General features: G+C 37.4%; 3 protein-coding genes across 4 annotated transcripts in view; 1 reads left to right on the forward strand and 2 right to left on the reverse strand.

The window, feature by feature from the left end:
• Window positions 1-10,893: 10,893 nt before the first annotated feature.
• hmgn2 (high mobility group nucleosomal binding domain 2) lies at window positions 10,894-13,974 on the reverse strand. Its single transcript, XM_056476115.1, has 6 exons — window positions 13,788-13,974; window positions 12,628-12,663; window positions 12,131-12,160; window positions 11,976-12,026; window positions 11,835-11,897; window positions 10,894-11,602 (listed from the first exon to the last, which is right to left on the reverse strand). Exons 1-6 carry the CDS (start codon window positions 13,800-13,802, stop codon window positions 11,567-11,569), a joined length of 231 nt encoding a protein of 76 aa, XP_056332090.1. The 5' UTR covers window positions 13,803-13,974; the 3' UTR covers window positions 10,894-11,566.
• Window positions 13,975-19,043: 5,069 nt separating this feature from the next.
• Window positions 19,044-35,473, reverse strand: dhdds (dehydrodolichyl diphosphate synthase). Of its 2 annotated transcripts, XM_056476050.1 has the most exons (10): window positions 35,379-35,395; window positions 32,902-32,973; window positions 32,498-32,571; window positions 31,990-32,106; window positions 28,469-28,611; window positions 28,267-28,383; window positions 24,979-25,080; window positions 24,782-24,896; window positions 21,178-21,285; window positions 19,044-19,428 (listed from the first exon to the last, which is right to left on the reverse strand). In XM_056476050.1, exons 3-10 carry the CDS (start codon window positions 32,558-32,560, stop codon window positions 19,186-19,188), a joined length of 1,008 nt encoding a protein of 335 aa, XP_056332025.1. In that variant the 5' UTR covers window positions 32,561-32,571; window positions 32,902-32,973; window positions 35,379-35,395; the 3' UTR covers window positions 19,044-19,185. The 2 variants fall into 2 exon arrangements, with proteins under 2 accessions (XP_056332025.1, XP_056332024.1); XM_056476049.1 differs by lacking the exon at window positions 32,902-32,973 and having other exon boundaries at window positions 35,379-35,473.
• A 10,993-nt stretch (window positions 35,474-46,466) lies between these two features.
• ago1 (argonaute RISC component 1) overlaps window positions 46,467-72,089 on the forward strand; it is a 74,151-nt gene continuing 48,528 nt past the window's right edge. The window contains exons 1-2 of the mRNA XM_056475658.1: window positions 46,467-46,850; window positions 70,703-70,889. Coding sequence (XP_056331633.1) covers window positions 46,826-46,850; window positions 70,703-70,889 — 212 coding nt within the window. The 5' untranslated portion in view covers window positions 46,467-46,825. The remainder of the gene's footprint in view (window positions 46,851-70,702; window positions 70,890-72,089) is intronic.

A 72,089-nucleotide genomic window follows, 5' to 3' on the forward strand; every position in this document is an offset into this window, starting at 1 on the left:
TTTTTGTCCAGTCTATTTGAAAGTTGCTTCATGCAAGGAAACGGGAGCGCGCACGCGTTTTAAAGAGTCGCGCGCATCACCTCAGCTGTTAGCGTGAGTAATTATCCTCTCATTCAGTGTTCACCTGCTTTCTATTGCACGCGCAAACGCAATTATTTTTGTCAGTAGCGTTGCTTCTAATTTCTAAGATCACCTTTGCATGCATATTGAACCATCCTTATTGTCGAACTCCTCTTTTAAGAATCATTATCCAGGAAAATTATTGCAAAGCCCCGTCTCTAAAACCAGGCCTAAGTCACATTTTTTAAAGCATGGCTTGCTTATAAAGACAAAGAACCTTACATACATTAAACTGTAGACCAGGGGTCACCAAACTTGTTCCTGGAGGGCCGGTGTCCTGCAGATTTAGCTCCAACCCTTATCAAACACACCTAAACAAGCTGATCAAATTTTAACTAGGTATACTTGAAACTCCCAAGCAGGTGTGTTGAGGCAAGTTGAAGCTAAACCCTGGAGGGACACTGGCCCTCCAGAACCGAAATTGGTGACCCCTGCCGTAGACCATAAACAGCCACAATGGTCGTAATTCCACTTCAGATTCCAGACTTCTGAACTGTCAACCTTACAAAAGTCGTCCTTCAACATTTCTAAAGGTTTTATTGCAAGTTCTTAAATCTTTAAACTGATACTAACGTGTACCCTGAGGCTTGTCTTGTTGACACTTGCCATAAAAATCCAGCCATACCTACAATTACACAATGAAAAGAAACATCACATCAAACAATGGTCTTAAAGCTTATCCAGAACAAGATCTTTTAACTCTCAGCGGTGGGATATTTTGATAATGGGGTGTGTACTTCCCTACTGAAAAAAAAAAAAAACAGCTTAAACCAGCCTAAGCTGGTTGGCTGGTTTTAGCTTGTTGACCAGCCAGGTTTTAGAGGGGTTTTGGGCACTTCCAGGCATTCCAACATGGTCTTAGCTGGTCAAGCTGGAAAATGACCAGCTAAAACCAGCTTGACCAGCCTGGTTTAAGCTGGATATAGCTGGTTTTAGCTGGGCTCCCAGCCTGGCTAGGCTATTCAAGCTGGTTTTAGCTGGTCATCTCCCAGCCTGACCACCTACACCGTAAAAAATGGCCGTGATTTCAACGGTTAAAAAAAAAAAAAAAAAAAAAAAAAAAAAAAACTGTAAAAATACTACAGTACAAATCCGTAACCTGGTTAACGGTATGTTTCCTTAATATATATGGCGAATAACCGCAAATTGACTTTCCCAGAATTCCCTGCATGGCACATCACTTTTTATGCTTTTTGTTGACATTAATATGGATCTTTTTAGTTGTTTCCCCAGCAGTGATGTACAGTAGAGATTTATGTTACATCTAATGTTGATAAACAATGTTTATTTCATGACTTTAGTTTTATGCGTGTATGTAATGAGCATTGGTTCATTTTGTAACTTCCTCATCACCACCTGCATATGGCTGTGTTAACGTGTCTATCTGTGTAACAAAAGATGTGTAGATGTTGGTAATTTAAAATACAGACATATTACCTCTATAAATTCATAAAATTGGGTAGTTTACCGTAAAAATGAGAAATTGCTTTTACGGTTTGTACCGTATTTATAACGGTAAAGTACTGGCTACCACAGCTGCCGTTTTTTTACTGTAAATTTTACAGATTTATTTTTTTACAGTGTAAGACCAGGCTGGAAATTGCTGGAAACCAGCCTGGAAGTGGCCAAAACCCCTCTAAAACCAGCCTGGTTGACCAGCTAAAACCAGCCAACCAACCTAGGCTAGTTTAGGCTGGTTTTTTCAGTAGGGTTGACACTAAACTTTATATGCGCTTTGGCTGTTTGTTTACACAAGAACAATTCTGAGGGCCTGAAAACACAAACTACTGTATCTAGGAATGAGTACGTGATTAAAAACTACAATGATGGACTGTGTGTGTGTATTTAGTGATACGTGGGTCTGGTTTTCCCACCCCGTGGGTCCCGCTTTTATGAAATTGACCCTGCTTGGAAACATTACCATGTAAATTGGCAACAAGAAAATGCCTGTTTTGTGACTCTCGTGTTTTTTCATACGAGTTGCTCTTCATGCAGCCGATACTGCTGTTGTCTCCTGATGCGACTATTTCTGAAAACCGTTTCCAAGCCATGGTCCAGACATTAAATTTAGCAGCCTGAACTTCTTCTTTTAATGATGCAAGTTCCTGACCTCAATTTCTCCTACAACTTGTCTTCCATCTTAACTTTTATTTCTCTGTTTTTGTTGCTGGCAGTGAAAGTTGCTTGTGCTTTCGTGACATGTTACGTGATGCCAAAGATTTGAGGACATCACAAAGGTTACTTTGCTATGTACTAGGCCTTTGTATTGTAACCTTATCAAGGAACTTAATAAAATATATTCCCAAATATTTAATATAGGCTATAGAGAATTGCATGCAACATAAATGGCTTTTTTTATTTTGTTTTTAATGACCCGCCCAGCAAATAAAGTGACAATGTCTTTGTGAAACCAACCAGGCATTACTAGGTATCTGTATGGCAGATCAGGATCGTTATTTGTTGGGGATAATTTTTTGACAACATTGCTCTCCGTACTTATCTAAAAATAATAAAAAAGGTAAAACTATTCTGGTTTTACTATATGATTGTCATCTAAATTTACCCTAAAAGTTCAAGGCTGGGGGTCAAAAACACTGCATAGCAAAAAACTAATATAAAGAAGTAAGGATACATATTTTAGGGCCATTAAGACATTGACACTGGGATTTTAATGAATTAGAATTACTGACTAATGTAAATTATTGTAAAAAATTATATATATATATACTCATTTATATTCTCATTAATAGGTATTTTAGCCAATGGGGGCAGTTTTTGTCACTTAAACTTCAATAAGACTGCTGATTTTTCATATATATTTGGCTTTGATGGAAAAAAATGCTAATTGTATTCCCGAGATTTGCCCATTTAAAATATTACCAATATAAATTGCACTTTAATAATTGTCATGTAAAAGGGTTTGAATTAAATAATAATAATAAGAAGAAGAAGAAGAAGAAAAATCCCCACATATTGGTTACCATCTCTGGTCTATAATAAGCAGATCAGAAAAGAGAAACATCCCACAGAAAAATACAATCACCAAAACAGCATTACATAACTACTACAAATCCACAAGCAAACTGGATTTCTAGATTGACCTTGATTTTGGAGAGGAATCATATCACATCCCCCTCATTCCCTTTCCAACAAAGACCCTCAGTGGAACCTCTCTTCAAACCCCGCCTTCATCTTTAACTCCACCCACACGTCTGAACTGAGTCTGGGGGCTTCCCTCCATTCTCATTCAATGGCATCAAAGCAGACGGTCCACTGCTAGAGTATCAGTGATGCTGCACAGCACAGCGTTATTATCCAATCGGATTTCCCCCCAGCCATAAGCATCATTCCTGCTCCTACTGAAGCCTAAGCTCCGCCCTCATCCAAACCTCTCACGTTTCTAGCATGTGCGCAATTTCCATGGTGTCTTTAACAACGCACACACAGCTGCAACAGCTCTGTGCCGGGAGCTCACAGTAGTAAATCACTGTGTGCCATCCAACATGCTTACAATGCTAAATACAAATGTTTCGCATTACAATTGACATGCAAATATATCTGTACAAGCACAAACCATAAAGATTGCGGTGTTGCATAACCCACTTATGGGTCAAATATGAACAAGCTCAACAGTTGGGTTAAAAATGATTTAAAAAGTACAGAAGTAACCTTACATTTGATTTGTCTATATTGAACCAATATTGGGTGAATACAACCCAGCATTTTGATCAAACGCACCCAAGCTTATGATCTTCAATATGCATGGTATAAATGCAAAACATGTAACGCACACACTCAGTTTAGTTAATATACAAACTTGAATTTCTTAAAAATATATATTTAAATTCAACTTTTTAATCAACAAAAACAATCCTTGATTGCACTTTACCAATATCAACAGTATGCCGGTGTAATAAGCTGTCAAATGCAATTATAAGAAAGAAATTAAATCTAAAATAAATTAATAAAACACTATAAATTTGACAAAATAAAGGTGTAAAGATCAGTCTATTTTAGCTGAACATTAGTGATTGAATCACTCAAACAGATGTGAATTGAGCTGTAAACTACAAACATCACTGATAACTGAATATTCAACTCGAATGAATTTCAATAGTCTTTGCAAAATGGCGAACATTCACACTTCTACACTAAAATGACCAAAAATGCAGTTACATTCAGAGGAGACGCTTGATCTTTGAGCTGTCAGACACTCAATCACTTTAAATGGCCCACACGAGGACACGATGTCCCAGTCAAACAAGCATTTCACAGGTTTCACTTTAAAATAATTATAAAAATCGAATAAAAATGTCAACAACTAAATAAAAGTAAAGAAACTGCCCATTCAGGCTCCAAGATTTGCCCAAAATAACACAGGGTGAACATTTTTTTCATATACACACACACACTTGCCCAATGCACTACATGTTGAAGTCTATTTCATTTACATAAAACTCAATGCAACACTAAACTATTTCAATGAAATGCAGACAAATACACAACAAGAGAAATAAAGAAGTATATTCATGTCTCGAAACGTGGATTGTATTGGATTTATATTGATACATTTATTCATTCAGTATTCAGTCATTTAGGGCTACACAATATATCGTTTCAGCATCGATAACCCAATGTGATCATGCGCAATAGTCATATCACAGAATATGCAATGTTGAGTGAGTCTATGCATTATTATATAATACAAGTTATGATTTTCATGTGGTTTTAAGGCTTCTGACTATATAATGATTATAAAAGCATTCACTGATAAGAAATTGTCCCGTTTGTAACTTCAATAATGATTTATTTTATTAAATTTTTATATTTTTTATTATTCAATTACTGTACCTGAATACTGTTTGCTTTAATAGTAGATTTTTATTGTATTGTTCTATGTTTTTAGATGCTTTATGTTTTATTCAGATGCACTTGTCTATAAAACCATCCCAATCATTCTAAAATTACCAATTCTTTCCAAATATAACAAAGTCATATAATAAAATGGTATTCATATTGAAATGCATATCAGAATCACAAAATATGAATGTTACATTTTTCCAATATCCTTCACATTATTTCAAAATAAAAGCAAGCTGAAGGATCTGAAGTTTTGAATGAAGATAAACTACATCCCATTAAGTTTAACTCACTTTTAAATCTCATGTATTACGATAAAATCCAAACAAAAGTCAATTAAAAGCTGCAAGATTGAAAAATGGTGTTAATTTTCAGTCGCGTTTGCACCCCTTATGTCAGCATGCATGCATTTTGTGCGCGATATACTGGTTATATTTACAACCAGCAGCACTGAACATTAATAACAGGCAGCTGATTCCCTAACTAATCATTGTTAAGCACAACTTTGCCGAAAAATTTCCCCAAAGTAGCTTTAAAAGCATGAAAGTAGCCCCAACTTGCGTGCTGATCATACTTTTGCGCGTATTCCGCAAAGATCCCCGTCATGAAACTCACTGATGTTGTGTTTATTGGTGTGTTACTCACCTGTGCGGCCCGTCTTGAGCTGAAATGTGCAGAAAACTCACAAGCACACGATGTTCCTCCACGTTATATGAAGACCAGTCCGCCTATACATTGAGTTGGGGGCGGAGTCGTGCACGCTGAGGACCATGTGGACGTGCAGACCCTCAATAGTGTGACTTATGAGTGCGCGTCTGGGACACAACCTGCACGTTGCCCTCGTCGCTTTGTTTACTTACATTCATAGCTATATAGACCATCATACTGAGTGATTTCCACTCAGTGGTGAATGAACAGCTACATAGGTTGGAGTGTTGCGTTTGTGTTGGAGTTGAATTTGGTATTTAATAAACTACGATTTTCTGTATCACGTGATTGAACAGCTATGTATTGGAGTTGAATTGGGTTTTTAATATTATTTACTCCATTATATGAAGGAACAACTATAGGTTGGAGTTGAATTGGGATTTTAATATTGTTTACTCCATTATATGATTAAACAGCTATGTGTTAAAAGTTGAATTTGGTTTCTAATAAACTATGATTTACCCCATTTTATGAATGAACAACTATGTGTTGGAGTTGAATTGGGTTTTTAATATTATTTATTTCATTATATAAATGAACAGCTGTGTGTTGGAGTTGAATTGGGTTTTTAATATTGTTTACTCCATCATATCCCTGCTGAAAAAAAACAGCTTAAAGCAGCCTAGGCTGGTTGGCGGGTTTTAGCTGGTTGACCAGTCTGGTTTTAGAGAGGTTTTGGCCATTTCCAGGCTAATTTCCAGCTATTTCCAGCCTGGTCTTAGCTGGTCAGGCTGGAAAATGGCCAGCTAAAACCAGCTTGACCAGCCTAGACAGGCTGGGAGCCCAGCCAAAACCAGCTATGTCCAGCTTACACCAGGTCAACCTGGATTTAGCTGGATTTAGCCGGTCATTTTCCACCCTGACCAGCTAAGACCAGGCTGGAAATGGCTGGAAACCAACCTGGAAATAGCCCAAATCCCTCTAAAATCAGGCTGGTCAACCAGCTAAAACCAGCCAACCAGCCTAGGCTGGTTTAAGATGGATATTTCAGCACGGATGAATGAACAGCTAGGTGCTGGAGTTGAATTGGGTTTTTAATATTATTTACTCCATCATATGGCTGAACAACTATGTGTTGGAGTTGAATTAGGTTGTTAATATTATTTACTCCATTATATAAATGAACAGCTATGTGTTGGAGGAGTTGGATTGGGTTTTTAATATTATTTACTCCATTATATAAATGAACAGCTCTGTGTTGGAGGAGTTGGATTGGGTTTTTAATATTATTTACTCCATTATATAAATGAACAGCTCTGTGTTGGAGGAGTTGGATTGGGTTTTTAATATTATTTACTCCATTATATAAATGAACAGCTCTGTGTTGGAGTTGAATTAGTTTTAAACTATGATATACTCCATCATAAACAGCTTTGTGTTGAAGCTGAATTGGGTTTTTAATATTATTTACTCTATCATATGAATGAACAGCTTCAGTAAATTTTCACAGTATGTCTGATAATATTTTTTCTCCTGGAGAAACTTTTACTTGTTTTATTTCGGCTAGAATAAAAGCAGTTTTTAATTTTTTTAAATCCATTTTAAGGTCAAAATTATTAGCCCCTTTAAGCAATTTTTTTTCTATTGTCTACAGAACAAACCTTCATTATACAATAACTTGCCTAATTACCCTAACCTGCCTAGATAACCTAATTAATCTAGTTATAATATTATTTACTCCATTTTATGAATGAACAGCTCTGTGTTGGAGTTGAATTAGTTTTAAACTATGATTCACTCCGTCATAAACAGCTATGTGTTAGAGTTGAATTGGGTTTTTAATATGATTTACCCCATCATATGATTGAACAGCTATGCGTTGGAGTTGAATTTGGCTTTTAATAAACAAAGATTTACCCTATTTTGTGAATGGACAGCTATGTGTTGGACATTAGTTGGGTTTTTAATATTATTTACTGCATTATATGAATGAACAGCCATGTCTTGGAGTTAAATTTGGTTTCTAATTAACTACAATTTACTCCATCATATTATTGAACAAGTATGTGTTGGAGTTGAATTAAGTTTTTAATAAACTATGATTTACCCCATCATGCCATTTTTGGTTTTCAATGATTTAACCCTTCAATTCATGTCATTGTTGGTCATTGTTTTGATTTGCCTGCTGAAAAACAGCATATACTGGTAAGGTATGTTTTGATGCTGGTCTTGCTGGCTTCAATGGTTTTGCTAGTCTTCGTGGTTTCAGTCCTGGTCTCAGTGCTGGTCCTGACCAGCATTGAGACCAGAAAAAACAGCATTGAAACCAGCAAGACCAGCATTGAAACCAGTAAGACCAGCATACCAGAATCAAATCATACCTTACCAGTATATGCTGTTTTTTTCAGCCAGGTTGTGGATCAGAAAACTAGTTGTTGGTCATATTTAAACATTAGCTTTCCATTAATAGCTAGTCTATACTGTTTGTTTACAATATTTGGCTGAGATTCAAGTTGGAAATCTGAGGGTTTAAATGTAAATACTGAGAAAAAAATGCATTTAAATTTGTTCAAATGCATAGCAATGCAGCTTATTTCTAATCAGAAATAAAGTTTCCAAAAGGAAATCAACAATTTTGACCCATACAATAGCTTTACGTATTTAGGCTACCAAAAATACCCGTGCAACATATACGACTGATTTTGTGATCCAGGGTCAGAATTATTTGCTTTGTTTTTTAGCTAAATATAGGCATGTCTGAGCGAAAATACATGGTTTGGTGAAAATACAAGCTCTGAAGTGAGTTTATGTAGTAAAACCATTAGATTGTCCCTTATATACATTTTAATAAAGCTAATAAAGTCAATTCAATAACCAATTGGCCTGATGTAGCCTACCCCTGCTGAAAAATCCAGCTTAAACCAGCTTGGCTGGAAAATGACCAACTAAATCCAACTAAAACCAGCTTGACCAGCCTGGTTTAAGCTGGACATAGCTGGTTTTGGCTGGTTCAGCTGGTCAAGCTGGTTTTAGCTGGACATTTTCCAGCCTGACCAGCTAAGACCAGGCTGACAATGGCTGGAAACCAGCCTGGAAATGGCCAAAACCCCTCTAAAACCAGACTGGTCAACCAGCTAAAACCAGCCAAACAGCCTAGGCTGGTTTAAGCTGTTTTTTTTTTTCAGTAGGGAGGTCAACCAACCAGAAGTTAGTTTAAAATATGGCGGCTATCCTGGTCAGTACCCAGATGATGTAGAAACCTGCAACAACACTCTACAACTAAGTTTAAGGTAAAGTTTCAAACAAGAAATCTTATTTTTCACTCATGATCATGATCACAACACCTTCACATCCAGGACATTGCTTGATTCCTGCATGGTTAGGTTTAGACAAATATTTAAAACATGATCTTAATGTTATGTATTCTTAACATATACGGATTGATAATGCGTTGTGTAAACATGTCTTTTAGTAGGTGTCAGCTAAATAAAAGCTTTGTGCTGAGCAGATGTTTTCCTAGAAAACTCTTTCTCATTTCTAAAAATATCTTCCCAATGGAGGTGAGATTGAGTTTATAACGTGTTGAAGACATTTAAGTGTTGGGTGAGAAATATTTATTTAATCCCTTGACGAGAAAATCGAGCGCTTTGGTTTTAGTTAGCAAAGGGAGCTACCTGGTGGGCTGCCATTGAATTACAGCTTAAATCATTTTCGCTCATTTTTTACGGGGCACTGACATCTAGTGGAGAACTAATGTAACAATATCAGCAGACTCTGTTTTTGTTTATTTATTATGGGCAGCTCTTTATAAAAAATTAATTCGTTAACAATATTTAACTTCGTTAGTTATAATGGACAATAAACAATACATCTAGGCATATCTCAATCAGTTTTTAGTGTTTATATGGGTATGTAAATTTATGTATGTATATGTATGTGTGTTTATATATACAGTGTGGACCATTTATATGGATACACCCTAATGAAATGACAATGATTGGTGATATTAACGTCCTTTTTGTGGCACATTAGTATATGTGAGGTATAGTTTCGTTTAAAACAAAGCACACCATGGTTTTTCTTGTGAAATACCCAATAAGTTTATTAAGGTGTATCCATATAAATGGCCCAACTATATATATATATATATGTATGTATATATGTTTGTGTGTGTATATATATATGTATGTATATGTGTGTGTGTGTATGTATATGTGTGTGTGTATATATATATATGTATGTATATGTGTGTGTATGTATATATATATATGTATGTATATGTGTGTGTGTATATATATATATATGTATGTGTGTGTATATATATATGTATGTATATGTGTGTGTGTATATATATATGTATGTATGTGTGTGTATGTATATATATATGTATGTATGTGTGTGTGTATATATATATATGTATGTATATGTGTGTGTGTATATATATGTATGTATGTATATATATATATATATGTATGTATATATGTGTGTGTGTGTATATATATATATATATGTATGTATATATGTGTGTGTGTGTATATATATATGTATGTATATGTGTGTGTGTATATATATATATATGTATGTATATGTGTGTGTGTGTATATATATGTATGTATATGTGTGTGTGTATATATATGTATGTATATGTGTGTGTGTGTATATATGTATGTATATATATATATATATATATATATATATGTATATGTTATGTACATATTTGCGCAGCTGTAACGCAAAAATTACCCCACCATAAGACAAATAAAGGTATCAATTAATCAACATTAAGTTAATGGACTGTGAACTAACATGACGTTTATATATTTATACTATTTATCAGCATTTATTAAAAGACATAAGTGCTGATTATTTTCATGTCAATGTGTTTTAACAAATGAGACCTCATTGCCCTTGATCTCTTATGGTAATTCTGATTTATTTTTATACGCTGGCAGCCATGACCCCATCATAAGATGAATAAAGGTATCAATCAACATTAAGTTAGTGGACTGTGAACTAACATCTTTCAGAAATATAAACATTTATAAAAGGAAATAAGTGCTGAGAGGGTATATTTGAGTTAACAAACGAGACCTTATTGCACTTGATCTCTTATTGTAACTCAATGTACTCTATTACCAATTGTTAATTATTTAAATGTGTATAAATATATATCCAACATTTTGTTATAATGCTATCATGTTTTTATAAGTGAAATGTTATTTATACTTACATTTAGCTGAGCAAAACATTGAAAAACACGACACGTTTTCTTTCTGGACAGTTTTTTATTTTTTTTTATTCAAAACCATTTAAAACAAAGCATTTTAAGAGTCACTGAATATCCTTCCACTATTTCAGAACATAACTTAATAAAAAAAGACAAATTCAGAACACACAACTCTAAGGAAATTGAAGGTTCACATTGTAAATTTATTTAACATCGTTGCCTTAATCGTTTTTTTTTTCTTGTGACAATTTCATTGTAACTTCCTTACAAATAAAAAAAGAGAAAAGAAGAATAAAAACACAGTATTTGTACGTTTAAATGCTAACAACATGGTGAAAACCCTTCCGAAAACACTTTAGAAACACTCTTAAGCTGCCTTTTGAGAATGTTTGGTGATTAAAATCCAAAGATAAACCAAAAAGAGAGAGAAAGATAAGCAATAAAACGACTTTAGGACAGTATTCTTGCGTTCCGCCAACCGATTTAGCGAGTGCAAACCATTTTGGCAAGATACAGACGGCTTGATTAAAAAATGGGATACAAATGGATATGAATGAAATATAGTAACTCCTGTCAAATCAATCAGTACATCAAAAGCAAGTCAACAAGTCAACTATAAATGTTATTCTTAATATAAAACTTGGTAAAAAATAGTTATTTCAAACTGTACAGTCACCAAGTACATAGAAGGATCAGACACTCATTAGCTTCTCATTTGGCATCACCAGTAGCGTCAACCTTCTGTGCCTGAAACAAAAATAAACACAAACATCAGTCAGATGACTTAGCTGAGGAATTAACAAATCTCATACACTTCGTTAATTAGCTTAGTGTGAAAAGCAGAAGTAGAAGCACTTAGGGGTCTCTCTTTAACTCGTGTAACTCTTAAATATAGGATTTGTGGTGTGTTGAGGTTAAAAATAAAGAATTATAATTAATTATAGATATTAATAATGAGTGAATAACACTTCAGACGGACCTGGTCTGCCTTGGCATCTCCGTTTTCAGCAGGGTTGCTGCCTTTCTTTCCCTTGGCTGCCTTCTGTATGATCAATTACATTAAATGTGATTACAAATATAATAAATGTCATCAAAATAATCGAATGTTAAGCAAAGTTACCTTGGGGGCGGCTTTCTTGGGCTTTGGTTCTGGTTTAGGAGGAGCTGGTTTCTATAAAAAAAACATTTGTTGATTAATTAGAAAGGTGAACTTTGTCAATAAATGCTTTAATTATTTATTTTATATGCTAAATATATCATAAAGATGATGCTTACAGCAGACAACCTCGCGGAGCGTCTTGTTGGCTGGAAAAAATATGTAAATAAATTAATTAACAATAAATATGATGACCAGGGAAGATAGAAAAATATAGATATTTTTTAAAAATTCAAATAAATAAAGTATTATTTGGCCATTACAGTGAATATCTATGGTGGTTGATGTAAACTAATGAAACGTAAACACTAGCAAACTAAAAATAAAGTCAGAGGTTGTGATTTCTCAATCATATGCAGGACAAATTCAGATTAGAAATGTACATTAAACATGTACATTGTGTGTGTGTATATATATATATATATATATATATATATATATATATATATATATATATATATATATATATATATATATTTATAATTTATTTGAAGTTTGTTTTTCAATTTACAGAAATATTAACAAATATATTTTAGGCTTAGGCATGATTTAATTATTAATAATAATACATAAAAATAAATATATGCAAATATCATTTTAAATAAACGAGACAAACCTCCTCCTTGCCTTTGGCGCCCTTCTCACCATCAATCTAAATGAACAAAACAAAAAAGAAAAACCGTTAAAGAATTCAATTTTTTTAAATAATCTTAAATATATAATTTAATAATATTAATAACACGGTGACCGATATAAAAGTTCTTTGTTAAAGTCTCGAGTCTTTACGTCACAGGCGATGAGCTATTTTTCATAACGGATGACTTTATTTCTGCCGTCTTCCCGCGCATATTCAAATTCAAATCCGGGCTGTCAGAGCGCGCGGGCAAAGACGGCTTCCTTTTGTTTGTCTGCATCACTACGCGCCTTTTAAACGACAGAGGGGCGATCCTCTGCGTACAGTTCCTTTGTTTTCCTCACGAAAAATCTGCAGCTTGCATAAAAGCACGATGGAATGCTTCCATAGGGTGTATAAAAATAACACTAGCATGCAGTTTAAAGGCGTATAACTAGCAATGCGCCGTCTTCACAAGACACACAGGTGCTGTAAAGATGGCAGCTTGACGTTTCGAGTAGGCGGAATACTGCACATCAACAATGACAGTACCAGCTTAACTGACGGGATAGAACAGTGCAATACATGATTTTAATACTAAAAATGACTACATATACACTCGCGTTTGAAATGTGATTTTAAAGCAAATTACTATCGCGATATTATTTTTTTAATGTACTTCATACATCATAATCGTCAAAATCATATATGCGATGGTAAAAGGGTGATATTTATTAAAATATGACTGTTTGTGTGTGGTAATATGAGTAATAGTTGAGCAATAGTTCGACCAGCGTCGCAAGACCTGCAAGTTCCCTCCATTTATATTATCAAGTGATCAGGCGATCATACAGGATGTTACGGATTTGTTTTCCTCAAATAATCATCGAAATTATAATGCATATATAGGTTACAGTATCAGTCGATGTGAAAAAGCTCGTGTGGTCTTATTTTCAGGCGTTTTTGCTCGTGTTTTCGTCACAGAGTGACAGTATCCCTGACAGTGAATATGTAAAATCGACCGTCCGCCATTATTAAAAAAACAACTACACCATCACAGTGGATAACAGCAACAAAAAAATGCTAAAAATACACACATATGTACACAAATATCAAATTTAACGATTTTTGTTAAAAATAAAAATATCTCGGTGCACTCTTACCTTTCTTTTGGGCATCTTGGCTGCAGAAAAACCCCGAAAAAATGGCAAAAAATCTGAATGTGGGTGTATATAGTATGCTCGTCAGCAGCGGCTCCCTACACGCCTCACAGCGTCTCGCGTAAAATACAATAACGGCTCTATATGTTTTATTAAGTTTTTATATTGAAATTTAAGATAGAAACCGGTTTAAACCAGATTTTACATACTCCGCTCGGCGATTGGCCGCGAGGACGATGACGTATCGCTGGGCGTCGCTTATCCCTTAAAGCAACAATGACTGAATTCCCCGCTCGGGTTTCAGAAGGGATACAGCCGCAGTCGGAAGTTAACAAGAAATATTTATATTATTTACCTATAAATTGTATTTATTTACCGTCTACCCTTACCCCAACCGTCATACTAATGTATAAACAGTAATCACACCGAGTATTCATCATATTATTTATTAAATTACCAATTAAATTGGATTTTATTAACGTTTACCACTACCACAACCTTAAATCCAACACTAATGTAAAATATTAGTTAATGTTGTGCAGTGTCACAGAAATTAAGCTGAGAATCCGCAGCTGTATCCCATCTAGACTTTACCGGGTTTTTTCAAGCTCATACAGATGCTGCTGCTCGTCTTGGTAGTAATGGCGCCCCTGCAGGCCAGACCGGACAACACATCGGGAATTTAATGTAAATAATGAAACGAACAGACAAAAACTGCTAACGTCGTCGTAAGTTCAGGGACGGAAATGGGGTTTTATGTATCAAAACAACAGAATAAGTTTAACATTAGAATGTGTCCCTTTTGTTTAGTTTTTAAAGCAAAAATAATACCGAGGTTTCCAGATAACACACTAGTATTTAATTCGGTGTAAACATGTCCAAACATCTCGTCAGGTAGCCTAGCCTATTTTAAAAGACTCAGTTTGGCCCCAAAATACGGACTAATTGTCGACATTTTGTCATTATTCTTCAAATCTAAAGGTTTTATCCGTTTGACACATACAGTCAAATGTATTATAAGACCTCTTATTCTTGTAGGATACCTTTAAATATAAACAGAAATATATGTTACACACCACGACAAGTTCAGAGATGGAAATGGGGTTTTATCTATCAAAACAACAGAACATTTTTGAACATGCTGGGTTTATTTATTTTTTAAAGCCACAATAATAGGCCTTAAGATTCCAGATAACACAATAAACATATAATTTGGTGTAAAAATGTCCAAAACATCTAGTCAGTTAGAGCATGTATAGAACAGCAACCATTTTGGTAACATTTTAAAACATTTTTACCACAAAATACTGATTAATTGGTAATACTTGGCCATTTTTCTTCAAATCTAAAGGTTTTACCAGTTTAAACATACAATGAAATTAATTAAGGCCACTTATTCTTGAAGATATCTTTAAATATATACATAAAATATATGTTACACTCCATGACAAGTTCCGAGATGGAAATGGGGTTTTATTTATCAAAACAACAGAACGTTTTTGACATTAGGATGTGTTGGGTTTATTTATGTTTTAAGACCAAAATTATAGGCCTACCAAGATTCCAGATAACACAGTACATGTAATTTAGTATAAAAATGTCCAAAACATCTAGTCAGGTGGCACATGTATAGAACAGTAATCATATTGATGACATTTTACGAGACTCTATTTAAGGAGTTTGGCCCCAAAATACTGATAAATTGTTAAAACTTTGCCATTATTCTTCAAATCTAAAGGTTTTACCTATTTGACACACACAATCAAACTTATGAAGACCACTTTTTTTTTGTAGGATATCTTTAAAAATATACAGAAATATATGTTACTCCACGACAACTTCAGAGATGGAAATGGAGTTTTATTTATCAAAACAACAGAACATTTTTGAACATGTTGGGTTTATTAATTTTTTTTAAAGCCAACATAATAGGCCTTAAAATTCCAGATAACACAGGAACATGTAATTTGGTGTAAAAATGTCCAAAACATCTAGTCAGGTACCACATGTATAGAACAGTAATCATTTTGACGACATTTTAAGAGACTATATTTAAGGAGTTTGGCCACAAAATACTGATTAATTGTTAAAACTTTGCCAGTATTCTTCAAATCTAAAGGTTTTACCCATCACATTTATTAAGTCCACTTATTCTTGTACATGTATTTAAATATATACAGAAATATATATTACACTCCATGACAAGTTTAGAGATGGAAATGAGGTTTCGGGCATCAAAACAACAGAAAAATTTCTTTTTTTTTATTTTAAAGCCAAAATTAAGCCAAAATTCGGTGTAAAAATGTTCAAAACGTCTCATCGGGAATAGTTAGAACTGGAATAATTTCATAGTATTTTACAATACTCCATTTAAACATTACAGTTTGGCCCCAAAATACTGATTACTTGCCAATACTTCTTCAAACCACTAGGTTTAACCCAGTTTTTAATATTTTTACATATTTAATCAAGTTTTAGGTCATTTATTCTTTTACATATCTTTAAATATATACACAAATATATGTTTCGCTCCCATCAAGTTAAGATGGGGGATTCATGCATCAAAACAACAGAAGTTTGACATTAGAATTTGTCTTATTTATTTAAAAATAAGTAAAAGACTATTATACCAAGATTAATATTATACCAAAAAACATGTAAAAATGCCCAAAACTCCTCATCAGGAATCATTTGATAGCCCTTTAAAGGGATGGTTAACCAGAAAAGAGAGAAAATTTACTTACTATTTACTCTCCCTCATGTGGTTACAAACCTTTATTATATATATATATATATATATATATATATATATATATATATATATATATATATATATATATATATATATATTCTGTTGAACACAAAATAAGATATAAAAAAAAAAAAAAAAAAAAGGTTAATACCTTTAACCATTGGTTTCTACACTCTGACTTCGAATGTGGCATGGTTGTTGGTGCCAGAAGGGCTGTTCTGAGTATTTCAGAAACTGCTGATCTACAGGGATTTTCACGCACAACCATCTCTAGGGTTTACAGAGAATAGTCTGAAAAAGAGGAAATATCCAGTGAGCAGCAGTTCTGTGGACGCACATGCCTTGTTGATGCCAGAGGTCAGAGGAGAATGGCCAGACTGGTTCCAGCTGATAGAAAGGCAACAGTAACTCAAATTAGCACTCGTTACAACCAAGGTCTGCAGAAGTGCATCTCTGAACACACAACACATCCAACCATGAGGCGGAAGGGCTACAGCAGCAGAAGACCACACCAGGTGCCACTCCTGTCAGCTATGAAGAGGAAACTGAAGCTACAATTCACACAGGCTCACCAAAACTGGACAATAGAAGATTGGAGAATCTGATGAGTCTCCATTTCTGGATGCTCAGGTCAGAATTTGGCGTCAACAACATGAAAGCATGGATCCATCCTGCCTTCTATCAATGGTTCAGGCTGGTGGTGGTGTAATGGTGTGGGGGATATTTTCTTGGCATACTTTGGGTCCATTAGTACCAATTGAGCATGGTGTCAACACCACAGCCTACCTAAGTATTGTTGCTGACCATGTCCATCCCTTTATGACCACAGTGTACCCATCTTCTGATGGCTACTTCCAGCAGGATAACACACCATGTCATAAACTATGAATCATCTCAGACTGGTTTCATGAACATGACAATGAGTTCACTGTACTCAAATGGCCTCCACAGTCACCAGAGCTCAATCCAATAGAGCACCTTTGGGATGTGGTGGAACGGGAGATTCACATCATGGATGTGTAGCCAACAAATCTGCAGCAACTGTGTGATGCTATCATGTCAATATGGAGCAAAATCTCTGAGGAATATTTCCAGTACCTTGTTGAATCTATGTCATGAAGGATTAAGGCAATTCTGAAGGCAAAAAGGGGATCAACCCAATACTAGTAAGGTGTATCTAATAAAGTGGCCGGTGAGTGTACAGTAAACAAACACTATGTAAGTCAGTGGTTACTAGTTTCCAACATTCTTCAAAATATCTTCTTTAGTATTTAACAGAAGAAAGAAACTCATAAAGGTTTGAAACAAGTAAATGGTGAGTAAGTAATGACGAATGGATTTTCATTTTTGGGTGAACAGTTTACCCCCCCAAAATATTAATCAATGGTAAAAACTTCACCATTATTCTTTAAAACTCTAGGTTTCACCATTTTGTCAGCAACAGTTTTTTATTTTGAATATATTATATATAATCCAATTTATTAAGGTCAATATCTTTAAATAATACAGAAATATATCCTTTACACTCCATGATAATTGAAAGTTATTTAAAAATGGACACTACTTACATTTGATATGCTTTTCCATGTACATTAATATTCCATGCAAAACTAATTTCAGCGGCATTTCTGTGTAGAGTTTGCATGTTTTCTCCGTGTTGGCGTGGGCTTCCTCTGAGTGCTCCAGTTTATCCCACAGTCCAAACACAAATTGGCCTGTAGTGAAGTGTTTCCCAACCCTGTTCCTGAAGGCACACCAACAGTACACATTTTCAACTTCTCCCTAATCAAACACACCTGAATCAACTCAGCAGAACATTAGAAAAGACCCCAACACCTGACACGAATGGGTCAGATAAGGGAGACATATAAAATATGTACTGTTGGTGTGCCTCCAGGAACAGGGTTGGGAAACACTGCTGTAGTGTATTAGTGTATGTGTGAAGGTTCAACACAATCTCACGGCAATTCGTAACTTTTGGATTTAGTGGCTAATTCGTACAATCTAATTTGTACAATTTAGTACAATTTGCTCATCCCCCAATGACGGTTGGGTTTAGGGGTGGGGTTAGGTGCCACACCTCCTTTTTAAAATCGTAGTTTTCTCGTGAGATCAGGCTGGAATGTTAGTATAAATGTTTCCCAGTACTAGGTTGCAGCTGGAAGGGCTTCCACTGCGTAAAACAAATGCTGAAATAGTTGGCGGTTCATTCCGCTGTGGCAACCCTTGATAAATAAGCAACTAAACTTAAGGAAAATAAATGAATGAACTAATTTCAGTTAAATGTGTTACTGTAATTAACCTTTATACTTAAATTGCCTTGTGTATTTCTTTACACAAGCAGTTAGAAAAATATCAAATGAAGTAATAATGATCAATACTGACCAGTTATTGAACAATAATGACTTTTTACTTATACTAACGTGCACTTTCTTGATTGAATAATAATTAAAAAAAAATTACACTGATATCAAACAGTGTGTTAGTTCATAAAAGAAGCCCCTGTGCTCAATCAAAGTGAATTTATTATCAGATTTAAGCTCATTTCTATTTCAATATCAAGTATACATAACCATTGCCCCATAAAACGGGGTGAAGCGTCCTTCCAGATCTACAGTATTTACAGATCAGCGTATAAACAGTTCAGCGCTAAGCCACAACAGCCTGGCTGCTTAAATCATTGAAGAAAGCGTCTCTCTTGTGCTGCAGGACGTTCAGAAAGCCTCGAACCCTCTCCTCTCGGCTGCTGCTGTAGTTTAGCAGTGCGTTCTGCCGACTCTGACCGTCCATAGGCTTCCCATTACCGCGATGCTGGAGGATTTCAGCCACACAGGTGCGATCCGACTCCATCTGTTGAAGCACTTGCTCTTCTCTGTGCAGCTCCCGGGCTTTCTGCAACACAGCACACACATGACATCAAGGCCTAAATATAAAAAGCAGGTTATGTGACAAACCTGAGGCCGGTTGCACAAAAGGAGTTGAACACACTCCAGCTTGTGGAGTAAGTTTGGGGTTGATAAAACCAAATAAATCCAACCTGGTTAAGATCAGAGGCAGGGTTCATACACATATTAACTACTAAAATTCCAGTACTTTTCCAAAGCTTTCAGGTAAATATTCATGACCTGATGTTTCGTGTAATGTCTACGTACACTATGTGAAAAAATGCACGTTTTAATGGTTTTAAAAAGCATCTTGCTGTGTGAAAATATTTTAGAAATGTTAACTTGTTGACTTATAAGACTTATAATAGTACAAATTAGCTTTGAGCACCCACAGGATCTTAGCCCTGTAGTTAGAAATGGTTTCTGGACACCACACTCAAAAATGTAGCTTGAATTTAGACGAATTTGAGTGAAAGAGAGCCGAAGCTGAAATTAATATCACATATTTTGATAAAATAATTTCGAAGGACATCCTGGGATTTATAAAGATCACAGAGTCAGGACCTCGGTTTAACGCCTCACTCGAAACGACGGCGCTCACTGAGCAGTATAAAGTCCCCATCAATATACTGAGGCATTAGGACCCACGCAGACTGCAGATTGAGCGCCCCCTGCTGGTCTCACTTACACCACTTCTGGCAGCAACCTAAAATTCCAGCCGGATCTCACGGGAAAACGTAGGTATTTTACGTTTTGTCAGTTTAATGGCTAATTCGTACAAATTTGCACAAGTTCAGTCGTACGAAAATCCTTATTTATGAATAAGGATAAATTCCACAGCGGAATAAACCGCCAACTATTTCAGCATTTGTTTTACGCAGTGGAAGCCCTTCCAGCTGCAACCCAATACAGGGAAACATCCATACTAACATTCCAGCCTGATCTCACAAGAAAACGTAAGTATTTCACGTTTTGTCAGTTTAGTGGCTAATTCGTACGAGTTCAGTCGTACGAAATTGTACGATTTTAAAAAGGAGGCGTGGCACCTAACCCCACTTCTAACCCCAACCGTCATTGGGTGATGAGCAAATTGTACCAAATAGTACGAATTAGATCATACGAATTGATACGAATTAGCCACTAAATCAAAAAGTTACGAATTTTCGTGAGATTTTGTTGAACTTTCCCATGGTGTCTCCCATCCAGGCTTGAAGGATGAAGCACACCATTTACCTACATCACATAACCAGTTAACTTTATGCGACAAACAAAACATAATTTCATAAAAATATGGGACAATCTGTGTAGCAACTCAAAAATGTAGCTTGACCTTTGACGAATGTGAGTGAAAGAGAGCCGAAGGTGAAACTGTGAGTTACCCCACACAGAGAAGAGCGCAATTCTATTTAAAATTTACCCAATATTATCACCTCAAACATATTCAAGTAGACAGATTTGTGTTAAACAGATTCATTTACATGATTTTTCCAAAATTCGTTGGTTTGTTTGTTTTCCAAAACTTTTCCAGGCCTGGAAAATGCCTTGTCAAAATTCCATGACTATTCCAGGACCGTATGAACCCTGTAGAAGCCTGTTTTTGATGCTGCACAAAATGTAGTTACAGCATCAATGTGTGAATCTGCAATAGCCACATTGCATGATGTGAAATGTCAGGAATGGCACCCAATGCAGCAGGTACATTAAATAAGCTGAAAATTCTCCACACAAACAGAACAACAGAAGTGTTATGGCACACCTGGAGAGATCGATGACTCAGCTGAAACTGCAAAATAGCCTCACACAGATTCCAGAAGGAGTATTCGGGCCACAGGACTGACTGGAACACCAGACACGAATACGAGGTCTGTGAAGTATAACATAATTGAGGAAAAGGTTTAATAATGGAGAAAAGAGATAACATTTAATCATTATAGAGTGCAACCTCATTACATACTTCATAACAGCATTAAGAAGCTTTTGTAGTTCTGTTTGTGGGGTAAAATCGGAAGTTTTCAGAAGATGCATGCAAGAAGAACAAATGTGATAGGTGTTTTGCCGACTGTTTATTTATTTAGAAAACATTTATTAGGGTTAGAATGAGACAACAGAATAATGGTGTTAATTTGATTACTACTGTTGTGGAATATTACTTTTAGTTATGCAATGTTATTTAATAGTATGGATTTTTGCTTGTTGCTTCAACACTGTCTTGAAAAGTTCTGTTCTGTTTCAATTAGATCTGTCACAATAATCAATATACAGTGCATCTGTAAAGTATCACTTCACCTTTTCCACAATTTTTTATGTTACAGCCTTATTCCAAAATGGATTAAATCCATTTATTTCCTCAACATTCTACACACAATACCCCATAATGACAATGTGAAAAAAATTATTAAAAATAAAAAAGCTGAAAAATCACATGTACATCAGTATTCACAGCCTTTGGCGTGAAGCTCTAAATTGAGCTCAGGTACATTCTGTTTCCACTGATCATTCTTGAGATGTTTCAGCAGCTTCATTGGAGTTCACCTGTGGTCAATTCAGTTGATTGGACATGATCTGAAAAGGCGTACACCTGTCTATATAAGGTCCCAGGGTTTACAATGCATGTCAAAGCACAAACCAAGCATGAAGACAAAGGAATTGTCTGTAGATCTCTGAGACAGGATTGTTTCGAGGCACAATGCTGGGGAAGGTTACAGAAAGATTTCTGCTGCTCTGAAAGTTCCAATGAGCACAGCGGCCTCCATCATCCGTAAGTGGAAGATGTTTGGAACCACCAGGACTCTTCCTAGAGCTGGCCGGCCATCTAAGCTGAGTGATCGGGGGAGAAGGACCTTAGCCAGGGAGGTGATCAATAACCCGATGGTCACTCCGTCTGAGCTCCAGCGTTCTTCTGTGGAGAGGGGTGAACCTTACAGATGGACAACCTTCTGTGCAGCAATCCACCAATCAGGTCTGTATGGTAGAGTGGCCAGACAGAAGCCACTCCCCGCCTGGAATTTACCAAAAGGCATCTGAAGGACTCTCAGACCATAAGAAACTAAACTCTCTGGTCTGAGGAGACTAAAATTGAACTCTTTGGAGTGAATGCCAGGCAGCGCTCATCACCAGGCTAATACCATCCCTACAGTGAAGCATGGTGGTGGCAGCATCATGCTGTGGGGATGTTTTTCAGCAGCAGGAACTAGAAGACTAGTCAGGATAGAGGGAAAGATGAATGCAGCAATGTACAGAGACATCCTGAATGAAAACCTGCTTTAGAGTGCTCTTGACCTCAGACTGGGGCGACGGTTCATCTTCCAGCAGGACAATGACCCAAAGCACACCGCCAAAATATCAATGGAGTGGCTATACAACAACTCAGTGAATGTCCTTGAATGGCCCAGCCAGAGCCCAGACCTGAATCCTATTGAGCATCTCTGGAGAGATCTGAAAATGGCTGTACACCATCGCTTCCAATCCAATCTCATAGAGCGTGAGAGGTACTGCAAAGAGGAATGGGCAAAGATTCCCAAAGACAGGTGTGCCAAGCTTGTGGCATCGTATTCAAAAAGACTTGAGGCTGTAATTGCTGCCAAAGGTGCATCAACAAAGTATTGAGCAAAGGCTGTGAATACTGATGTACATGTGATTTTTCAGAATGTTGAGGAAATAAATGAATTCAATCCATTTTGGAATAAGGCTGTAACATAAAAAATGTGTGAAAAGTGAAGCGCTATCAATACTTTCCGGATGCACTGTATGGACTTATCTCATAAGACAGGGACATGAGCTCAATCATTTTTGGTGAAGTAATTTATATCGCCTATACAAGCAACACTTTAGCTGATTGTGCAACATCTCTAACTCTATTGGAGGTGTCAGTGTCAGTATGGTTAATAAACACCATAGTATTTACTATAAATTACTATAGTTTATTCTTATGTTGGTGTCTGACGACTGAAAATAGATCTGGTAGCAGATATCGCAGCCTCTGTTACTCTTTACCTTGCACTTTTGTGTTAACATTTATTATTATTTATTGAGGATATGCACATTCTGATTCCAATGCCTTATTGTTAAATTATTAAAATAACTATAATTAAATGAAATATTCTTAAGAATTAAATATGATGTGTTCTTTTGGAAGAGTGTACTTGCATTTTGATGATACTATATTGGTATTCTGGCATCATATAATGATACAAATAATCTAAAAATGACAATAATATAGTTTACTTCAATATATTTTAGTGCAATATATTGTACAACAAAAAATAGACAATGTTACAGGCCTAGTTTCAACGTGCTACATGCAGTAGACCAATCCCCAGAGACTGAGTCTTGGACCAATCGCAGCAGATGGACACAAAGGAGGGGTTTGGAAAAATTACTTGTCTTGGGGATAATTAGGTCAGTATTTTTTTGTCCCATGCATGCATATGTGTTTGTTGGGCACTCCAAACCAAAATATGACCTTTTATAGTCCTTAATAGTAGCTCTTTAACAGCCTAAATTCATCTGATGTGTTGTTTCAGGGGAATACTGGCTAATTTAATTGGTATTCCTTATATCAGAAATGTTACAGCATATTACAGCGTAACGTTTGGGTAACAAGTGACTGTTTACTGGCATTGTGATATTGTGTTTCTTCTCAATATCTTTATTTTTTAAACTACAACAAAGAGGAGAAATGTATATATGTATGTACATATTCACATTTACTTTAACAAGTTTAATTCAACTAGCAGTCCAGTTTTACTAATGCACATAGTTTTTTAAGCAAATCTTAATAAGCATATGAGGAAGATCTATTAAATGAGACCATTTGAATGGAATATTAGCAAAATTATCATATTTGTTACACCACCAGCATAACGTTTGAGCCACGAAGAAATGTTTGTACAACAAAATACAAGTGGAATAAAACTAATGATAATCAAACGACGCTTGAATATTTACAAAAACAGAGCTTTAGTAAAAAAAAGAGCACTTACAGACATATAATTTAATGTTTATATCAGCCACAGAATTAAAACACGTGTGTAACTCTCAACCACACACTGAGAGAAAATGAAAGTAAAACTAATCTGAATGCAGTACTTTAAATGTCGACTAGGTGGCGGGTCAAAACCACAAGTGGCTAGACGGGTTAGACACGACTGCACAACAGTGATAGTGGTTCAAAAATATATGTTTTGTTGGTCTGAATCTCGTTATAGTTTTGACATCAATTGCGGGCCGGAGGGAGAAGGAAGGCAGGCCGTAAATGATCAGTTTGCGACCCCTGCTTTATATCCTGAAAATCCTGTATATTTGAGCGAGCGCTTGTATGCATATGCTATGATATTGACTAATAATGGAATCTCCATTACCTGCCACAGTAAGAAGTCACTGAGACGCACTTCTCCAGATGTACGGATGAGCAGATCAGGGTTTGGAGAATTACTGCTATACAGACACTCACTGAGGAGAACTTCAGACACGTCGCTGAAATATAAAAAACACAATTAATTATAATAAATTTGCTGCTGTTGTTTTGCTGCACTTGTTTCCGTAAAATGGAGTTTACCTGGATTTGATTAGTCCCTGCTCGACTCCCCATGCCATTTCCTTCACTGCGTTAGCAATTTCATGTCTTGACGTGTAAGCAAAACACACGTTCAGAAAACACCTGCAGAGAAACACACGAGATTATGATGCTAAAGCACACATTAATGTTACAAATCATTAAGGTTCAATTTCCTAGGATGTATTAAATAATCAAAAATGAGAGTAAAGACTATTTATAGTTTCTATTTGAAATAAATTCTGCATTTTTATTCAGTCATTGAATCCTGTCAAGTGAATTACATCAAAGCGTAGCATGAACAACATCATACACATAGATGAAACATATATATATATACAGTGCATCCGGAAAGTGTTCATAGCGCTTCACTTTTTCCACATTTTTTATTTTATTTTACAGCCTTATTCCAAAATGGATTAAATTAATTTATTTCCTCAACATTCTACACACAATCCCCCATAATGACAATGTGAAAAAAGAGTTTTTTAAATTGTTGCAAATTTATTAAAAATAAAAGCTGAAATATCACATGTACATCAGTATTCACAGCCTTTGGCGTGAAGCTCTGAATTGAGCTCAGGTACATTCTGTTTCCACTGATCATTCTTGAGATGTTTCAGCAGCTTCATTGGAGTTCACCTGTTGTAAATTCAGCTGATTGGACATGATCTGAAAAGGCAAACATCTGTCTATATAAGGTCCCAGGGTTGACAGTGCATATCAAAGCACAAACCAAGCATGAAGACAAAGGAACTGTCTGTAGACCTCTGAGACAGGATTGTCTCGAAGCACATGGCTGGGGAAGGTTACAGAAACATTTCTGCTGCTCTGAAAGTTCCAATGAGCACAGTGGCCTCCATCATCCGTAAGTGGAAGATGTTTGAACCACCAGGACTCTTCCTAGAGCTGACCGGCCATCTAAGCTGAGTGATCGGGGGAGAAGTGCCTCAGTCAGGGAGGTGATCAATAACCCGATGGTGACTCTGTCTGAGCTCCAGCGTTGTTCTGTTGAGAGAGGAGAACCTTACAGAAGGACAACCATCTGTGCAGCAATCCACCAATCAGGCCTGTATGGTAGAGTGACCAGACGGAAGCCACTCCCTGCCTGGAATTTGACTAAAGGCATCTGAAGGACTCTCAGACCATAAGAAACTAAACTCTCTGGTCTGATGAGACTAAAATTGAACTTTTTGGAGTGAATGCCAGGCGTTACTTTAGGTGAAAACCAGGCACGGCTCATCACCAGGCTAATAGCATCCCTACAGTGAAGCATGGGGGTGGCAGCATCATGCTGTGGGGATGTTTTTCAGCAGCAGGAACTGGAAGACTAGTCAGGATAGAGGGAAAGATGAATGCAGCAATATACAGAGACATCCTGAATGAAAACCTGCTTCAGAGTGCTCTTGACTGGAGCGACGGTTTATCTTCCAGCAGGACAATAACACAAAGCACACCGCCAAAATATCAATGAAGTGGCTTCACAACAACTCTGTGAATCTCCTTGAGTGGCCCAGCCAGAGCCCAGACCTAAATCCTATTGAACATCTCTGGAGAGATCTGAAAATGGCTGTACACTGTCGTTTCCCATCCAATCTCATAGAGCTTGAAAGGTACTGCAAAGAGGAATGGGCAAAAATTCCTAAAGACAGGTGTGCCAAGCTTGTGGCATCATATTCAAAAAGATTTAAGGCTGTAATTGCTGCCAAAGGTGCATCAACAAAGTATTGAGCAAAGGCTGTGAATACTGATGTACATGTGATTTTCAGCTTTTTTATTTTTAATAAATTTGCTACAATTTCAAAAACTCTTTTTTCACATTGTCATTATGGGGGATTGTGTGTAGAATGTTGAGGGAATAAATTAATTTAATCCATTTTGTAATAAGGCAGGAACATAAAAAATGTGGGAAAAGTGAAGCGCTATGAACACTTTTCGGATGCACAAATTTTCACAAAGTTAATTTTTAAGTTTAATAAAACTAATTCATTATTTTGTACACTCACTGGCCATTTTATTAGGTCCACCTGTCCAACTGCTTGTTAATTCCTAATCAGCAATCACATGGTAGCAACTCAATGCATTTAGGCATGTAGACATGGCCAAGATGATCTGCTGTTGTTCAAACAGAGCATCAGAATGGGGAAGAAAGGGGATTTAAGTGACTTCGAACGTGGCATGGTTTTTGGGGACAGAAGGGCTGGTCTGAGTATTTCAGAAACTGCTGATCTACTGGGATTTTCATGCACAACCATCTCTAGGGTTTACAGAGAATGGTCTGAAAAAGAGGAAATATCCAGTGAGCGGCAGTTCTGATGGTGCAAATGCCTTGTTGATGCCAGAGGTCAGAGGAGAATGGCCAGACTGGTTCCAGCTGGTAGAAAAGCAACAGTAACTCAAATAAGCACTCGTTATAACCGAGGTCTGCAGAAGAGCATCTCTGAACACACAACACGTCCAACCTTGAGGCAGATGGGCTACAGCAGCAGAAGACCACACCGGGTGACACTCCTGTCAGCTAAGAACAGGAAACTGAGGCTACAATTCACACAGGCTCACCAAAACTGGACAATAGAAGATTGGAGAAACGTTGCCTGGTCTGAGGAGTCTCCATTTCTGCTGCCACATTCGGATGGTCGGGTCAGAATTTGGCGTCATCAACATGACAGCATGGATCCATCCTCCTGTGTGTCAAAGGTTCAGGCTGGTGGTGTAATAGTGTGGGGGATATTTTCTTGGCACACTTTGGGCCCATTAGTACCAATTGAGCATCGTGTCAACACCACAGCCTACCTGAGTATTGTTGCTGACCATGTCCATCCCTTTATGACCACAGTGTACCAATCTTCTGATGGCTACTTCCAGCAGGATAACGCACCATGTCATAAAGCATGAATCATCTCACACTGGTTTCTTGAACATGACAATGAGTTCACTTTACTCAAATGGCCTCCACAGTCACCAGAACTCAATACAATAGAGCACCTTTGGGATGTGGTGGAAAGGGAGATTCGCATCATGGATGTGCAGCCGACAAATCTGCAGCAACTGTGTGATGCTATCATGTCAATATGGAGCAAAATCTCTGAGGAATATTTCCAGTACCAATCTCTGCCACGAAGGACTAAGGCAGTTCTGAAAGCAAAACGTGGTCCAACCTGGTACTAGTAATGTGTACCTAATAAAAAGGCCAGTGAGTGTAAATTACATAAAGATGCCATTTTTAATTACTTAATGACATCACAACATAATTTAGCAACTTTCAAAATGAGTTGGGTGACAAACACTCACTTGTTGTGCTCTCTGGTTGACACCACAGCTTTGGCAATAAGCGTCTGCAGATCTTCAGGCAGCAGAGTCAGATCTCCCAGCACACGAATACACACACCGTGCTTCTCAAGATTCTCCCTATGTAAATAGGACAAAATATGGATTATGGATTGCGCAAAACTGTATACTGAAGATGAGCAGATCGTATAGAAGACTAACTCACTGCTCTGTCAGCAGGCGGCTGAACTTCTGTCTGGCCAGCTCCATCAGGCCGTCCACCTCCTCCTTTGAGCGCTTGAAGTTCTCGATGCTGAACGCATATACAGTCACCTCATGAATGCCCAGGTTTAGGCACCAGCGCAGCGTCTGTGGGAGTCAATGATGCATGTTAAGAGAGAAATACATGGGTCAAAGATTGAGACCTCCAATTTTGGTGTCTGCATCAAATAAATTTACAAGTAATTTTATATTTTACAGTTGAATATATATATATATATATATATATACACACATACACATACATACATACATACATACATACATACACAACAGTTCTGTCTGGTTCTCGAATCTGATCAGAATTCCTACAGCCTCCTCACCCTTCTGTATTACTCCGTCCACATAGAGTGACAGCAGATCAATGAACTCACTACAGTTTAACAAATATTGCAGCTGTTGAACAACATAATGTACTTTGAGGCTTTTTAGTAGAGAATGTAGTTGTTTAGATTGCAACTATGCAGTTTATTTAAGTATAGCGCCTATTTTAAATATTTATAATTTCGGAAATACAGCGTGTCGTCATCTACCAGCCTGTCATTGAGCAGAGCTAAGAGTGTTGTCGTTGTCCATCCACAAGATGGTGACAGAGACCGCATAATAGGGGCTTAGAAGTGAAAAGATTGGCGTATTTTCAAACTACAGCTGATCAAATCATTATAAAACTGGTAAGAGACACTCTAAGTTGATTTCTCTCTTTTGTATGTTGTAGTGCTGCATTTATATTATAGTAATTGCAGTGTATTGAGTGTGAGATGGGACTCAGAGATCAGGAATGTATGTATTTTATGTTGGCCACTCTTTGTATAACACTGAGTTACTCTTTTGTTGGCCATCTGTTTGTGTCTAATGCGTCTCCTGTTTTCATTATTGCAGACTAGTTCAGTAAACAGAAAGAAAGAAATGCCCGCATGTGTTTAATGTTTTTTATTATCACAACACAACAATAATTTGGTAGTAATTGAATAGCTTTGCCTTTTTCTGGGTTATTATGAAATCCCATATATATGTGATATTGCCACAGAGAAATATCAGGAAATCTCTGCAGACTGATGGCATTTCATGCAGTTCAGCCTTATAATCTTAAAATGTGAGCAAAATCAGCTGTTTTGTCCTCACTTTAGACAAAACGCTTGAGAATCATTCAAACACTAGCTCTACAGTGATGCTGGTGAGTTAGTAACGGCTTCTGCTGTTCTGCCGTCAGCTGCCGATGTAAATGAATGGCGGAAGAAAGTAGTTCCTCATACATAAGGATTTATAGACTCTCAGTGTTTGATTTTCTTTTTTATACACACGATTATGCCGAACTGTTGTATAAACGCAATATTACACTTGTAGCAGTGCGATATGGCTGTATATCAGCACTGGTGGGATACTATGGCACTTAGCCTGTGGACTCGTGCCAACGCATGCTTCCCACCAGTGCCGATATACAGCCATATAACAATACTACAAGTGTGATCTTGTATTGTATATATATACACACACAACAGTTCTGTCTGGTTCTCGAGTCTGATTGGCTGATAGCAGTGTGATATTCTGCAATAACAGCACTTGTCGCCGTCCATTAGCCAAAGACGGTTGACGTTGTCTATCCACAAGATGGCACTAGGACCGCATAATAAGCCCTTGCTTAGAAGATTAAAACGTGATGTGTGATTTCTAGTTTATTTATAAGGACAGTGCCTATTTAATACAGTTACTTTTCTATCCTGGTTGTCAACAGTGTTATTTAGAGACCTCACCCCCGAACACCTCCTCCTTATCGCAGACACAACAGTAGTCTGATAGTTATTGCACTGCTTTTTTCTGGGTTAATTATTGTGATGTCCCGATTGCAACAGAGAAATACTGTAGACTAACACTATAAGAAGATATCTCTGTAGACGGAGGGCATTTCATGCCGTTCAGCCTTATAATCTTAAAATGTGAGCAAAATCACCTGTTTTGACACTACGCTAGAGAGAGGAGGTGCACACTCTGATGCAGTGGTGTAAGGAAAACCACCTCTTGCTTAACATCAGCAAAAAGGAGCTGGTGGTGGATTTCAGGAGAGAGAACACATCACCATCACCATCAACGGGACACCATTGGAGAGAGTCAGCACAAAGTTTCTTGGAGTCCACATCGCTGAGGATTTGACATGGACTGCTCACACAGACACAGTGCTGAGGAAGGCACAACAACGCCTCTTCTCCCTCAGGCGTCTCAGAATGAGCCCCCACATCCTCCGCTCGTTCTACACCTGCACTGTGGAGAGCATCCCGTCTGGCTGTATCACCACCTGGTATAGAAACAGCACCGGCAGCAATCGCAAAGGGCTACATAGGATTGTGCAAACTGCTGGACGCGTAGTAGGAGGTGAGCTTCCCTCCCTCCAGGACATCTACACCAGGCGGTGCATGAGGAAAGTCAAGAGAATCATCAGCGACTCCAGCCACCCAAGCCACAGACTTTTCTCTCTGCTACCCTCAGGCAGACGGTTCCACAGCATCCGGTCACGCACCAGCCGACTGAAGGAAAGTTTCTTCCCTCATACTATGAAGCTGATGAACACTTAACACACCCCACACAATTCAATTCAATTCAATTCACCTTTATTTGTATAGCGCTTATACAATGTAGATTGTGTCAAAGCAGCTTCACATAAAACAGACATAAAACAGACTGTACACAAAATCAATATGTAGCATGCACTGCACTTTAACCAATCCATACTTAAAACAATACTGCCTACAGCTATGTGTACACCTATTCATTGTCCATATTGCTGTCAACACTGCCAATTTGTATTGTGTCTGTATTTTGCACTGTCTGCATTTTGCACTGTCTGGAGCCAGCACCTAAGCTTTTCACTCATCACAGCACACATGCTGCTGATGATATGACAATAAAAGTGATTTCATTTGAGAATCATTCATCCACTAGCTCTAAAGTGACGTTGGTGAAGTAGCAATGGTTTCTGCTGTTTTGACGTCAGCTGCAGCTGTAAATGAATGGTGGAAGAAAGTATTTCCTAATACAAAAGGGTTTTTAGACTCTGTGTTTGATTTTCTTTTTTTATATCTATGATTATGCCGTGGTACTGTTGTATATACGCAATATCACACTCGTAGCAGTGCAATATGGCTGTATATTAGCACTGGTGGGACGCTAACGCACGCCTCGCACCAGTGCTGATATAAAGCCATATCGCACTGCTACGAGTGTGATATTGCTCATATATATATATATATATATATATATATATATACACACAGTATAGCTTTAAAGAGCAAAAGAGTGTTATTTCAAAACATTAAAAATGTACACAGATTGCTACAATAATAGTAAAATTAATCTACATCATATTTATTAAAAAATAACTAAAAACATTTGAAACATTTTGTTTATTAATTTAGAAGAGCAACAGATTTAGACACCTATTAATCAATGGTGAAATGTCAATATCTTCCCACTCACCTCCGCCAGTTTCTCAAAGCCCTGTGTGTGGCCCTCCTGCCTCTCCTTATGCTCCTTTTGGGCATAACGCCTGTTCCCATCCATAATAAAGGCCACATGTTTGGGCATTGGCCCTGCCTGACACATAATAAAATCATTAGGCTCATTAAGCTAGACAGGTTTTTAAAGAGATAAAAGACAGTTCACCCCCAAAATGTTTTAATTCTTCCTCAAGTGGTTGCAAAGCTTTACAAGTTTCTTTCTTCCGTCGAACACAAAAGGAGATATTTAGAAAAATGTTAGAAACCAGTAACCGTTGACTTTCATAGCAAGAAAAACAAATGCTATGGAAGTGAATGGTTACCGGTTTCCAACATTTTTCAAAATATCTTCTTTTGCGTTCAACAGAATTAAAGAAACTCAAACATGTTTGGAACAAGGGAAGGGTGAGTAAACATTGCCAGAATTTTCAGTTTTGGGTGAACTGTCTCATTAAACTCCTGTTAATGTTTGATCATGAGAAACATACCCGTAAGATGTTGGCAGTGAGCCTTTCTAAAAGGGACAGTTTCTCCTCTCGAATCCACGACATGACAGCTCTTTCTGTGGAAAAAGAAAAAAAGTTACTAATTGTTACAGATTTTATGACAAAGGATAATCTATGTAGGATATTTTAATGGATGTGGTGGAAACAGAGAAAGAAAGAGGGTTTTCTGTATTTATAGCCATATCAGCTTTCACCTTCTCTGGCTATTTTATAAACATCACTTTTCTATAATAATAAAAATATATATAACAATAAAAGACATCAATAACAGCAATAAATAATACATAAGATAAAAATCTTTTTTTATTTAATTTTTTTTAACTGTACCCTGTTTCCCGTTTACTTCTTTAGAAATTAATATTTGTATTATATATGTAGTAATGTACCAGCTAGTTTGGAATTAAAGTCCGCATGAACCGGAAACTGCAACCATTTTTTTCTGCATTGTGACGAAGTTCCTAGAGAAACGGAATTTTAATGAAAAAACAGGGGGCGTGGCTTGTTTTTTCTACTGCGAGCTGATTGGATGTAATAAAGTAGGCATTTCATTCTGAAAGATTTGGGGTCTGTTCTTCGTACCTCGCTTAAATGATCTAAGATGATTTGGCAGATCCTGGATCTGTTAATCTTGATAACTGATCTCTGGCTAATTTGGTTCTTCAAACAAGTTCGCGAATCAGATTAAAATGTCTGGATGAGCTGATCTGAGATCGCTGCGTGTGTTGTGTGCAGATCTATCCATCCTCGAAATCATGATCAGCAATGCAACGATTGGCTGATGGTGCAGCAGCGTGATGACATCATCTGATTAATATTCAATTCTCCATGTGAGCAAAATTACATAAAATTCATAGGAAACTGCTTGTTAAATATGATACGCAATAACTTTCCACATTTGTTGTGGGCTGCAGGCTTTATACTATCATGTGTCGAGAGTATTTAGCAATTTATTTAGTTTTACAGTTAGAGCGGATTTTCTTTACTTCTCTTTATTTCTTTTTTATTTCAAATAACCAGCATGTTAGCTGTCAAAACATGTGCATAATTTATTCATCAATTGATTTTCTTTTCGGCTTAGTCCCTTTATTAATCAGGGGTCGCCACAACAGAATTAACCGCCAACTTATCCAGCATATGTTTTACACAGCGGATGCCCTTCCAGCTGCAGCCCATCACTGGGAAACACACACAAACACACTACAGTCATGTATACCCTGCAGCGCATGTGTTTGGACTGTGGGGGAAACCGGAGCACCCGGAGGAAACCCACACCGGGGAGAACATGCAAACTCCACACAGAAACACCATGTACAGAAACGGACTCCTGGAAAGGGTTTGTGGAGAGTTGTTCACCAGGGGTCTGTTCTTTGTATGTGGATTACTCAGTTAGCTGGATTTGTTGTTGACGATCTGACATGATCCAGGATCGTTTCGTTCCTCAAAACTCATCCAGGAGTTGTTGTCATAGCAACAGTTCTGGTAGCTCAAACCTGCTCGGCAGCAGCAGCTTGTTTCATATCAACAGGATTAGATCGGGTCAGTTCAAGCAAAGGTAATACTGAAAGTATGTACCGAATGCTGATATTTTCTTACAGTAGCAGTTATATACACTTAGGAATATAGTACATATATATTTTTAACTATATATATATATATATATATATTATTTACACCGATTAAGAAACCGGCTACTATGATAAAGAAATCCGCTCTAACTGTAAAACCAAATAACCTGCTAAATACTCTTGACACATGAAAGTGTAAAGCCTGCAGCTCACATCAAATTTGGGTTATTGCGTATCATATTTAACAAACAGTTTCCTATGAATTTTATGTAATTTTGCTCACATGGATAATTGAATATTAATCAGATGATGTCATAACGCTGCTGTGCCGTCAGCCAATCGTTGCATTGCTGATCATGATTTCGTGGATGGATAGATCTGTCCTTCACAACACTCACAGCGATCTCAGATCAGTTCATCCAGATATTTTAATCTGATTCGCAAACTCGTTTGAAGAACTAAATTAACCAGATATCAGTTATCAGGATTAAAAGATCCAGGATCTGCCAAATCATCTTAGATCATTTAAGTGTGGTATGAACAATGGACCCCTGGTCTGTTTACTGTCATAACTAACAGCTGGGGGCGTGGTTAAGTATGTTAGCCACGCCCATTACATCAGACTGATGTAATCTGAGAATTAAACTGAAAACAAACAGGAAGTGCATTTTCAAATTTTAATTTCAGATCTCAAGGGTAAACATTTTTTTCCTAATGACATACACAGATGAATTATTCACCACAAAACTAGCAATGTGAGCTTACCAAATCAATATGGTTAGATTTGATTTCATGTGTACTTTTAAATATATTCCTACAAATGCCAATAAACAACTAATTAAAAGGTTTGATTATTTACACACAATTAAGTCACTTGTTTTAAACTAAATGACAGAAAAGTAAATGTATACTGCCTTAATTATAAACGAACCTGTCCTCGTAGGATTATTATTATTATTATATTGAGATATCAGTCTGCCTTGTACACAAATACACAAAACTATTCTCCGTGTATCGTTAAACATGAAAACACGAACAACTTTAACTCCATCAGTAAACATTGTCTCCCTGAATGAAACACGTCTGATTAATATTACCATGGTAAACAACCTGCTCGTCTTCGGAAGCACAAGAGCGTGCTATAACTAGCTTAAAAATAGCAACCTCGCGATGTTAAAACAACATGTCACTGTCATCACATTGATTCAAATGTGGCTTTCATTCAGAGAAATCGAAATCAGAATAAAACGAAGCATTAATTAGCAGTATTTGAGAGAAATCTTAAAGCTCCAACTCACAGCCTGTCTGTAAGATGACGCCTTCTTCCGCTGACAGGACGTGACGACACAGAAACGCGACAGACAACGCCAAAAAAACAAAATAAAACACAATACATAAAATGAATACATGTAAATAAATATAGAAAATACAAAAATAAATTATATTAATAATACAATTTAATGATATATACCTTTAGTTTGAAAAGTGGGCAAAATTGTATCCTATTTCCTGTATTTGCATATATTTAGAGCATATATTTCCAACTCAGTTCCTGGAGGGCCGCAGCTCTGCACAGCTTAGTTCCAACCCTAATTAAACACACCTTATCAGACAAATTGAGTCACTCAAGATAGTTTGAAACCTACAGAGAAGTGTGTTGGAGCTGGGTTGAAACTAAACTGTATTGGGCTGCGGCCCTCCAGGAACTGAGTTTGACATCCTTGATTTAGGGACTATGCTTATACAAAATCCAGGGAAAAGACTCAGGCTGAATATAAAATTTTATTTCAAACTAACCTAAAAATGTGAAATAATAATAATAATAAAACAAACGTTGTGAAATGTGTGTGCTGAATCACCAGTTTGTAATATCAACTGCAGACAGACATCAGCAAAATTAATAATGCAAAACTTCAATGCAAATTAAACTAGCCTATTTAAATGATGAAATGACTATTAATACAAATAAGTTTCACTGTATTTTTTTTGGACGGCGTGATGGTGCAGCGATAGCACTGTCACCTCACAGCAAAAAGGCCGCTGGTTCAAGCCTCGGCTGGGTCAGTTGACCTTTGTGTGGAGTTTGCATGTTCTCCCAGTGTTGGTGTGGGTTTCCTCCGGGTGCTCCGTGTTACGTCCTGAGACTTATCTTTTTGTGTGCACAATGTGCTTGTGTTTTTTTCTCTCTCTCTCCCTGCAGGTAATTGTGTCCACCTGGTAGCGATCATTGGATCTTTCCAGTGATTGGCTGTTAGGAGAGGAGAACGAGTATTTAACCTGATCTACACTTCAAACCACTGTTGGTGGTGGCTAGATTGTGCAGTGGCAGAACTTATCTCGACATACAGACCTTGTGGTTGTTAGAGCTTTCAAAATTTGACTTATATATTTACAGTGTGGTAAAGCTATTTAAGTCAGACTTCTACTTTCAGTGATCTTCTTAACATCTAATAATTCACCCAAAGAGAAGTGAGTCTGGTTGATTTGTTTGTTTATTTTGAGGGTTAAGTAGGAAGGTGGGTGCCATTTTGTTTTGAATCGGTTTTTCCTCCTGTTTATGTTGGTAGAGGGAGTTAGTTTGTATTTTTGTTTCTTTTTATTTCAGATTAGCAAGAGTTCATATTAGGAGTTAGCTTGTTTTTGTTTGTTGTTTTGGCCTTGCCCCCTTCTGAATTAATACCCTGTTTTCTTTGTTATATTTTGTTTCTGTTTGAGGAGATGAGTTATCAATCTCTCTTTTTTTCCAGCCATTGCACATCACCCACCACCAATCATTTATTTTCTGTTACGGTCACATCCCTAGACCTAAAAAGATTGTAACACTCCGGTTTCCCCTACAAATCTAAACACATGCGCTATAGGTGAATTGAATAAGCTAAATTGTCCGTAGTGTATGAGTGTGTGTGTGAAAAAGTGTGTATGGGTGTTTCCCTGTGAAGGGTTGTGGCCGGAAGGGCATCCGCTGCGTAAAACATATGCTGGATAAGTTTGTGGTTCATTCCGCTGTGGCGACCCCAGACTAATAAAGGGACTAAGCTGAAGGAAAATGAATGAATAAAGGAATATATTTTAATGTTCATCTTTACGGTCATTTTTTTTTTTTAAAGTAACGCAAGAAAACTAAGGTGGCTGGGAAATGCAAAACAACATTACAAAGTGTGAAACACTTTTACAAAGCTCGAGACAAATTTACATTTTAAAAAACATTTTTACTTATCATAAAACACAATTATATATTAAAATGATTTGACCAAGGACGAAACAAATTTACATTTCAGAAAAAAATTAACAAAACGCAAAACACTTTTATCACTTTAATACACTCAGTGCATCTTGTTTATATACACTAGGAACAGCAGCTACGCTAATTATTCTCTTTATTCTCCATTTCCACCAGGGGATACTCTTCGCGAGGCCCTCAGACTATGCAGAGTCACTGATTCGATCCAAAACCACTGACGAGATGATCCCAAGGTTTCCATATCCTGGACCAGGCCGTATCCTGAGCAGCTACTGTGATGGTCATGGAAGAGTGGAGAACATGAGACTGTGACGCTCCAGAGACAGACGAGTCTTCGCTGAGGCCAGATTTCAGCCTCCGCCACTGAGACTGCAGCTCTGCATGAGACGTTTGCCCAGCAGAGAAATTAAAATGGTCGTGCCCAACTGAGCCTGGTTTCTTTCAAGGTTTTTTTTCTTCACTTCCGCCATTTAGTGAAGGTTTTTTTCCCTCTCCGCTGTCGCCACTGGCTTGCATGGTTCGGGATCTGTAGAGCAGCGCATCGTTGGATTTGCTCTTCAATATTTGGACTCTCAGTAGTGATTATTAAACCACACTGAACTGAGCTAAACTGAACTTAAACACTACAAACTGAATTACACTGTTCCTATTTACTGTGACCTTTTATGTGAAGCTGCTTTTACACAGTCTACATTGTATAAGCGCTATACAAATAAAGTTGAATGGAATTGAATTTTATCAGTCCCCAAAGAAATTTACAATTACAGATTCCTTACAGAAAAGGAATGTACCACACACTGGAAGTGACGCAGAATGTACCACACACCGGTAAATATCAGCTCGTGTGTGACTTTGTAGACACAGGCTAACATGAGTCTACAACTATAAAAATCATGGTTTTATCAACTGCGATAAAACATTGTTCTGTCATTTAGAGCTATTCTGAGAAAATATCAGCGTGAGAGTACATGGAAACAAGTTAACACGAATCCACAACCACAGCATGACATATTTATTCCTCAGGGGTGGCCACAGCGGAATGAACCGCCTACTTATCCAGCATATGTTTCCAGCATATATGGATAACCTTCCAGCAGCAACCCATTACTGGGAAACGTCCATACACACTCATTCACACACACACACACACACTCATACACTACGGCCAATTTAGTTCAATTCCCCTATAGCGCATGTGTTTGGACTGTGGGGGAAACCGGAGCACCCGAAGGAAGACACAGGGAGAACATGCAAACTCCACACAGAAATGCCAGGGACTCAAACCAGCGATCTTCTTGCTGTGAGGTGACAGTGCTAACCACTGAGCCACCGTCACATTTACTTTTTAAAATATATATTTTCTTGATCTGCATATTGTAACTTTTTTCTTTTTCTCTTAGCGTTGGGCTAAGAGGAAGGGGTAGATAGCACTTCGAACAAAGATTTTTCAGGACCACACTCGAAACCAAGGGGTACGAAAATTTCCCAGAATACCCCAGCCACAATGGCAGCATGACTGCACACGGAAGTGAGGAGATCCACAAATTAGTATTTTTTTGTCATTGTTATGAATTTTTACAAATTACATGTATTCAAACAAGCACATGTTTTAATATATTCATTACCGCGTTCGTGTTTTACCGTCATGCTTTTAAAAAAAAAACGCTAAAATAAAAACCGCTAAATTTCGCGATCTACAGTATAATCCATAATAACAACTCCTATACAGCAGTCCCACAACATTCTGTCACTCGATGACACTCGAATCCCCTGTCAGAAAAGTCTAGTTCCTGGGAATGAGCTTTTTACAGTGTCTGCTATAATGTTAATGTTGTTTTTGATTTAGTGGCTAATTCGTACGAATTCGTACGATCTAATTTGTACAATTTAGTACGATTTGCTCATTCCCCAATGACGGTTGGGTTTAGGGGTGGAGTTAGGGGCCACGCCTCCTTTTTAAAATCATACAATTTCATATGACTGAAGCCACGAAACTGACAAAACATAAAATACTTACGTTTTCTCGTGAGATCAGGCTGTCTGATCTCATATGAAGCAAGAGATCGCGATGACATTTGATGACATGTGCAGGTGCTGTAGTGCTGCAAAATTTTTAAGCCCTTCCTCTTCACCCTCAGTTTTAAGGGCCAAGGGGAAGGGGTAGGGGTACAAAAATAGAATTGGGATTGGGCCTAACTGTTTGTAACTTTGTAACTGTTCATAAATTTTATCAACCCAGGCTCATTCTGAAAACGTAGTCCCGTGGATGTTTCTAGAGACTGCGAAATACGTAGCCAGGGGTACGTACGGCTGCATTTCATTTTTTTAAGCGAACGCTGCGGGGCGGTGTGACGCCGTTCCTTTCGGCGCTTGCCGGCCGGCCGTTTGCCTCCATGTGGAGGGCTTTCCCGCTGCAACCAGTTTGTCCGGTTAGCTCTTCGTGTACTTTGGCATACTCGAGGCGCAACGAGGGGCTGACCACGACGACGACCGGGTTCGAGTCCGAGGAAGAGCGGTTCCTGAAATCAGGTAAGAAAACAAAATCAAAAAAAATTAAGCGAACAAGGGTGAGAATGTGGTCAAAATCCGAAAATGTGGTTAAAATTAGACGAGGGCTTTTCTTTTTCTGGACGGCATTTGTGAATCGTTGTTGGTTGGGTTTAGGGACGGAGGAGGGTGGGGCAGCCGATTGGCCGGTCGCACCGTCAATCATTCTGCCATCCAGGCAGACAGGCGGAAGGTCGTTCGACAGCGACCTCTCGCGGGTGTACGCGAGAACGGCGCGGGAAAAAGCGCGCACCGCGGCCTCTCGGGTTCGCGAAAACAAAAACTGCAAAAATACGTACCTCCCGGGACATATTTCTCGGTCTCCAGAAACGTCCACGGGACTACGTTCTCAGAATGAGCCTGGGTTGAATTTTATGGACAGAATTTCAAGGTGCAGCCTTGGGCTGGAGGGGGTCCGGTTCAGGGACCACAGGATTTTATCTCTGTTATTCACAGACGATGTTGTTCTATTGGCTTCATAGAACATGGACCTTTAGCATGCACTGGGGTGGTTTGCTGCAGAGTGTGACGCGGCTGGGATGAGAATCAGCACCTCCAAGTCTGAGGCCATGGTGCTGTACCGGAAAAAGGTGGTCTGCCATTTCCAGGCTGGAGGAAAGTCCTTACCCCAAGTGGAGGAGTTCAAGTATCTTGGGCCTTCCCTCACGAGTGAGGGAAGGATGGAGTGTGAGATTGACAGTTGGATTGGTGCAGCGGCAGCAGTAATGTAGTCGATGTACCGGTTCGTTGTGGTATAAAAGGAGCTGAACTGAAAGGCAAAGGTCTCGATTTACCGGTCAATCTATGTTCCTACTCTCACCTATGGTCATGAGCTTTGGGTTGTGACCAAAAGGACCAGATCTCAGATACAAGCGGCCGAAATGAGTTTCCTTTGCAGGGTGGCAGGGCGCACCCTTATAGACAGGGTAAGGAGCTCTGTCAGGAGAAGTGAGGAGCTTAGAGTAGAGCCGCTGCTCCTCCACATCGAGAGAAGTCAGCTGAGGTGGCTCGGGCATCTGTTTCAGACGCCTGGACGCCTATCTAGGAAGGTGTTCCAGGCATGTCACACCGGGAGGAGGCCTTGGGGAAGACCCAGGACACGCTGGAGGGACTATGTCTCTCGGCTGGCCTGGGAACACCTCGGCATCCCCCCTGAGGAGCTGGAGGAAGTGTCTGGGGAGAGGGAAGTCTGTGGGTCTCTCCTAAGACTGCTGCCCCCGTGACCATAAAACACACAATAGATATTATTAGAATTAGAATTAATTAATAGAATTAATATGCATTTAAACACATTGGATTTATTGATATCATTACATAAATTGAGTTCTTATTTGATTAATTTATGTTTAGCTAACAAATATCAATCAAATTTTATACATCAATCTTAACAATTCCTTACATATAAAGCTTTTCTGAACACTCAAAGTGCTTTACACACTTTTATGGAGGAGGGGGGGGGGGGTTCCTCATCCACCAGCAGTGTACAGCATCCACCTGGATGATGCGCCGGCAGCCACATTACACCAGACTGCACACCACACACCAGCTGATCAGTGGAGAGGAGACAGAGTGATGAAACCAATTATGAGATGGGGATGGTTAGGAGGCCATGATGGACAAATTTGGCCAGGATGCCGGGGTTAAACCTCTACTCCTTTTTTTTTACAACCACAGAGAGTCAGGACCTCGGTTTAACGTCTCATCCGAAAGATGGTGCTCACTGAGCAGTATAGAGTCCCCATCAACATACTGGGGTGTTGGAACCCACGCAGACCACAGGTTGAGCGCCCCCTGATGATCTCACTAACACCACTAGCAGCAACCTTGCTTTCCCATATGGTCTCCCATCCAGATACTGACCAGTTGCAGCCCTGCTTAGCTTCAGTGGGTGACCATGTGAGAGCTGCAGAGAACTAGCTGCCGGTACAATCTTATTGGTTGGGCCTAAATATTTTTTGAGTTCTAGAGTTATTTTTTCTCACATTCATTCATTTTCCTTCGGCTTAGTCACTTTATTCATCAGGGGTCGTCACAGCGGAATGAACCACCAACTATTCAATCATGTGTTTTACGCAGCGGATGCCCTTCCAGCTGCAACCCATCACTGGGAAACACCCACACACTCTCATTCACACTCATACACTACAACCAATTAAGCATTCACCTATAGCGCATGTGTTTGGATTGTGGGGGAAACTGGAGCACCCGGAGGAAACCCATGCCAACATGGGGAGAACATGCAAACTCCACACAGAAATGCCAACTGACCCAGCCGAGGCTCAAACCAGCGACCTTCTTGCTGTGAGGCGATCGTGCTACCCACTGTGCCACCGTGAGGTCATCTTTTTTGACATCAATATATTAAAAAACACTCTCTGTCTGCCATTTTTGGTTGCAGTTCATCTCACACAATCTTTGTAGTACACTAAATAGGAAGCGATTTCGACCACAGCCAGTCAGTAGCCTATGTAGTGTAGTACGCAGTCTGCTTGGGTTTCTTTTCATTCTAAAAATTAATATAGTATAAAGTAAAATAAGTTTTTTTAAAAGGTGCAGTTTGTAAGTTTGACACCCAGTGGTTGTACGCCTGGTTCAAAACACATGCAAGTGCAGGATGCTAGATTGACAACATCAAGAGGAGTGAATCTGACGATCGAGCCTTTGTGAAAGTTGTGTTCTAAATAAAAGCAACGACACGCAATAGAGGGAATATGTTTTATATTAAAAGGAGTTTTTGTTCTAACCAACACCTGAAATTTATAGTTTAGAAACGGCTTCTATTTTAACAACAGGAAACAGACAATGATCACCTCAGGTACACCTCATGTGCTTTATTCAGTGTTAAATGCTAATAATGTGAGTTTGAATGCCATTTTACATGACATTTATTGCCATACTACTGAAAGCAGCAGCAGATAGTTCACCTCAGAACTTGATAATAAAATAAACTGTTTGAAATTGAACTTCAGAACTGTGCAAGTCAACTCATATCAGTAATTCAACATCCATATATAATAATGTTAAAGAGGTTTAATATGTATTAATTAAACTATAAACCTTTCCATTTCATAGGAGTGCAGTGAGTGCACTATTCTGTGCTTCTGAATGGCTGTATTTAATTTCTGTCATGTTTCGTCTGGCCAAATTGCTTATCACTGCAAATCTTGTACATTCGTAATATTTATATTATTTATTTACTAATTAACCCAATATAGCCACACGTATCATATTTAATACACAAGTATCTAAGACCTATATAATATCAACCTGATCAATACTTTGTTTAAAACCAGTTGTATATGATTTGATAACAGGTAACAGGTAAAAACAAAGTGGAAAAACTGCCTAAAATGTATTCTGTTATCAGGGCAAATACATTTTTTGTCAATAAAATTAACTTGTTGTGAGCAAAAAGTTGCCTGATCTATCAAATGTAGTCCAAAATAAATATCATGAAAAAATGAACAGTATATGGCAAAAGTTTGTTTGTTTGCTAGATGGTTTAATAAACATCTCATGTGGAACTCTGAATCTGCGTCTCATTTCAGAGTCTGCTACTGTCCACCGGAGGTCGCATTTCGGTCACAATGAAATAGGCTGTTTTCCACCAAGGCAACCCGGGGTGCTGCAATATAATTGGCTAAACTGACAGTGGGTGGGTTAAAAGAACCAAAACAAAGACAGACATTCCGGCACATAACGCATATTTTCAAAGCAGAATATCTGACTTAGGCATTGTTTTTCAGATAAACAGGAATGTTCACTTAGCATGTTTCTTAAATATCTGCAAACATATTATGGTATTTTTATGCTTTAGAAGAGTCAAAAATGTACATACAGCACCTTTAAATACTATATGGTCTCTCCATACCACTTGTCTTGCAAAGAAAGCGCACCAACGACTGCACTTTCTGAGAAGGTTAAAAAGGGCACACCTCAGCCCATCAATTCTTACAACTTTTTACAGAGGGGCTGTTGAGAGTGTTCTCACTAATGGCATCTCCCTTTGGTATGAGAATAGTTGTGTATCTGACAAGAACACCATCAAGAGGATCATAAATTCAGCTGAAAGGTCTGTTGGAGTCAAGTTGACATATATCGAGGAACTTTATCAACGCAGTTGTCTGTCTAGGGCAAATAGCATTTTAAGGGATCCAACTCACCCTGGCTATAGCCTGCTCACGCTCATGCCATCAGGCAGGCGTTACAGAAGCCTGAGGACCAAATCAGTGCGGTTTCGTGATAGTTTTTATCCTGTCATTATAAGACTTTTGAATAAGACTAATTCTTAAACACTATTGATATAGCTAGTGTAAAATAATAAATCAATAAATAGTTAAACTAGCATAAATTATTAATATTATAACTATTATAACAAATGGTGAAATAGGTATTTTAGTATTAAGTTACTCTCTACTGAGATTTCTTTTTAAATCAGGTTATATCTTATATAACTATATTTTTATATTTTTATGAAATTATAAAGCTTGTCTATCATGTTAGGTTTGTATAGTGAGGTTTTTTATGTTCTTGTTGGGTCTGTTGCAACGTAATTTCGTTCTGCATTACAATTTTATTGTGATGTTTTGAATGACAAAATAAAGGAAACTGAAACTGAACTGAAACTGAAACTATATATCATTAAATATTTAATTTCACATACATTTAAAAAGCATATGCTTAAAACCTGCTGTGCCTTCTGTAGTAATCTTTCTGAAACTCTGTACACATTTCACAAAATAATCTTCTCCCAAACATAGCTTTTGCTTTTGTTTTTGGCTTTTAAGTACATACCAAAGAAGACAATAGATATTATATTATGAATTACATTTTTATTTTGCACCATCGCCTCACAGTAAGAAGATCGCTGGTTCGAGCTGGGTCAGTTGGCATTTCTGTTTGTATGGTTTCCCCATGTTGGTGTGAATTTCCTTTGGGTGCTCCGGTTTCCCCCACAGTCCAAACACAAGCGCTATAGCGGAATCGAATGAGCTAAATTGTCCGTAGTGTATGAGTGTGTATGGGTGTTTTCCAGTGTTGGGTTGCAGCTGGAAGGGCATCCGCTGCATAAAACATATGCTGGATAAGTTGGTGGTACATTCTGTTGTGGCGACCCCCGGATGAATAAAGGGACTAAGCCAGGCATGGGCAAACTCGATCCTGGAGGGCCGGTGTCCCTGCAGAGTTTTGCTCCAACACTAATCAAACACACCTGAACACCCTAATTAGTGTCTTCAAGATCACTAGAAAGCTACAAGCAGGTGTGTTTGATTAGGGTTGGTGCAAAACTATGCAGGGACACCGGCCCTCCAGGATCAAGTTTGCCCATCCCTGGACTAAGTTAAAAAATGAATGAATGAATAAAGATTTTTTTTTTTATCTACTTGAAAAATATAATATTAATAATTGGTGGATTTATTTATTTATTTATTTATTTATTTATTTATTTATTTATTTATTTATTTTAATTGTAGTTATCCTCTGAAGTTTTGTTTTTCTGTTGTTTTATTTTTTTGGGGGGGGGGGTTTCACCTTTATTATGATAGGACAGTAGAGAATTCAGACAGGAAAGCATTGGGAGCAGAAAGAGGGGAAGGATTGGCTAAGGACCTTGAGCCGGGAATTAAACTCAGGTCACCGTGTGCACGTTGGTGCTAGAATGTCAGCTCGCAGTACCACTAGGTTACTGGCGCAGAGTTTTATTTTTATTTTTTAAGCTCTTGTTCAGTTTTGCTCTCTCTGTCTTTACTTTTTAATTATATATTCCTTGATAATTAAAAAAAACCTCATGTCTGCCATTTTTGGTTGCAGTTCATCTCACTCAGTCCATGTAGTGCACTAAACAGGAAGTGACTTTGACAGCCAGTCAGTAGCCTATGCAGTGTGCTTGTGTTTCAGTTCGTCCTGTATTATTCATTCATTCATTTTCCTTCAGCTTAGTCCCTTTATCATTAGGGGTCGCCACAGCATAATAAACCGCTAACATATGTTTTACACAGTGGATGCCCTTCCAGCTGCAACCCAGTACTGGGAAAAACCCACACCCTCTTACATACACTCATACACTTTGGGCCAATTTAGTTTATGCAATTCCCCTATACCGCATGTGTTTGGACTGTGGGGGAAACCGGAGCACCCACATCAACACAGGGAGAACATGCAAACTCCACACAGAAATGCCAACTGACCAAGCTGGGACTCAAACCAGCGACCTTCTTGCTGTGAGGTGACAGTGCTAACCACTGAGCCACAGTGCTGCCCTTTATAAATCAATAGTAATCTAAATTTCACCAATATTAATAATTCTTACATTTATTTATTTAGTTTTATTGTAATTTAGCTTGTAATTGTACTCTCAATGTTTATTTTCCTGTTTTTTGTTTGTTTTTAAACCCCTTTTTCGAAGCGATTTCGAACACAGGCAGTTAGTAAACCTGCCTATGTAGTGTAGTGTGTAGTATGCAGTGCGCTTGGGTTCCTGTTCGCACTAAAAAATGAACATAGTGTGAATTTTAAGCGCACACTAGAGGGCGAACACAAAACAGACCAGTTCCAGGCAAGAATCTCAGCAGTGGGAGGAGAAGAAGAAGACGAAGAAGAAGAAGAAACGGGCGCTCGCTCGGTCTGAGGGGGGTGACGGACGGGTCGAGCGTTTTGTTTCGCTGGTGAATCCTGCTTGAACGGAGAGCAGGAGACACAACAACCCGACGCACAGCAGCCCGACCAGCCACGGACGAAAGTGCACGGAGGAGCGGGTCAATACGAAAAGGAACTACGGAGCTTTTGTTTCTCTCTCAACTCCTGCGGGTTTGGGGGCTCCAGCAGCGGCGGCGCAGAAGATCCCGCTCGCCCAGGGAAGGAGGCTGGAAGTCGGGGACGCTTCCAGCCTGCAGGGCCAGGCGTCGTGGCGATCGAGTATCTGGACTTTGGTGAACCCTTAGGGGCTCAGTGGATGGGATGGAGCCGGGACCATCTGGCGCTGGTGGGTTTGGATCTTTTAAGTTGTTTACAAATTTATGAATGACATAATGTTTGCCGTTTACCGCACGAGGCACTGATGTGACACATAGGTTCATTCTAAAATGATACATAGTAACGTTTTTATAGCCTTCCAAAGGAATACGTTCTAAATCACACGCTTGTACCGTTCTAAAATGATACATTGTATTGTTTTAAAGCCTTCCAAAGGAATACATTCTAAATGTGACACACTTGTATCCTTCTAAAAAGATACATTGTAACGGGTTATAGCCTTGCGAAGGAATACTTTCTAAACTACACACTTGTACCGTTCTAAAATGACACATTGTATTGTTTTAAAGCCTTCCAAAGGAATACATTCTAAATGTGACACACTTGTATCCTTCTAAAATGATACATTGTAACGGGTTATAGCCTCACAAAGGAATACTTTCTAAACTACACACTTGTATCGTTCTAAAATGATACATTGTATCATTGTATAGCCTTCCAAAGAAATGCATTCTAATGTGACACACTTGATAGATTGTGTGTTCCATAGCCGTCCGTATGGATACATTGTAACATTCTCTAATGACATCTTAAAGTCAGTGTTCTAAAAGGAAACACTGTATCATTTTGAAAGAAAACAGTGTAAAGTTTGGTCAGAATGTACGTTATTAGGTGATACCTGGAGATAAGTTACACAGACTGGCGATAAAGGGGGAAAATGATGCAGGGAAGCAGGGATATTGTCTCAGGTCAGGGGTCGTGGGAAGATAGGAGGTTGAATCCCGCCTTCAGCAGATGCAGCAGGGGAAAGTGACCCCCAGGGGTCTTTATTGATCCTGCTAAAATGTGGCTCGGTTCAGTGTTACCAATTTCACCTCCATTAACACTATATATCCACAAGGATATGAGCAGATAAATGATTTATATCAAGATGGATAAAAGCTGCCTGGATTCTGCAGTATACTTTGATTAGATTCTATCCATGTAACATTTACAAAACATTGTAAATTTGTTAAAGATGCAATGTAAGAAATAGATTGATCAATTTAGATATTTGCTTTGTTGTGTTGCACTAATAAAACTTTCTAAAACGTGTTTTTTTTTTACTGAAATCACAGATGTAATTTTTTGATTGCTCTTGATATTTTTATTTGAGATCATCAGACTTAAATCTGAGTTTAGCAGCATGTATCAATAAACTTTGCTAAAGTCTAATTTAAAAAATTATCTTTATAGGTGTGGATTTTAATTGCAGCCAGTAGTCAGTGATTTCCCTTTTTCTTTTCCATGCCAAATTTTGCTGAATATTTAATGCATTAAAGCTGAGCTTGTGATGTAAATACTTATAATCGATCTCAGTCTAATATGCAATCTGTAGGCTGAAACACTGATGCTAACATGGACTCAACCATTGGTGTGAGTTTGAGGCGGGACTGATCAATTGGACTGACCAATAGCAGAGGGTGTTTGGGAAACCTGTTTGAAAACAATCATTTTTTAAATTTTAGTAACACTTGAGCCTAAAAGTTCACTCATGTCACTTTTTATCATTTGGTGGAATTTTTCTTTTGTTTTTTTTTAAATAAAAAGTATAGGTTTGGTTATGTGTACATAAGACACATCTTTATATATATATATATATATATATATATATATATATGTATGTATGTATGTATGTATGTATGTATGTATGTATGTATGTATGTATGTATGTATGTATGTATGTATGTATGTATGTATGTATGTATGTATGTATGTATGTATGTATGTATGTATGTATATATATATATATATATATATATATATATATATATATATTATATATATATATATATATATATATATATGTATATGTATGTGTATATATATATATATATATATATATATATATATATATATATATATATATATATATATATATATATATTAGCCCTCATTGCTAAAGCAAAACTTCTTGATTTAGCTGTTTTTCTGAAACTGAGGGTGGCCTTTATTAATGAGCGGCAGGGGAAGGGTCACCGGGGCTTTGCATTGGCCAGGTGGCGTCTCTGTAGATCTTGCACACTTCAGTGCATTATGCTCTTGAGCCTCAACAGCAGGACATCTGGGACTCCAGAGCAGTGCTATCCCAGTCAGAACCATGCCAAAACATTGGGTCTGTTCCTCTGTCACAGTTCTGCCCACATCTGCTTGCTTTATGGACCGTAGGGCTGGCCAATTGACACAAGTCATTTTTTAAAGAATTAGGAGGCAGTTTTATGAAAACAAAAATGTGGCAAAGATGAAAAAAGGTTTAGAACTATTAAAACAACATGTGTAATTAGCTTCATTTGAATGTTTACGGTTTTATTGAATAAAATTATACATTTTGCCTTTATTTACAGAACAGTAAAATGCCATTAAATGCATCAGTAGTTTATAAAACAACAACAACAACAACAAAAATCATCAGGCATATTTAGAGCAAGAATCATATGCTGATGATCACTTCCATGCAAAAGTTTGTAAACGTTAATAACTGTGATATTCACGTTCATTTAACATCCTATTCATATTTTCATGGTATTTAGGATAGGAAGAAGGATCCTCTTCCTGGGAAACATCCATACACTCTCATTAACACACATACGCTACGGCCAGTTTAGTTTATTTAATTCCCCTATAGCACATGTGTTTGGACCTGGAGGAAACCCATGCCAACACAGGGAGAACATGCAAACTCCACACAGAAATGCCAATTGACCCAGCTGGGACTCGAACCAGTGACCTTCTTGCTATGAGCCGACAGTGCTGCTAACCACTGAGCCACCGTGTCACCAGAAGCAGGATAATTGGCCAAAAATAAATTCTGCATTATTTCCAAAGATATTTAGATATTACACAGGCAGCACATCCATTATGTATACATGCATGCGTAAATCGGTTGTTGACGTGACATTGCATTTTCACTGTTACACAAAACAAAAATGAATATAATTAGTGTTCACATAGGGCAGGGCCGATAAACGATATTAAACTGAATCGCAATATGAGTTATGTCAAAACAATGATAAGCTCTGGACTTTTTTTTTTCTCTATATTGATCTAAGAGCCAATCACACAGCAGAAATGTGCAACAATGGCAATCTGAAAGTGTGTTGATATTAGATATGTACCGAATTTTTGGCCACCGAAAATTTATCAGCTGAAAATATGTTATGCCATTTAATAGACCCTCTAATTTTTGTGTCTTCAGTCATTGTTGGGGTACTCCTTTAAATCTGGAAGCATTAAAAACTATATAGAATATCGAATTATATATCGTTATCATTCAATATGGAAAATAATTATCGAGATTACTTTTTTGCCATATCGCCCAGCCCTAATTTCACATAATTTGAAATGCAATAAATAGTTTAAAATCTTCCCCGGACCTCTTGTTATAAAAACTGCTGTTACTAATTTTTGTTTTTACATTTTTTTCACAGCAGAAATGTGCAACAGTGGGAATCTGAAAGTGTGTTGATATTAGAAATGTATCGAATTTTTGGCCACCGAAAATTGTTGGGGTACTCGTTTAAACCTGGAAGCATTAAAAACTTTGAATATCGAATTGTATATCGTTATCATTCAATATGGAAAATAATTATCGAGATTACTTTTTTGCCATATCGCCCAGCCCTAATTTCACATAATTTGAAATGCAAAAAATAGTTTAATATCTTCCCTGGACCTCTTGTTATAAAAACTGCTGTGTTATGAATTATAATCATTATTATTTATTTATTTTTTTTTACATTTTTGGACCAAATCTCAAAACTGTCTCTAAAGCATAGTTTAGTAAATTACAGCTCTTATAAGTGAAAAGTAAATCATAAAAATTAATAAATACATCAGGTCTAATTTTACCAGTGGCTATTTTAGTAAATGGCAGTCATTTTTTAATCCATATACTTTTAAAAACAGGAACTACAGATGTTTAGTTTTTGTCTCTAAATTTTGCATATTTAACTTTTTTGGAAGTACTTTCAGAAATAAAAAGTGATGTAACGGATCACAAATCTTACGGTTCTGATCAAATAATGTTTTTTTTGGATCAGCCAAAAAGTGATTTGCTTCTCATTTATTACAGAAACAGCAGTGCAAGAAACTTTTGGTTTTGATGAACCGAACTTAGAAGCTGTAATTTATTTTTTAATACTTAATTATTAATTACATTGATTTGGACAGGATTGTGGAGGTTATGGACAGGAAAGTATTGGGAGCAGAGAGATGGGAAGGGTCGGCAAAGGACCTCGAGCCAGTAATCGAACTTAGGTCGCCGTGAGCACCAGGGTGCTATATGTCGGTGCACTTAACCACTAGCCTATTGGCGCCGGCTTCATAAACTACACGAAACGTAGAGCTCACAGTCAGAGCAAACCTCTCATCTGTGTCTTTAATCTTCAGCAGCACGTGCAACCTCTGTTAGAGAGTAATTCTGTCATTCTGAGTTTATAATAGTCCAAAAGGTGATGATAATAGTTGAACATGGCAGTTTGTTCATGATTTAGGTTGGTGAAAAAATCATTCGCTCCCTTGTTTTTTCTGGCTTCTCCTTTGTTTTTCGCGCTTCACTCTCGTGTTTGTCTGTTTCTGAAAGGATCGGATGTCTGAAGCACTTTAATAATTACATGTTCGTTATTATCATTAGCTCAAGAAGTTCGTTATTTCAAAATATAGACGCGCACAGGAGCGACCGCGAGCTCCCTGGAAAAAAAGTGAAAGCGCTCGCACGTTTAGACGGCCTCGTTAAACAAAAAACAGGACATGGCAGATTTTGTTCTTCTTGGCTTTGTGGTTTTCATCAAGACAACGACAAGGTTTGCTTGAGCTCGGGTCGACCATGGCTCATTATACATATAGTATTACGATGTAATGTGTATTTAAAAATGGCGGTTTCTTTGTTTTCATTCTTCTGCTTGTGTAATCGTGAATGACGTATCTCTGTAAACCAATAGCGTTCAGCTGTGCGTCTAGCTCTGCCTTTTGATACACTTTTGTCGTGCTAGGTAACCTTTCCTAAGGGTGCCCAAAAAGTGGTACGGTTCGCTTTTAGGTACCTTTTGACAGTGGAAACAGCCATAAAAGAGTACCAAACCGAACCGCACCACTCAGTGGAAACAGGCCATAAAGGTACTAATGCGCAGCTGTAAAGTATAAAATGCACCATTTGAAAAGTTACCGCCCCAGTGACAGATGTTGTACCTTTGTTTCTGAGAGTATACAATTATTAAGGTTTGTTGTTCTTTGGTGTGACACCCCAAATTATAGAAAAATATCAAAAAAGAGAAATAAAAAAAATCTAAAAATTCAGTATTTCATATACAAAGCACTATATGAAGACAAGTGTCCAATAATGAAGATTAAACTGCTCTCATTCTGTTTGTATGTATTTAAGAGTTGTTTTTCTTGTCACACCATAGGTCGTGATTAAGGTACAGTTCAGAAAAATGTAAAAAAGAAAGAATTGACCCCTTATAAGACTGCACAGTGGCTCAGTGTTTAGCACTGTAGCCTCACAGCAAGAAGGTCACTGGTTTGAGTCCTGGTTGGGCCAGTTAGTATTTCTGTGTGGAGTTTGCATGTTCTACCTGTGTTGGTGTGGGTTTCCTCCGAGTGCTCCGGTTTCCCCCAACAGTCCAAACACATGCGCTATAGGTGTATTGGGTAAGCTAAATTGGCCATAGTGTATGAGTGTGTGAATGTGAGCGTGTATGGGTGTTTCCCAGTACTGGGTTGCAGCTAGAAGGGCATCCGCTGCGTAAAACATCTGCTGGAATAGTTGGCGTTTCATTCCGCTGTGACGACCCCTGATAAATAAGGCACTAAGCTGAAGTAAAATGAATGAAAGAATGACCCCTTATGCTGTGTTCACACCAGACACAGAACGCGCGGATAAATTGCGCTATTGCGTGAACATTTGATTTTACTCGCTTTATTCTCGCGTGAAAATCCGCTTCATTCGAATTCACTTCAGAACAGACGCGGATTCGCGTCATGGGCAGGGCTTCTGTCTGCCCGTTGACTGTAGCTTCGTTGCTTAATGGCTAACGTGCATTTTATTGAGAAAATAGCTGTGTTTTTGTGCTTTATGAAGGCTGAAAAACAGCATCGATTCGTTTGGAGCAGTGTCTGAGTCCTGTAGATCCTTACAGAGGTGCAGCCAGCTCTGAGAGCTCATAAACTCCTCCAGAAACTTAACCTGGATGATGGAATCTTTCAGCGGTACTTCTGACTGAGCCAAGCCCAGTTTGATGAACTGTTGTCAGTGTAGGCTGGAGGATTCTTCCCCGGGAAACCAACAACAGGCATTACATCATGATCACACCCACACAAGAGAAAGCTCCTGATTGGTTAACGCGGCGCGAATGTGCGCTGAAGTTTAGATTTTTCATTTCGCGCCATTTGCGCAATTCGCTTCACGCCATTCGCGTGTATCGCATCGCAGGATATCTATTCGCGTCATTGCATTGACTTAACATGTAAATCACTCACGCTTGACGCGCGTTCCGTGTCTAGTGTGAACACAGCATTATAGTTTCCCAAATATCAGAAGTCAGATGAGGTAAGTATATCTATTTTTGCTTCAGAAAGAGTGCGCTGCAAAAAAAGTTTTGTATAAAACCCTTTTTGTCTGTCTAAAGCCGATGTGTTTGGACTGTGGGGGAAACCGGAGCACCCGGAGGAAACCCACGCCAACACGGGGAGAACATGCAAACTCCGCACAGAAATGACAACTGTGCTGTGAGGTGACAGCGCTACCCACTGCGCCCCCATGCTGCCCCTCACTTCAAAGGTTGACTACTGTATATGTACATCTACAGTTGAAGTCGAAATATTTTTCTTTTTTTAAATTTCCCAAATGATGTTTAACAGAGCAAGGAAATTTTCACAGTATGTCTGATAATATTTTTTCTTCTGGAGAAAATCTTATTTGTTTTATTTCAGCTAGAATAAAAGCAGTTTTAATTTTTTTTATAAACTTTTTAAGCTCAATATTTTTAGCCCCCTTCTTATGTAGCGGAAGCACCGCGCTACGCACGTAAAGATAAAGATGACCGTCTATACCTGGAGTCCCCATTCCTGCTCCCCAAGCGCACACACACAGGCCAAGTTGCCGAAAAGGGGTAACAGATTTATTAAACATAAATATTTCCAAAAACAAATGTGGTAAAGGAACGAAAGGCCAAAACAAAGTACGCTACCTAATATAGGATCTCTTACCTAAACCAAAAATAAAGTTCTGTAAATAAAACAACAATTCTACCCTCCTTGACTATCCTTTAAACAGGAGAAAAAGTGACAAAAGAAAAAGGGCCTTCCCTTATATCATTCAGCAGTAAGTAAACATTTAGCCACAGCTAATACATGATACCATCCTTTTACCATATTTAAAGAGCCCCTATTATGGGTTTTTGAAAATGAGCCTTCATGCAGTGTGTAACACAGCACTAAGTGCATGAAAACATCCAGCTTTAAATCTGAAAGCGAACCTTGTTTAAAACTATTGATTCTTTAACGAAATAGTCAACTCAGAGTCGAATAAATGAGTTGGGTTCGGATCTTTTGTTTGATCGGTTCGACGTCGATACGATACATCACCAAATATGTAGTTCCAGATCCGGTAAAATGTGAACGCTCTTTCCCTTCAGACACTAGTGGGGAACGGGGGACCACAGGACTGATCATGACTGGAATAGATGGCGATCACTGACAGATGGAGATTCGGCTGCGGGGAATAAAGGGTTGAAGTTTATTTTCACAACAATACCACAGTATAGCCAATCTAGTGCTGCGTTTGCTCCTGTCATTTTTCTGATGATTGATACAGTAACGTACACAGCAATGCGGGATTCATTGGCTGTTTGCTATTGAAGGAGCAGCAGAGACTATGGGACTTTGTCAGACTTTGATAAGGACTTTGTCAGTAACCTTTACAGTTCATATGGACCAGTTACTTCTTCCTCCAGATCATAACATGTAAGTGTGATTAAAATCTTGCCTCGTTTTGTGCAGTTTACAAAATATGTGTTTAATTGTGTGTTATAGGTTGTAATCGGCCCGCAAAGCTTGTAATCAAATATCGATTATAGATCAGTGCTTGTACTGTATCTCTCAGGTTAAATCTGTATGGGGCTGTTCACATATTGGGTCCAAAACTACGTTGAAAACGCAACGCGTCTTCTTCCTTTACCGATTTAAATGCGTTTCTGAACTCGTGATCCTCGTGTCTTTGCTATGGCTACTATTAGCTGTTCCTACACACACGTGGTGCGGTCAATTTTCAAAATAATTTAACTTTTGCCACTGTGTGGATTAAAACTGAATGTGTGTCGTTGTTATTAATTGGGGTTAGGGTTAAGTGTAGAGTAATATGCTGGTGTTTAACTGCATTGCTTTATTGCATTCCTGCATTGGGCTCTCACATACTTTCTGCAACTTCATACTGTAGGCATGGTGGGCATTCCTCTCTGTCTCGCGCTGAACGCAGCCGACCTGTCGCAATAGACTGGGTCATCGGTCCAATCAGCGCAGATTAGATTCGCGCTGAGGAGGGGTTTGGGAACAAATGAATCGCGGAACAATTCATATGGGAGTCGTTGGGATAATTAGGTAAAAATAAATGCATATTATTAGACAATTTAAGTGTTTTTTGACCTTGCATGCATATTAGACTGTTGTTGGAGACCCCAAAACCAAAATATGACCAAACCAAACCCAAATAGGGGCTCTTTAACAGAGTATTTAACCAGATGACTTTGGAAAAGGGTTACAGACAGGAAATAAATGCTCAGCCACCGCTAATGCAAGTTACCGTCCTATTACCTAAAGCAATATTTGTTTTGGATTGTCTACAAAATAAACCATCGTTAAACAATAACTTGCCTAATTATTCTAACTTTACCCTAGTTAACCTAGTTAAGCCTTTAAATGTCACTTTAAGCTGTATGGAAGTATCTTGAAGAATGTCTAGTCTAATATTATTTACTGTCATCATGGCAAAGAGAGAATAAATCAGATATTAGAGATAAGTTATTAAAAATATTATGTTTAGAAATGTGTTGAAGAAATCTGTAATAAACTGAAATACAGGAGGAATAATAATTCAGGAGGTCTAATAATTCTAGCTTCAACTGTATATCTGTGCATGTATATAGTAGGCACGGACCGGTATAAGATTCTAACGGTATGATAACCTTAGATAAAAATATCACGATGTTACGGTTTTACGGTATTGTGATTACACCTATAAAATATATTATTTTTTTAAATGTCTGGGTAAAAAACAAACCTTTTCCCCCCATTGAACACAATATATTTTATTTTGAGAAACTTTTAAGATATTTTGGAGCAGTAAACACGTCAGGTTAAATGATTCAAATGAATCATCGACTTCTATAGCGGGATCTGTAGAGCTGTGCATCGTTGGATTTGCTCTTCAGTGTTTGGACTCTCAGTAGTGATTATTAAACCACACTGAACTGAGCTAAACTGAACTGAACTTAAACACTGAACTGAACTACACTGTTCCTATTTACTGTGACCCTTTATGTGAAGCTGCATTGACACAATCTACATTGTATAAGCGCGATACAAATAAAGCTGAATTGAATTGAACTTCTGCTACCTTTATTAGTTTCAAAAACACTGATTTCTTTCAACTTGAAAAGGCATGTTTGGAGATCTTTTTCTGCTGGAGATACTGTTGTCCTAAAAAAAATCTTAAAACAAAATGTAAAAAACAATCAAACTTGCATATTGACCTTTTTCTGCGATGCGGAAGTGTGCTCATTTTTGCGGTTGTTCCGATTCGGTCGCCTATAGGAGAAATGACTACCGGAATAATAAACAGCAGGAAATGGTCAGACTACTTGCTCTACAAGCAAGCGTGTTCTTGACTATACAGACAAAGCACAATAATATAATAAGAAAATATCAGTTCGCAACATCAAGCAGCATAACGAGCAGTTTTTAACGTCTAAAAATGAATGGAAGTGAATGAGAGCGGAAGTCTCAAACCAAAAGATTCAAATGGCTGCTTGTACGTGGAGAATAAGGTCATGGGAACGGTATAGCTGAAAATTTTGGTGGTTTTAAAACCTTGACTTTTCCAAACCACGGTGTACCTTAAAAACGGTTATCGTCCCATGCCTAGTATATATATATATGTGTGTATCAGCCAGCCCTAACAGAGGGTTGCCATTGTTTACAGGTTTCTTGAGATCTGGCTTCATTTCTTGCCATCTGTTTGCATTCGCTCTCCTGTAGGAGAACGAGAGTTTGCCATCGATCTAGACTTAGCAGAATATATTTCCTCACCAAGAAATGCTCACAAGAGTTTCTCCGAGCTTTAAATCATAGGCGAGCTGTATAGTGGGCCGAGTAGGATAAGATTGATGACCTGGTCTCTGTGTAACGTTGAGTTGCTCGCTGACACTATAGCATGAATAAGGCCAAGGTCCAGCTCTCCCCAAACCCCCACGTATCCCTGGGTCCCCTGATCTCCATGACAATGTGTGTTGCTGTGCTGTTGCTATGGTGAGGCTGGGAATGTTTTGGGGCCCCTGTGTTTGTGTGTGTGTGCTGATGTGGAGGCGTGGATGGGGCTCCGATCTCGGCCCGTTTCAGAAGGAGGGCAGCTGGGCTCTTTGTTATGGTGGAGGGAGTGTTCAACATGGGCTAAAGAGGGGTTAAAGGCGTCTGCACAACTAGCTTTTGCTCGCCTCATTTTAGCGCTAGGCATGGGCGTAAGATTCTGACGGTGTGATAAACTTGGATTAAAAATATCACGGTATTGTGACCACTGCTCTAAAACATGTTTCTTTTTAAATGTCTGGGTTAAAAACAACTTTTATTCTCCATTAAAGACTATCTGAGTCTCATTTCAGAGGATGCATCCTCCGAAGGATGTAGACTTCCAAGGTGAGTCCTTTGAAGTCAACACAGGCCGAACTGAGCGTTTTGAAATGAGACAATCTAGCCTAGAAAGGACTGATCTCACCACCTAGCAAGCGTAACAGCTGCAGCTAATAAGCAGTAATGAAATTTGTAATGACTTTTTCCTCAAAGTGAATTTAACACTTATATTAAGTGATCTGAAGGCTAAACAAGGTTTATAAAACATTGATATACACTATCTGACAAAAGTCACCTATCCAAGTTTTAGGAACAGCAAATAATAACTTGGCTTCTAGTTGATGATTTGGTATCAGAAGGGGCTTATATGAAAGGCAAAGGCCTCTAGATTACGCTTATTTGAGCACAATAAAATATGATCATGCCTTGATTTTGAATGATTTCATTAGGACAGTAAGGTCTGACTGTGCTTAGACTAAAGTCTCGTCACTGAACAGAAATAATGTCCAGTATAGAATATGTGGTCTTGCTGCAGTGGAAACAGAATGAATATTGTGTCTGACTCCATCATGAGCTTGGAGGACTGCATCCATACATCTCTGCAATGACTCAAATCACTGATTAATAAAGTCATCTGGAATGGCAAAGAAAGCGTTCTTGCAGGACTCCCAGAGTTCATCAAGACTCTTTGGATTCATCTTCAATTCCTCCTCCTCCATCTTACTCCAGACATGCTCAATAATGTTAATTTCTGGTGACTGGGCTGGCCAATCCTGGAGCCCCTTGACCTTCTTTGCTTTCAGAATCTTTGATGTGGAGGCTGAAGTATGAGGAGCGCTATCCTGCTGAAGAATTTGCCCTCTCCTGTGGTTTGTAATGTAATGGGCAGCACAAATGTCTTGATACCTCAGGCTGTTGATGTTGCCATCCACTCTGCAGATCTCTCGCATGGCCCCATACTGAATGTTACCTCAAACCATGATTTTTCCTTCACCAAACTTGACAGATTTCTCTGAGAATCTTGGGTCCATGCGGGTTCCAGTAGGTCTTCTGCAGTATTTGTGATGATTGGGATGCTGCTCAACATATGATTCATGGGAAAAATCCACCTTCTGCCACTTTTACAAATGATCAACTAGAAGTCAAGTTATTACAATTCATTACAAGGTTTTTGTAGCATAATATACAACACCAACCCAGACAATATAGGACTGCAAACTATTACAAATGTTCATAAAAGTCACTTTTTCAAACTTAAAAGGTTAAAACTAGTGAAACTAGCGAAAGATCAAGATCTCATAAGGCAATTCAGAAGCATAAATAAACAGGGGAAAATACAAAAAACATGAGTTAGGGATGCACAATATATCTTTGAGCATCGACATCGCAATGCGTGTATCAGCAATAGTCACATGGCAGGATTAGATTATTTATTAAAGACTAAAAATAAACATAATAAATCTTGGTTTTTTTAAATAAATTCTACAATGATGAACATGTTATTCAATGTTTGATTTCTGTCCCTGAATACTGTCTGACTCCCCAGAAAACCATAAAGCGCTGTTTATTTCACTTTTATCTTTGCTCTGTTGTATTTATATATGCTTGTAATTTATTATAATTTATGCAAATGCATTGCATAGAAAAATACTTGATCATCCCAATCTATCTAAATGAATGAAATCTTTTCCAATGGAGCTATCTAAATCATCAGCTGAAATTATATTTATATTGGAATTAGGGTTCTGCGATTTGGGGAAAATATCTAACTGGGATTTTTATTATTTTTAAAATTTTTTTAAATGTTAAAATGTATTAATTTTTATTTATTTATTTATTTTGACAAATATTGAGATTTGCGATTTTGATTCAGGCTTCAAGCTGATTTTAATTTAATTCAAGCTTCAGCTCAATAATCTTTAAGCCGTGTCAACAATTCTGCGACAGAATTCTTAAAAATGACCTGTTTTTGTTCGGTGTCTGTGACTGAAATCAGAATATTCCCATATTACAAATGCAGATTTCCTTTGAAATTAATTAATCTATTAATGCTTCTAAAGCAGCAGACGACATAATCCTGCTTGTCAGCGATTTCCTGTTTGTTTTCTTTTTTTAATTTTTTTTATTGTGGGCGAAGTTCAGTTGCCCAACTCTGATAGGACAGAACGAAAGTGTGCTCACTCAGTTGGCTAGTTAAAAAACCCCGGTCAGATGATCACACGATTTTGGCATGATTTCCTTGACATAGGGTGTCTTGGAAAGTCGTAATCGACAAATGGATGTTGTGACACAAGATTCAATCGTTTCTTCTCGTGTAATGTGGCGTAGTTCACAACAGCCGATACCATGTCTGCGATGCCTCACGACACCATCCCAGAAAGTCTAGCATGTTTCATTTTCTGAAGCATTGCGGACTGGTTTTAAAGATGTTATTCGTTATTTTTGTATACATATATATTTTATATCGCAACCTCTTGCGATTTAACTAATTGCAACATTTCAAATTGCACTCTAAAAAATTTACGGTAAAAAAAAACGGCAGCTCTGGTCGACAGTATTTCACTGAAAAAAATACGGTATCAACCGTAAAAGTAATTTCAAATTTTTACAGTAAACTACTGTATTTCATTAATTTATAGATGTGTCTGTGTTTTGAATTACCAAAATTTACACATCTTTTGTTACACAGTTAGACATGTTAACACAGCCGTATGCAGGTGGTGATCTATTACTATTGATTGAGTGTAAAGATGAGAAAGTTACATAATGACCCAATGCTCATCACAAACAACTTTTCCCACAAGCAGAAAAGTGTATGAGTGTATAGAAGGTGCTCCGTGTCATTCACACAGCTACTAAACACCAGTATGGTAACACACATAAGATTAAAGTCATAAAATAAACACTGTTTATTAACATTAGATGTAACATAAATCTCTAATGTACATCACTGATGGGGAAACAAATATAAAGATCCATAATAATGTCAACAAAAAGCATAAAAAGTGATGTGTCATGCAGGGAATTCTGGGAAAGTCAATTTACGGTTATTCACCGTATATATTAAGGAAACATACTGTTAATCAGGTTACAGATTTTTACTGTATCATTTTTACCGTTGAAATCACAGCCATTGTTTACAGTGTGCGATTCGATTTCGATTAATTGCACAGCCCTAATCAGAAAATATATTGCAGAAAAACAAAATATCGCAATGTTAGATTTTTCCAATAACGTGTGGTCATAACATGAATCACAAAATAGAGAAGACTGCTAATTTGCAGAGTTTTACCATAACAGAGTGATGTTTAATAATAATACATTATTATATGTAATATTATTATTATTATTATTATTATTATTATTATTATTATTATATGCAGCTAAATACTTTTAGGACGTTACAGTAGCGCAGTGGGTAGCACGATCGCCTCGTATCAATGTATGGGTGTTTCCCAGTGTTGGGTTGCAGCTGGAAGGGCATCCGCTGTGTAAAACATGCTGGATAAGTTGGATGTTTACTGCTGTGGTGACCCTAGATTAATAAAAGGACTACGCCGAAAAGAAAATGAGGGAATAATTTCATGCTAGGGGTTCACACCCAATGCAGAGCGTCATGCCACTTGCTCTAATTTACCTGATGGATGTTTTTCTCACAAGTTTTTCATTGAGTTCAATTATTTGAACTTGGACTGTATCACAGTTGAGGCGATTCCATGTGGTATTCACACCACGCTCTGATAGTTCACTTGTATTTGTGTGTTTTTTGTATGTCATTTATACTTAAGAATATTTAATTTCTTGTTTGGTGTGATTCCGGCATTACGCTTTCCAGCACTGTTTATTTCCCTTTTCCCTTTGCTCACTTGTATTAATCTACTCTATTTATTATATTTAATGCTTGAATCACTCCCCTACAGAATGAATGCAATCAATCTACTCTTATTAATTATTTCCAAATAGAGCTATTCAAGTCATCTGGCGAAATTGTATTCCTATTGCAAAATATTATGCTTAATAGAGCAGGCCCGTAGCCAGGGGGAGGTTCGAAAGACCTACCCCCCCACTAACAAAGGTCCAGAATTTGCTATTGGTCCAGAATTTTTGTCACTATTTTCTCATTTGTCCTGTTTTGACTGCTATGCCATCATAAATTGTGCAAATAACCCATCAAAAGTTTTAAGACAACGTAGAATATGATGTAAGTGAAGTCAACTTTCGCCAGAGACCTATTATTAAATAGAAAAAACATTTTACAAGTAGCCTAGCTTTAATTCTAAATCTTGGACCTTATTCATGAAAGAAAAAAATGACCAATGAAATGGTCCGAAGCGGAAAAGTTAACAAATTAAAGTTAATTTTAATAGTAATTAGGCTGGTGTTGTTATCCGTGAATTTTCTCAGTTTTCAAGAGAGGCTAGAAAAAATTGTGAAACTCTACATTATTGTTATGTTTTAATTGTTTTTATTCAAATGGCCAAATTCTGACTGAGGAGAGCTGAATGTGTTGGCAATGACAACAGGCTGATGGGCCGATGGAGTTTGTCAGTGTGATTCATGTTAAATGTTAATTGTTTATTGTTTGTTAGACCTGTGTGATGTGTGCTGCCTAATCTTGGCCAGGACGCTCTTGTTAAAGAGATTTTTAATCTCAATGTGTCTTTCCTGGTAAAATAAAGGTTATAATAATAATAAGGCTACATTTTTTTCCTAATGGTATATGATATAGTAAATTTGTATTAAAAAAAAAAAAAAAAAAAAAAAAAAAAATAATATATATATATATAATTATTATTTTTTTTCATATTTCTTTATTTTAAATCTTTAGAAAATATTTACAATACATCAAAAATTGACCATCCGACAAGCTAATCCAGCTAAAATATAAATAATATAGCTTAAAATGTCACTACATGGAGTATGGTTATACCTCATAATTAAATAGAAAATGAGGTGAATAACAGCAAAAAAAGTCCACTTTTTGATAAAAAAGAACCACCGCTTTCACCCGGCTGGCTACGGGCCTGCGGCATGAGGAAATCTTCACAGCTTTTCCTATTATAGGAATGCTGCTATATTCCTTAAATCGTTTTTCTTTTGGAGAAAGTCCTGTTTGTATTCATTTGGCTGGAATAACAGTAGTTAAAACTTTTTAAAGCAATTTTAAGGTCAATATTATTAGCCCTCTCAATGAATGTAGTGTAATGTGTATTGATATAGTGTGTGGCCATACACCCAAAGCTCTTCACAATCATGAGGGGGGGTCTCTCTACACCACCATCAGTGTGCAGCATTCACTTGGATGATGCAACAGCAGCCACAGGACAACGGCGCACTACACACCAGCTGTAGGTGAAGTGGAGAGACAGTGATAGAGCCAATTTAGTTGATGGGGATGCTCGTAAGGGCAGATGTAGGGAATTTGGCCAGGACACCGGGGTTACACCCCTGCTCTTTACGAGAAGTGCCATGGGATTTTTAATGACCACAGAGAATCAGGACTTAGGTTAAACGTCTCATCCGAAAGATAATGTATTTTGCTTGGCTCTAGGATAAACTTCTGGATTTGGTCTCCGTTTGTTGTGTTTCTTCGTGATGATGGTGAGATCAGATCTCTGTGTGAAAAATCCTTGCGCAAACAAAAATCTCACAGGATTATTTAATGAATAGCAAAAATTTTGTACAACATGAACCCAGACAATTTATCAATTTAAACTATTGTAAAATGTTAATAAAACATTTTTTTTATTATTTGAACTTATTTAAACTGTACATACCCACTGCACATGGACATTTGTAATTATGTTTATCTATCTCCACACTTCTGCTATTAATAGCATCCTGTACATATATTTATTTATTGTAAGTCTGTTCATAGCTAATACAACCTGTATATAATGTTCATATTACATCCATCTGTAAATATTACCATAGTTTTTCTATAACTGCACTTTATAACTTATACCTGTATCCTGCACTTGCTGCTTTTGCACTGCTGGTTAGACCTAAACTGCATTTCGTTGCCTTGTACTTGTACATGTGTAATGACAATAAAGTTGAATCTAATCTAATCTAATTTAAAATCACATTTTTCAAGGTTTTTCGTCTTTTCAAGGTTAAAAGTTGTTGGAAGAAATATCAAGCTCCCATAATGCCATTCAAAAGCAGAAATAAATGGGGAAAAATAAAAACATGAATCACAAAAATGGAAAAACGGCTCATTTATGAATATTTTACAGTGTAGATGCAGTGGTGTAAAGTAACTACGAATACTCAAAGTACTGGAAATGAGTAGTTTTGGTCAGGAATTGTAGTTTTACTTTCCCTTGAGTACATTTTCAGTGCGGTATCAGTACTTTTACTCCACTACTTTCCTTCAACCTGCAGTCACTACTTTATTTGTTCTTGTCTATGGGGATTAGAAAAATCAGTCCTGCGATTCCTGTCCAATCAAATCGCACATAGAAGATAAATCAAATCATACTGAACTACCTCAAGGCACTCCCAAAACTGTTTGGAAGCATTAAAAGTGTCCCAAGAAGATCCAAAATCTTTACACGCATTGACCCCGAGACTATTTAGATGCATGTCACTGATGAGGAGATGACGGATGTTTACTGTATGATGACTGAAATGGCCTTAAACACCCAGCAGGCACAAGACGTCAACATGACGTCAGATTGATGTTGTACCTCAATGTCATTGAGACGTTGCATTTTGTTTGGAAATGAAAATCGGGTTTATATAAGAACTCAACGTCAGGCTGATGTCAATGTCCAACACCCAACCTAAAATCAACCAAATATCAACGTCTAATGATTTTACAGCTTGAAGTTGTGTGGACGTTACCAATATGACGTCTATCAGACGTTGGATTTGGGTTGCCATACCTGATGAATAAATGTCAGTATTTGATGTCAATATGACGTTGGTTTAAGATGTTGGCTCGATGTTGAATTTTGGTCACTTACTAACACAATCTAAAATCAACCAAATATCAACGTCATTTGACGTCGTTAGTGAACATCAAAATAACGCTGTCCTTAGACACTGGCCAGACATTGAATTTTGGTCACAACCTAAATCTAACCGAATATTAACGTCTTATGACGTTGTGTGTCTGCTAGGCAATAACTAGATGCACTACAGAATGTTACGTTTACACACATCCACAAATTAGATGTTAATCCATCAACTTTTTACAGCGTAATACTCACTACTCACTACTCTTGAGTACTTTTAAAAGGTCTACTTTTTACTCATACTTTGAGTAATATTTACAGCAGATACTTTTACTCTACTTGCACTACATTTTTAGGCAAGTAATGGTACTTTTACTTAAGTATGACTTTTCAGTACTCTTTCCACCACTGTGTAGATGTATTTCAATTTAAAGAAATCTAACAAAATGGTGAAAATGCAACAGAGATAATGCAAAAAATATATAAAAAATAGAACATTTTATTTCAAGTGAAAACATAAAATATGAAATTAAAACCAGTTAAAATATACACAGTAAATAAAACTCCAATACTGAATGTAATTTTCAAAATGATAAAAATGACATGGTGGAAATGTTATATCCTAAATGTCTTGTACTGGTTTAAATGCAGTCTGCACAGTCTGTTTCATTCGTTGGCTTTGTGTTCTGTTCTTGTTTTTGAAGATGAAGCCAAGCCACACAACCGTTGACATCTGTCTTCTATTACTAGCAAAGTGACAAATAAGTGCTCTGTTTCTTTTGCTTTCTCAACTGTACACGAATGTTGTATGTTAATATTTAGATTGAGTTGTGAGTATAAATACTCAACATCACAGCAGGAGTCACTGTCAGTGTCACTCTGTGTTTCAGTGAACAGTTATCAAGCTGGAAGACAACTTAGTCTAGGAATCTGTTTTTTATTTATTTTCTGATTCAATTCAAAATAATTAGCAGATATGAACTTGTGTAGAACTTGTAGAGATTTCAATACTTGTGCACATTGTTAATGTTGGCTGACCACTGTCTTTTTGTAGTAATATAATTAAATACAGTTAAAGTCAGAATTATTCGCCTCCTGTGAATTTTTAATTTCTTTTTCAAATATTTCCCAATTAATGCTCAACAGTATTTTCACAGTATGTCTGATAATATTTTTTCTTCTGGAGAAAGTCTTAATTGTTTTATTTCGGCTAGAATAAAAGCAGTTTTTGATTTTCTAAAATAATTAGATTACTCTAATTACTCTAACTTGCCTCTAATTAACCTAGTTAAGCCTTTAAATGTAACTAGCTGAATACTAGTGTCTTACTAGTGGGTGTCAAAATTATTAGCTCCTTTAAGCTACATTTTTTCTTGATAGTCTACAGAACAAACCATCATTATACAATAACTTGCCTAATAACCCTAACCTGCCTAGTTAACCTAATTAACCTAGTTAAGCCTTTAAATGTAACTAGCTGAAAACTAGTGTCTTGAAAAATATGTCATCAAATATTATGTACTGTAGTCATGGCAAAGGTTAAAGAGACCAAAACAAAGACAGCCATTCAAGCACATAACATACATTTTCAAAGCAGAATATCTGACTTCAGCATTGGTTTTTTTTCAGATAAACGAGAATGTTCACTGAGCATGTATCGGAAATATCCGCAAACGTAGTATGGTGTTTTTATGCTTTAGAAGAGTCAAAAACTGAACATACAGCACCTTTAACGTACATTGTTGGACAGAAAAAAAGTGTATATATGTAAATAATATAAATATGGTTGTGAAAATAAAAGTAAAACAAGGTGGTCGGCGCTTCAGAGCACCAAGCACAAAAACAGCCAGACACAGGAAAAGTTTCTTTCCTCAGGCCGTCTACCTTATGAACAGTTAAATATTCCCCTACTGTGCAATAAATATGTGCAATACTTTCTCATATGCACTTGTACACAGCACCTTATATCAATATACAATGCAATACCTTTTCCATTCGCACTTGTACACAGCACCTTATAACCTGTTTATTTATAACAATCTGTACATACAACTCAACATCCAGGTTTCTTGACTAACCGCATCTGTTTAATGTTTATCTTTTTTTTTCATATTTATTTTGTGTTGTCACTTGTCACTTTATGTACACTGGAAGCTTCTGTAGCCAAAACAAATTCCTTGTGTGTGTGAAGCACATTTGATAGCAATAAAACTGATTCTGATTCTGATTCTGAACTTTGCTTAATAAAAAAACCCATCAAACACAACACAAAATTGCATTAATACATAACAACAAGACCAATAAAAACATTGAAATACAAAATTCATACATGACATCCAGATCAACAATCCACTTAATATTGTGCCATTAAATATTTCCTTAACGATTTTTAAACCTCATTTTACTTACAAAGCATGTAATGTCTGATGGCAATTCATTCCATGTTTTCATTCCTCTACACATTACAGTCTGTTGCTTTGCATTAGTTTTTAAAACGGGAAGCAAAAAATGTCCTTTTGATGCCTGCCTGGTGTTAAAATTATGACTAGCATTACTATACAAAAGCTGACAGTACAATACACTTGGAACTCTTGTCACAGAAATATTTCTTATAAAACACAGCAGAGAAACAATTCCCCTATCCTCCACCAATAATCAACCTAAAGTTTTATGCATTTTCATAATATTAACTCTTCTATTGCAGTGTAAAATGAGTCGTGCAGCTCTATTCTGGACTAACTGGGATTTATCGAAGTCTTTACTTGATGCACTCGAGCATACCACTGGACAACAATCTAGATAAGAAAGAACAACTGCCTGCACAATTTGAGAGATGCAGTACTGTGGTAAAAATTCTACACATCTCTTAATAATTGATAAACCTCTTCCCATAACTAATACCATTTTATCAATCTGTTTTGACCACTTTAACCTACCATCAAGAAGAACTCCAAGAAGCCCAATTTCCTCTACCTGTTCAATAGGCACACTCATTACAGACACATTTATTTGTGGTTTACATTTAAATTGAAAGTTTGATCCAAGCACAATACTTCTGGGTTTGTCAGATTTAAAACCATCTTATTTTTCTGTACCCACTTTATCACTGATTGTAACTCCTCATCTAAATCAGCTGATCATTTTTCTATCGATGCCGCTGGTAAATATAATGTTGTATCATCTGCATACATAAATGCCCTTGCATGCTTTAAAACCAAAGGAAGATCATTAGTAAAAATAGAAAATAACAATGGCCCTAAACAACTTCCTTGAGGCACACCACATCGCAACTCTTTTACTTCCGAATAACTTCCATTATAAAATACACATTGCCTCCTACTAGTCAGATAACTTTTAAACCAATGCACAGTTTGAGAAGTAGATTCATAACGTTTTAATTTTTCAAGCAATAATTTATGATCCAGTACATCAAAAGCAGAGCTAAAATCCAACAATACTGTTCCTACTAAATTACTATCACATAGGTTATGATTGTCAAGCAACAAAGTGCAACTTGCTGCATTTAAGTCTGCGTGAAAAAAAGTTACAGTGTTTATTTACATTAATAGACTTCAGGCGTCCGTTCTTCATACCGCGCTTATATGATCTATATGATTTGGCAGATCCTGGATCTGTTAATCTTGATAACTGATCTCTGGCTAATTTGGTTCTTCAAACAAGTTCGTGAATCAGATTAAAATGTCTGGATGAGCTGATCTGAGATCGCTGCGTGTGTTGTGTGCAGATCTATCCATCTTCGAAATCATGATCAGCAATGTAACGATTGACTGACGGCACAGCAGCGTGATGACATCATCTGATTAATATTCAATTCTCCATGTGTGCAAAATTACATAAAATTAGCAGTAAACGGTTTGTTAAATATGATACGCAATAACTTTACGCATTTGTTGAGAGCTGCAGGCTTTATCATCTGTTAAAAGTATTAAGGAATTTATTTAATTTTACATTTCAGAGCGGAGTTTCTTTACTATAGTAGCCTAGGCCTATTCAAGCTTCTTAATTAGCAAATTAAAAAAATTTGCATCAAATTTGCAGCATTTGGATATCGGTAAAGGTGTCTGCAACTTCTGCAAATCATCAAATCACCTGCATATTAGCTGTCAAAATATGTGCATGACTGCATAAACTGTGATTCCTTTAAAAAACAAACAAACAATCATACAAAAAATGTGTTATATTGTGAATGGAATATTGTGCATGTCTATTATCATTCACAAATTATAAAGCTCAGTCGGTACTTTAAACTGGTTTATATCTAAAAAGTCAATATGAATAAATGTTCTCTTTGAGACCCTTGGGATATATTTTGAAAACTTATATATACAGTTGAAGTCAGAATTATTAGCCCCCCTGAATTAATTTTTCCCCCAATTTCTGTTTAACGGAGAGAAGATTTCAACACATTTCTAAACATGATAGTTTTAATAACTCATCTCTAATAACTGATTTTTTTTATCTTTGCCATGATGACAGTAAATAATATTTTACTAGATATTGTTCAAGACTCTTCTATACAGCTTAAAGTGATATTTAAAGGCTTAACTAGGTTAATTAGGTTAACTAGGCAGGTTAGGTTAATTAGGCAAGTTATTGTATAATGATGGTTTGTTCTGTAGAGTATCTGGAAAAAATGTAGCTTAAAGGGGCTAATCATATCGACCTTAAAATGGTGTTAAAAAATTAAAAACTGCTTTTATTCTAGCTGAAATAAAACAAATAAGACTTTCTCCAGAAGAAAAAATATTATCAGACATACTGTGAAAATTTCCTTGCTCTGTTAAACATAATTTGGGAAACATTTAAAAGAGAAAAAAAACTCTAGAGGGGTGCTAATAATTCTGACTTCAACTGCATATAAACATAAATAGTATTAATTATTTAATATTAAATATTACTAATTATTATAAAAGTATATATAAACCTTTTTTAAACTATTTTACTATTTTCCCAAGTGTATATAATCTATAGGTTACTACTGTAAGAAAATATCAGCATTCGGTACATACTTTCAGTATTACCTTTGCTTAAAATGAGCTGATCTAATCCTGTTGATATGAAATAAACCTGCTGCTGCCGAGCAGGTTTGAGCTACCAGACCTGTTGCTTTGACAACAACTCTAGGAGTTTTGAAGAACGAAACTATCCTGGATCATGTCAAATCGTCAATAACCAAATCCAGCTAACTGAGTAATCCACGTGCGAAGAACAGACCCCTGGTGAACAATTAATCTGTGCAAGTTCATCCACTGGGAAAAAAAAGTTTGTTTTAGTAATCTTCAATCAAAGTCTGAGCATCTGTTTCTGCGTTTACGGCGGTGGTCTTTCTCTGATGATGTCACTTTAATGGCTTCAGTCACACTATTTTAGCCACGCCACTCTTTTATTGATACAAATCATTTTACCAATCCTTTTTGGGGGTTTTTTGCGCAAATTTTCACCCCCACCAAATATCTTCACAGTTTTTCTTTGGTTGCTTCAATACAATTTTTTTAAAAGCAGGTTGCACAAGTGCTTTTACATTGTTTAATGGGTTAAATTAAAGCTGGAAATCTATTTATTCATAGCTTTATGTTGTTGATGGGTCAATCCTGCCTTTTAGATCTTGACTTTCATCTTGGGCTAAAAAAGGTTGGTGACCACTGATTTAAAGTCCTTGTGAACCGGAAGTTGCTGCAGACTTTAATTTCAGTATGGCGATGCATCTCCAGCTAAATCAGAATAATGAGTTATGCTGTTTTATGCAACTTTCCCTTTAAGTGCACTTTAACCCCCATCCTCCTTACTTTCTAATTTTTGTCCTCCAGTTGCCTTTCCACCCCCTTCTCCATTCAGTCTCCTTCTTTGTTCCTTTAGTCTGCTTTTGTCCCATTTGCGCGCACACACACACACACACACACACACACATACACAGTGTTCTGTCAGCATATCTGTAGTCTCCTAATCCCTGAATCTCCCCCTGAACTCCTCTATTTAACCTTCTGTGTGTGTGTTTGTGCAGTGCCCGTTGGGCCGTACCCTCCGCCCCTGCAGCAGGTGTTTCAGGCGCCCCGCAGGCCCGGCATGGGCACCGTCGGCAAACCCATCAAACTGCTGGCAAACTACTTCGAGGTGGAGATCCCCAAAATGGACGTGTTTCACTATGAGGTGGACATCAAGCCTGATAAGTGCCCTCGACGGGTCAACAGGTAAACACAGGCTTTCAGCTCAGATGCACAACATGAAAGTGAAGGTCATGTTATATGTCAGAATAAAACAGTTGGAGTTGGATGATAAGTAAATATGTATCGCATGATATTAAGTGAAGCCAGATAGAAATGTAATCTAAAAACGAACACTCAGTGTAAAATTTAATTATTAACTGATAGAAAACCTAAGGCCCCGTTTACACTAATACGTTTTAGATGGAAAACGGCGTTTTAGAATGAAAACAATCCACGTCAGCACTGGCGTTTCACCTAGCGATTCTGAAAAGATCTCCATCCACACTACACCGCTGAAAACACACATCACATGACCACATACACCGTGGCATGTGCTGCAGTGTATGCGCACGTCTGAGCTCCAGGCAGTCGGCGGGTGCTTTGAGCACAGCTCCCCAGGTGAGAGCAGTGCTGGTCGGACTGTTCATCAAGCATCTTCCGCTGAATTTCATCTCATTATAGTTGTTAAATATGATATTTAATTAATCTCGTCTCGACTTTTTGGTCTTTTGAATATATTACTTGTTCTCAGATAATGTGTTTTGGCTGAGCGCAAAGATAAGTTCATATGTAATGTAACCACGTACACTGATTCTGCTTGTTGACTGATTGCTTGCCTTTATTTCCTATAATGTATAAACTTATTGTATGTTATACTTTAATAATGGCCATAATTGATTATTAAACTGATATTCAGCAAAAGAGAGGGTAGGTTTCATATTTTTCGAAGAAAATGAAAGAAGGCAGTAATGTTATGGGCTCCATTTTGCTATAAATATGCATACAGTGAAGATGACGGTCATAAATATGTAGCTACATGATGCCTCAAGTGTCTGTTAAGTTCATATCAGACTGAAAATAAGCAGTTCCCCATATCATGTTTTAATTTTATTGTTAAGAAAGTGAAACAACGTAACCAGGGTGATGTAAATGGCGTTATACAGTGCACTGTTTTTACCCGACGTGTCCTCGGGAGTTTGTTTTTCATATCAAATTTGCGAAGTCTGAATTTAAGGAAAGGGTGCAAGACTGAAGTTTGTGCGCTTAATATTGAGGAAAAAGCCCCAATCAGACTGTCTGCAGTCACGCCTCCATTTTCAGATGTCTCTGTTTTCCCTCATCCACACTGAGACGGAGCAGCAGCATTTTAAAACCAAAATGGCCTCTTCAGCGTTTAAAAAAAAA

This window comes from Danio aesculapii, chromosome 16 (genome assembly GCF_903798145.1).
Source record: "Danio aesculapii chromosome 16, fDanAes4.1, whole genome shotgun sequence".
Lineage (NCBI taxonomy): Eukaryota > Metazoa > Chordata > Actinopteri > Cypriniformes > Danionidae > Danio > Danio aesculapii.

What these genes read in the sequence shown, in the direction of transcription:
- hmgn2 (XM_056476115.1), bottom strand. An exon ending in CCAAGAAAGCCGCCCCCAAG is followed by an intron (nt 11,898 to 11,975) that starts GTAACTTTGCTT and finishes TTGATCATACAG; the next exon opens with AAGGCAGCCAAGGGAAAGAA. An exon ending in GAGATGCCAAGGCAGACCAG is followed by an intron (nt 11,603 to 11,834) that starts GTCCGTCTGAAG and finishes TTTTTGTTTCAG; the next exon opens with GCACAGAAGGTTGACGCTAC.
- dhdds (XM_056476049.1), bottom strand. Translation starts at nt 32,560, where the DNA reads ATGTCGTGGATTCGAGAGGAGAAACTGTCCCTTTTAGAAAGGCTCACT. An exon ending in GCTTTGAGAAACTGGCGGAG is followed by an intron (nt 28,612 to 31,989) that starts GTGAGTGGGAAG and finishes TGACTCCCACAG; the next exon opens with ACGCTGCGCTGGTGCCTAAA. An exon ending in TGAGTCATCGATCTCTCCAG is followed by an intron (nt 19,429 to 21,177) that starts GTGTGCCATAAC and finishes GCTGTGTTGCAG; the next exon opens with AAAGCCCGGGAGCTGCACAG.